We start from the raw sequence: 72,089 nt of genomic DNA, 5'->3' as shown, positions 1-72,089 counted from the left end.
GCCTAACAAACTCTAAGCTTCTCGCGGTTTTCAGCATAACATTCTGTATTTAATTCTACAAGATCTGAATGAGTATCATGGTTCTTGATCGTAAATAGTGCCGTCCAAATGCAAATCACTGTTTCTGGATGTTTCTGCATATATTTTTCCATATAAACTTCCAACAAGTTTAGCACCGCCCAAACATTGACCGATTTGGCTGAAGTTTTGTCCAGAGCATCAGGTCATCAAACAAAACCCAATAAGAGGGCGGCTCATCAAAAAAATTGAAAAAGTGTTTTTTGAGCCACCCTAATGGACAGGGTAGCCCGCATAATTACAAACTGTAAATGGATATTTTCCCGTGCGTTCGGCCACAGTATCCTTTACTGTTGACAACTGTAAATGAACAATCTCACGTAAAGTTTCAACAGTTTGTGGTACGGTTATTTGACAAATAACAGTATGTTGAATGGGTTGTTAAGTTATGTCACCATAAAAAATCAGCCGTTTTCGCGTGCAAAATTTTCGTTCGACAGTATGATAAAATATTGACATATAATGCAGGAAATATAAAACTTTTCAGGAACAGCATGTTGTATATTGACATTTAGTGATGATGTCGAGTAGTTATGGTTGAATCGACCGAAAAATATTTGATAAACGCAACGTAAACTGTGAAGCTATATCTTACATCGTAATAATGATTCTGACCATATAACATGTTGTTTTTTATTATGCGGGAGGCAATATCAAACTCATATTGTAATATTTCCACGAGGGGAACTAATTTTTTTTTTCTTTATAACGTCTAGGTTTTTCCGTTGGCGTTTATGCCAACAGAAACTGCAGCTGCAAACGTCACTGATTACATTGAAATAATATCAAAATTAATTGACATTATGCCGAAGACACCAGTCACTGCAACGATATCAGATTTTGAAAAATCGCTTATGGCAGCGTGCAGGATTGTGTTCCCGAAGGCTACCCATCAGGGCTGCCTGTTTCATTTTAAACAGGTAATTATATTCTTAGTTGAGAAGAATGTTCTTAGTTATGCGCTGATATTCTTGTTAAAAATAATGTTAGAAAAATGCTTGATGATATCATTTGAATACCAAATTCTCCAAACTACCCATACGCTCCTGCAAACAAAGGCCCTCGAAGCAGGCTTTTTTTTCTTGAACTAATCTCAGTCTTCAGAGCTGCTCTAGCAGCCACGAATGCCACCCGTCGCTCAACACGCTCCTCGTTTGTGCGTGCTCGCTGCATCCGCCTTAGTGCCCGTAGGCAGGCTCCCATTCCTAGGGTGGACTTTCCTAGGCATGGTGGTATCGCAGTACGCGAGAGTACTGTTACCAGCTGCTCGCCGCTCAGACCGAGAGTTCTGTACACCTTAAACACCTCGTCGTCCGAAGTACGATGTCTTCCACATACGAGGGCTAGGCCTTGCCTCTTCTTCCGTCCGCTGAATGATGGTCGTATAGTCGATACTCCAGAACGTAACGTCGATAATCGACTCGGCCCCGTTCCAGCTAAAGGTACTTTTGGTACCGACAATGATCAAATCCACATCCAACATGGCCAGTGATTCTAGCAGGATCTGCGACCGTTGATTCGTGGAACGGCTTCCCCATTCCACGGCCTAAGTGTTGAAGTCCCCAGCTAACGCCACCGGTCTACGCCCCATCATGTTAGCCGTCAAACAATCCAGCATACGACCGAACTGCTCGATCGACCATCGAGGAGGCGCATAGCAGCTGCAGAAGAAGATCCCGTTGACTTTGGCAATGACGAAGCCCTCGTGTGTCGAAGACAACAACTCTTGGACTGGGTATTTCTCCGTTGTCCATATCACCGCCGTTTTAGACCCATCGGTGACCCAAATACCGTTCCTGGCAGGTACCCGGTAAGGATCCGCTATTATGGCGATATTCGTCCCCCATTCAGCAACTGTCTGACACAGCTGTTACTGGGCTGCATCACAGTGGTTCAGGTTTAGCTGCGTTACCTGCACTGTAATTTTGCAGCAAGCTTAAACGCCGGGCACATTGAACCCCCCATGGGGTGCTTGCTGTTCACAGCTTTGCTGGAACAAATCAAACAATTGGGAGGGTTCGTGCAGCATTGTGCCTTATGTCCCTCCAGATTGCTTCTGTCAGGGCCTTTGCAGTCCCATTGCTTGGGCCCCGGTTCCAGGCACTTGAAGCAAACTTCGGGTTGCTCGTATATGCCCACAGGGCATACCGACCATCCCACCTTGACGCTCCCTAACTTGACTACCTTGGAGGCGTCCGCTGCAGATAGCCGAACCAATGCTACCTGCGTCCCTGTCGGACCTTTCCGTAGCCGAACGGCTGCGGTGGGCGTCTCCACTTCACACTGTCCCCGCAGTGCCGTGACGAGCTCTTCGACTTCAGTGATCTCGTCCAGGTCTTTAACCCTTAGATTCACCTCCGTCTTGAGTGCCCTCACCTTGACCGTCTCGCCTAGAACTTCCTCCGCCAATTTCTTGTTCACCGAGCTTGACGACACTCCTCATCGCCTTCAAGACGTCCGAGTACTTAGCCTCGTCCGCCGTGATGACTAGGGCATCGCCCCTGGAGCGAATGGCGCCTACCCTAGACTTCTTGCTACCCTCATTCGCCTGGGCCTTCTTTTCGGCCCTTGACGTCTTCGGTTTCCTCTTGTTCTTGACCAGGGTCCAGGAGACGTCATCCCCCTCTATTTCCCTGGTCTGGTGCGGCTGAGAGCTCTCAGCCTGCCGTAACCCCTTACCACTGTCTTTCATGGGTGGACGGACCATTCCAGGTCCTTCCTCCCCCGGTTTTGGAGGTACCTGGCAGGGGTTCAGCTTCCCAGCCCCACTACCCTTGTTCGGGGTAGTAACTACCTAGTTTTGGAGCGGCCCTCAGGGAGTTCATCCCATGGAGACTGTCTCCCCCGTTTTTGTGTCTGCTCCGTTGGAGCAGTCATCCCCGATGTACCCGCAAATACTTGAGCCACAGTCTGGGTAGACTTTGGTACCACCGTCTTCGCTGGCACGCCTTCGGTCGATTCGACCTTGCCCGAGTCCGCGAATCCTTGGTCCTCAGTCTGGGTAGACCTCGACTCCACGGATTTCACGGGTTTACACTTGGCCGTCCCGACCGCCCTCTCCAGCTTGGCGTCCAGCATCGACTTTCGAAGTTTCTGCAAGCTCCTCTTGAGGTCCTTGCTGATATTATGCTTCGATGACGCAAAGTCGATGATGGCGTCCAGCTGTTCCGTCGCCACCTCGAAGGCCGAAAGCCCATCGCGTTTGCGGCTCATCGCCTCCACAAGCCATGGGCCGTCAATAACCCCTACCGGCGTTTTTATAGCCGAGAGGAAGGTTGAGTGACCCACGCTGGCGCTGCGCACTGAGCTGCCGACTATTGCCTCTGGCCTCCTAGGCGGAGACCTGAACAACCCACCTCTAGCGAAGGGGTTGTCGCCTACACTACTACCACTAATTGAAGAATTGACTTGGTTTTCCATTTTGGTCCCACGAGTTGCTCGGGAAAAGAGGTCCACCACGCCAGAGCCCAGCATGACGCGGTAAGGGACAATTACTGTGGAGGGTGCCCAGGTACCCCACAGGCTCCGTTAAAGGCCTAGCTTATTATTTCACCCCCCTGGCCATGCATCCCCTCGGCACGGGTCGCTTGACGCCTTGGGATTAGGGGTTAGGGACGATGGTCCCGGTCTAACTCGCAGTGGCCATGGGGAGGGGTCGTCAAGCCCTTGGACAAAGTCCCTGCTGTGTGTGTGTGTGTGTGTGTGTGTTTAATTTAGAAAAAAAAATCAAAAACCTGCTATGCATTTAAGTGAATAAAAATACATGTGGAATTTTACTATAGAAATAATCAAATCTATCTCCCTAAAGTGTAATCATGTTCTCTCTTATTTGTTTTTCTCATCACCATCACCACAAGGTGGATTTTTCTATTTTTAATATGTAAATCAAAACGAATTTAACATTAGTACAATAAATCTATAATGAAATAATAATTACTGTCAATTATAGGCTATAAAACGCTACATTGTAGCAAAACTACGTATATCATGTAGCGATAAAGATCACACCAGTTATCGGATGGCCATGCAAATCGCGCATTTACCTGCGGTTAAGGTGCCTGAAGGAGTGAACTTCGTTTGCAAATATATACGCGACAATACCTACGACCAATCAAAAGCAGCTATCTTTGAGCGGTATCTCCGCACTCAATGGATTAGGAATGTTGGTCCGCATGTGTACTCCACGTACCATGCGGAGATCACGTCCAACAATGCGGCGGAGTCCTATCACTCCAAGATGCTGCGTGAAATAGGCGAATCACCAAATGCTTGGGTGTTTGTGGGTTTGTACACATTTGTTTACAAATAATTATATAAAAAATACTAATATTTTCTATTGCAGAGAAAATTATCGGCATGTCCAAGACTGTTGACTTAGAAATAAATCGGGCAAAAAACCTTTATCTACAAAAACAACATACGTCCAGGCAAAACATAGTTGATCAGTGCACTCGTAACTATGACAGGGATGGGGACCTTGGCAAGTTTTTGCTGGCATTAAATAGCAAACACCAAGAATTTGGTTCCATCCCAATTCCTGTTGAAGATTTAGTGCCTGCACTTGAAGGTAATAAAATAAATGCTATAGAGATTAGAACCCCCGTTCCTCCTCTTTCAAGCTTTTGTGTGTATTGTCAAATAGGATAACTTGCAACACTAACTTGAAAATAAAGAGTGAAAATCGTACTTCGCCTTAAACCTCAAACGCAATGTCAGCGGAACGGCGACTGAAACTGCAAATTTTACAGAAAATAGGGTAAAATGCCCAATAGTGGACCCCCTAGTAGCGGAATTTTGCTCTTCCTGTCAAAAGGAGTAGATATTTTCAACATATTTATTCTGCTTGATATCTAATAACAAGTTCTGCATCTCCTCTTCACGATACATACATGAAACACTAAAAAACACGACGTTATTAGTTAAAATTAACATTTTAAAGCCTGACTGAATTCGCCCTATAGTGGACACCCTGGGGGTCCATAATAGGAAATTGCTTTCCTATAGTCGACACTTCATTTAATTTTCATGTTCCGTTTCGGGATGTTCTGCTTCCCTATTATGGACCCCCCAAAATATTCCTATAATGGACACTCTCGTGTTTATTTTTTATAGAATTGTAAAAAATCATCTAATTTTACTTTCCATAGCATTTTCAATGCATGTAATCAAATCATAGAACTGTAAGGTAGGTTCTCCCGATGGAATTCCATAGCAAAATATTTACATTGTGCTGTAATAATGCAAAAATGGCTGGAGAGTCCACTATTGGTTGGGGGTCCACTATTGGGCGCTTTACCCTATATGGGCTAACTGTCAAACCTTGCCTTTCCGTCGCCGTTCCGCTGCATTGCGTAGGCTTTAAGCCGCAAGTGCCACTGTATATATCAAATCCATATACTTTCTACTACAAGATTGATGTTTTAATTTTGATGTGATTTTTTTTGTTTTTTATTACCTTCAGAATGCATTATATGCTCAAAATTGTCAGCGGTCACATTAATCCCATGTAACCATAAGCCTTATTGCGCTAGCTGCGTATGGTCTGCTGTGGGCCAAAATCCGGAGTGCCCAATATGTGCAACTAAATGGTCGGGTATTCTTAAGGACGCCGAGGTGAGTAGCCCATCTTATTCCGTGTATAGTAGAAAATCGAAAATTTGTTTTCAATAAAATGAAATATCTGCAGTTATCAGATTCGTCAAATTATCGTTTGAATCTTTGTAGTTGATACCAAAAAATATCTCAAGCATTTACTACAGATAATCATTGAATGATAATTTCAGATATTGAAATACCAAAATAATAGACATTGAATACCGAATTACCTTACTTAGGTATGGCTTATAGGGGCCCTCCTTAGCCGTGCGGTAAGACGCGTGGCTACAAAGCAAGACCATGCTGAGGGTGGCTGGGTTCGATTCCCGGTGCCGGTCTAGGCAATTTTCGGATTGGAAATTGTCTCAACTTCCCTGGGCATAAAAGTATCATCGTATTAGCCTCATGATATACGAATGCAAAAATGGTAACCTGGCTGAGAAACCTCGCAGTTAATAACTGTGGAAGTGCTTAATGAACACTATGCTGCGAGGCGGCTCTGTCCCAGTGTGGGGATGTAATGCCAATAAAAAGAAGAAGAAGGTATGGCTGAGGTATTTGCAAAGTCCAAAAATACCTGGAAGGCATCATATCTATTTGTAGTATTGTTATAGCTGCTCGAGTAGTTACTGCTTTCCTGATAGAGTGTTGGGCGAAAGTGATCTAACCCAAGTAATCAAAAGTTCTTTGAAAGTACGTTTTCGCCTAATCAGCTCAGTCAAGTTGATTAAGGTTCAAAAAACATTGGACGAAGGAAAGAGGATGCCGAACGAACTATTATCGATTGTGTGTCCGTTTGTCTCTTTCCGTCTGCCGCTCGGTCTGCCGCAAAATTTTAGCTGTGGTAGTGCAACACCAAGCGGCAACACAAACACTAATTTAAAACACGTGGTTGTTTGTTAGTTGCCAATTTTACTTAAACCTTAAGCGAAAATCGAACTTTTGAAAGAACTTCTGGATACATCTGTAAAACAACTACCAAAGCTCTACTTGAAGGATAAAATGTTTATAGCTTCTAGCTCATTACTGCAGCCAAAATATAAGTTCAATATATTTACAGGCTGACTTTGAATAATAATAACCACCCATCTCATCACGCGCAATGTTGCAAGCAGCTACCGCAACTGGCGGACATCACACAGACGACAACAATAACCAAAATATTAACAAAATACACGACAATCAGAGAAAAAACAATTCATGAATCTATAACAAATAATAATTCAATTCAACTTCCTTGGATCAGATCAACCGTTTGATACACAGCGTGATTCAAAGGCACTATCTGTATAGTGGCATGTTCTAATTTGGCCGATCGAGTTGCTATCATCCATCAACAGCTAGTTAAGTAGATTCGTCAAGCTAATGAAAATTTACTACAATGAGGCTATCAGCAATCGCAACTGGAAAAATCTATAAGGTAAGTTTTGAGCCAAAGTCCGTCATGGTCAATTTTGAATAGGAAGCAACGAAACAGGATTCCTTATCGCAAGCTAATCGGATAAGAAAAAACAGGTAGGGGAAAGTGGGATAAGAACACCAATAACGATAGAAGAAGATGCACTATAATGTAAAAAGGCTATGGAACTGAAAAACGCCCTTTTTCAACCTACATAACTGTCGAAATATTCGTTAGAAGTTGGATAAGTTTAAAACGAACTTTTCTTATATTTTTTCACCACTAAGTTTAAGGTTTTTTGTAGGTATATCTAAAATTATTTGTTTTATTGAAAAATTTGATATCTACGAATGCTTATATATGACTAATAACTAAACTCACTAACACTCTAACACTCAAATAATTCGATAAGGTTTGAATTAAATGTAATCGATAGGGAGGATACGTAATACTGTAGGGTCTGAGGGGTAGTTTGATTTTTGTAACGATTTGTTACACAAAATATAGGGGGTGTGGGTCTTTCGAGATACTGTTACACGTAACAAGTTATTTGCACAAAGGAAACATATTTTTTTCAATTAAAAAAAAATATTACTATGTTTCAAATAGTATAAAATATACAATGTACACATAATAATTCATCAATTAATCGAGTTGGGCTCTCCATGTGATACAAAATACTAGCCGACGACTCATGCTATGTTCGTATTGTGATCATATCCTTCCCGCAGTCTATTTATTTATTTATTATCAGGCCGGAGTGGCCTGTGCTGCACATAAAAGTCTTCTCCATTCAGCTCGGTCCATGGCTGCACTTCGCCAACCACGCAGTCTGCGGAGGGTCCGCAAATCGTCCTCCACCTGATCGATCCACCTTGCCCGCTGTGCACCTCGCCTTCTTGTTCCCGTCGGATCATTGTCGAGAACCATTTTAACCGGATTACTGTCCGACATTCTGGCTACGTGCCCGGCCCACCGCAGTCTTCCGATTTGCGCGGTGTGAACGATGGATGGTTCTCCTAACAGCTAATGCAACTCGTTGTTCATTCGCCTCCTCCACGTACCGTCCGCCATCTGCACCCCACCATAGATGATACGCAACACTTTTCTTTCAAAAACTCCCAGTGCGCGTTGGTCCTCCACGAGCATCGTCCAGGTCTCGTGTCCGTAGAGAACTACCGGTCTTATAAGCGTTTTGTAGATAATCAGTTTGGTACGGCGGCGAACTCTATTCGATCGGAGAGTCTTGCGGAGCCCAAAGTACGTACGATTTCCAGCCACTATGCGCCTCCGAATTTCTCTGCTGGTATCGTTATCGGCGGTCACCAGTGAGCCCAAGTACACGAATTCTTCAATCACCTCGGTTTCGTCACCACCGATAGAAACTCGTGGTGGGTGGCTTACATTGACCTCTATTGAGCCTCTTCCTATCATGTACTTCGTCTTCGACGTGTTGATGACTAGTCCAATCCGTTTAGCTTCGCTTTTCAGTCTTATGTAGGCTTCCTTCATCCTCTCAAAGTTACGTGCCATGATATCAATGTCGTACGTAGGGGCGGAAACGAAATCTGTAAGCAAGCATTAGACTGGAACCCAGCGGGACATCGCAGCAGAGGCAGACCCAGAGGCTCATGGCGGCGAAGCCTCAATAAAGAAATAAAAGAAGTCGACCGAAATCTAACCTGGCAACAGGTTAAAGCGATAGCCGGGCATCGCTCAGGATGGAGATCTTTCAAGTCGGCCCTTTGCACCACCGGAGGTGTACAGGATCCATAAGAAGAAGAAGATATCAATGTCGTCGGCGAAACCAAATAACTGGACGGACTTCGTGAAAATCGTACCACTCGTGTCAATCCCTGCCCTTCGTATTACTCCCTCCAAAGCGATGTTGAATAGCAGACACGAAAGACCATCACCTTGCCGCAACCCTCTACGCGTTTCGAAGGGACTCGAGAATGCCCCTGAAACTCGAACTATGCACATCACCCGATCCATCGTCGCCTTGATCAACCGTATCAGTTTATCCGGAAATTTGTTTGCGTGCATTAACTGCCCACATTGTATTCGCGGCATTTCTGCAATACCTGACGTATGGCGAACACCTGGTCTGTGGTAGAGCGTTCACCCATAAATCCCGCCTGGTACTACCTCACGAACTCTCTTGCAATTGGTGTTAGTCGGCGGCATAAAATTTGGGAGAGTACCTTGTAGGCGGCGTTCAGCAATCTGATTGCACGGTAGTTGCTACAATCCAGCTTATCGCCCTTTTGTAGATGGGACACACGACACCTTCCATCCACTCCTGCGGCAGAACTTCATCCTCCAAAACCTTGGTAATCACCCAGTGCAGCGCTCTAGCCAGTGCCTCACCACCGTGTTTAAACAGCTCTCCTGGTAGTTGGTCAACTCCAGGGGCTTTGTTGTTTTTCAGCCGGCTGATCTCCTCCTGGATTTCCTGGAGATTCGGATCCGGAAGTCGCATCTCCTACGCGCGTGCTCCTCATTACCATACCGCCACCGTTGTCTGCCATATCGCCATTCAGGTGCTCTTCGTAGTGCTGCCGCCACCTTTGGATCACCTCACGCTCGTTTGTAAGAAGGTTCCCGTTTATGTCCTTACACATATCGGGCTGTGGCACGTGGCCCTTACGTTAACGGTTCAACTTCTCATAGAACTTTCGTGCGTTATTAGCGCGGTACAGTTCCTCCGTCTCTTCACAGTCTCGATCTTCCTGCTGGCGCTTTTTCCTCCGGAAAATCGAGTTTTGTCTGTTCCGTGCCCGTTTGTATCGTGCCTCGTTCGCCCTCGTGCGGTGTTGCAGCAATCTCGCCCATGCTGCATACTGCATCCTTCTTCTCAACTAACCGTCATACCAGTCGTTTCTCTGATCCGGAGCCACCGTGCTTAGTGCAGCGGTTGTAGTGCTTCTAATGACAGATCGAATACCTCTCCGAATACCTCTGTGTTGCGCGTAGTCTTGGGCTAGTCTACCGTCTTGTAGCCGCCCTGTGTTTAGCCGCGGCGGACGACTCCGACGAGAAATTTGAGCGCAGACATACTGCAACGAGGTAGTGGTCGGATTCAATATTCGCACTGCGGTAAGTGGGTATGTTCGTGATGTCGGAGAAGAATTTACCGTCGATAAGAACGTGGTCGATTTGGTTTTCCGTTACTTGATAAGGTGATTTCCATGTGGCCTTGTGCATATTCTTGCGGGGGAAGAAAGTGGTTCGGACTACCATTCCGCGGGAGGCTGCAAAGTTTATGCATCGTTGGCCGTTGTCGTTCGATACGGTATGCAGACTATCCGGTCCGATGACCGGTTTATACATTTCCTCCCTTTCTACCTGAGCGTTCATGTCACCGATGACGATTTTGGCTCCAGCTCCAGCGCATAGAACGCTTCTTTTTCCTCGTCGGATCTCCCTTCGTGTGGGCAGTGCACGTTGATGATGCTATAGTTGAAGAAACGGCCTTTTATCCTCAGCTAGCACATCCTTGCGTTGATTGGATGCCACCCAATCACGCGTTGGCGCATCTTTCCCAGCACTATGAAGCCGGTTCCCAGCTCGTTGGTCAGTCATAAAACGAACAAATAATAGAAGCTCTACACGTGCATGAATGTTTTTCGAATAGTTAACATGAAAAATTGAGTCCATGGTTTCTTGGAGCCGACATTCAATTCCTAATAGTAGTCTATGTTGACAACGACTGGTACTTTTGCCATCCCTAATAATTGTAGTGAAGTTTGCTTCCTTATAGCATAATTCGATATTCAATTATTGGGTGGTAAAAAAGGTTTAATTGAATGCGTCGCACACTACCTGATATTCCAACAAATACAAGTGATGATATTCTGCTACATTTCCATCTTTTTCAGGTCTATTCTGTATTACTAGTATGCATCGCCATCCCAGTGCAGCGGTTGTTTAACGTAGCCAGCATCTACGTGTGGGTGCAGTATGTGTGATATGCAGGTTATTTAGGGATGACTTCCGGATAATCGTTCTCGAATTATAATCTAATATATTCCAACTAATATACCGACAAAGACGTCTTTTTGTCAACCATTATCCATTATCCATTATCCGGTGGAAGGATAGCCTAAACATTCCACATCTTGTTCTCTGCCGGCCATTCGCAGTACACTGGTAAGTTTGTCTCGACTATTATTATTATTCTACGAATTAACGATGAGCTTGATTCCGTTCCAGATTTGGCTACGATGGCTACTCTCGGGTTTAACTTCAAGAGTTATGTATGCTATCGAATTAGACAGCGTGAGCTAACCAAGGTTAATGACTCAATGACTAGTATAACAGTACGATGAAAATTTGAACCAATTTCAAAGAGTTTGAACCAACAGTTTGGACAAAGTTCCGGGACTCCGAGTGGAAAAACCAACATTAACAGCTTATCAGAACAGGCAGCAATAATAGTGCACTCATTACCGAGATATGGAAGTTCAAATAAGTCTGCGCAGGTAACTGAAAACACAGATCATTAAAAATACTCAAAAGCACACTTATACCACATTTGTCATCTTACCCTTTTATCTCCTTGTAGGCAACATAGGAGGAGGAAGCCGAAAAGGGTCAGCAAAACAGCCACGTTATGAACTGCGATATTCAAACGCATTTGCAAGTTCAACAACTCAATCATATAGAGAATGAAGCACCAAAGGCCAATATAGTACCGGTCGCAAGAATTGCGGTTAAACAAATAAAGTGGCAATCAGTTGACAGCGGTACGCCTAAAGCAAGGCGAGTATGAAATGTTTCAAAAGTAGGATTCGAACACCGAGAAGCTAAAATGCTGTTTGCAGGCCCAACAAACGAAGTACGTGAAATTACGGATTAAGTATGTGGTTAGGTGGTTAGGTAATACATTAGAGTGGGGCATTTTTTTTTTTTTTTCAAATATAAAAATGTTAAGAAAATTATTTGAGCTTTTTAGTGGAATGTCTTCACTTGTCATAAGACGAGTTTGTACCATCCCATTTAATTCCATCACTTGATTATACCTTGAATAAAATATTATAATAATCATTTTGTTGTTTTTCAGATGCACACAATCGAAGTACAGCGTCGAAACCGTCTACTTTCTCAACAAATGCTCATGTCAGCCCTTCAAATGAACACAACACTATTCTGAAGAGAAAAAAACATATATAAAGGAAAAGAGATTCTTGACCCGAAGGCAAAAATCGTACAGCTTGTAGAAGCAATGCCAGGGCTAGCATGTCCATCTTTTTCCAGAGGTGCCGACGTGCTCTCACAGCCCGCTCTAAACGGCCCAGCCTTATGTCGCCCATTCTAATGAACTCACCACCGAATTGAGTAAGCTTGGCTGTTGATCTTAACTAGCACGACACCGATGATGAACTGGTATCGGTATCAAGGCGATGACGTTACGCTCTGCATATGCTTCGTTGAGTTCATGGTGAAATGGTGTGCTATACCTATATTAAATTGTTTAAATTTTGATTTTATTATAAGTCTGTAGTGTGTCGATGTTCCAAATTTTATTGATAACCCGAAGTGCTGTTTAAAGAGATAATAAAATATTGTAGAGTATCATTAAAGTTTACCTAAGTTATGATGACATGATTTGGTTTGACGTTTTTTTTTTGTACATGTATGATTACGTATGTTGTGGGTTCTTAGTTTAGAAATTGACGTGTATTTTTATTTCATGGTTTTTTGGGCTTCAGAAGACCCATCAAATCTGATATTCTTGTTAGAAATAATCACCCCTATTCTTGTTGACGGACGAACGAAGCTTTCGAACGAATGCAGCTCGTTCGAATCCTTTCCCCCATTTGATTTTGCTGGCGTAAACGAGAATGTGCATCAGCTTTCGTTCGAAAGCGTGTTCTTACGTAAACAAGAATAAGGGTAAATGTTAGAAAAATGCTTGAGGATATCATTTCAATACATAATTCTCAAAACAACCCATACGCTCCTGCAAATAAAGACCCAAACTGCGACTCGACGATTCCAACAGCTCTCCCACGCAACCAACACCATCAACACGCACGCGAGGCTACCTTTGATAGTACTATTCCGCGTGAGAGCGCCACCAAACTCCCAAAATCGACGCTCGAGTCCCCGCCCACAAAAGCATACAAATCACTGAATTCATCTTTGCCGTGTTCAAACGAATGTTGCTTTAATTACTCCCCCATCCCGGGCACAGATTATTTCTGAAGGACACTCAATATAAGTTCTCCCGGGAAGCCAAGCAACAGAGTGAGGAAAATCAGATAATCCAACATCAGGCGTCTGTTATTGAAACAGAGAAGATGTTGTAAGTTGTAATATGTATTCGACAAAAGGTGAAAACCCCTTTTGCTGTAATGCAAGTTCGTATCGATTCGGCTTGAAGAGCAAAGCCGTTAAGGGATAATAAAAGATAAATCGGTTTATTTGATCATAGACTGTAAACCTAATAGGACGTGTTCAGGGGTGAATTGTATAACCGAAAAATCCAAGAAATTAAATGTGGCGACGTAGAAAAGGTAATTTTAACGCGTGAAACAAAAAAACGGTGATAGTTTTTAGAAAGGCTGAAAGCAATCTTAGCAGTGGCGATTCGAAGCGTGCTTATTGGATCGTCGTTGTGTGGCACCTCTCGCCAAATTTTCAGTTTTGTGCAGCGCACAGTGACCTAAGAACTTTTTTTGAGAAGCAGCTGTAGCGTGCATTGTGAAAAAAGGAATGAAGCAAAGAAAAATTTACAAGAACCGCAAATTGAAAAAAATAGTGTATATTGCGATATCTATTTTGATTGTAATTTTGCCATTTTGTAAGCGCGAAGAGAACATTTTGAGAAAATCGTGAATAATAGCTCTCTTTTGTTTGCAGCCGGGTTACAATGAGCATCTTTGTAAGGAAAATGAGAAAAAGACGGAAAGTATCTATTAGTTTGTGAAAAGTGTTAAAGACATTGACCAGTTGGTTGAGTTGGTGTGCGTAGAGCAGTCGGGATTCGTAAAAGTGTATAAAGGTTGCTGTGAGGGTAGGGTGACCATATGAATTTTTTCCAAAGGAGGACAATTCACCGAATCGTTGCAAAAAAGGAGGACATTTGGTTGAAAAAGGAGGACATAAAAAAATCGATCGATTTTTAGTTTTTAATATGATTAAGAATATTATATTTGTTAGATTTTTGCACACCAAAATCTATTGTAAGAAGTGTTTGTATGTCCAGGCAAAAACGACATAACAATGAAAAGATTTTAGCTTCAACTAGTTTTAGAATCAGAAGTGAACAAATGTTGAATGATATGGAAATGCTAATATCATCTTCCAAACTTGGACGTACATGTTTCATGATAGAATTGGAGTCGAAAGTATAGAATTGATAGTTCCGTTAGGATACGGCAGGCATGAAGAATGTTTTTATAGAAGTCGATTTGAAAGCGAGCGGAGGGCAATATTTGTGATGGCACATATAACACGACCTTCCTTCTGCCAAGCTCCCGTATGAAGAGGGAGGGAAGAATATCAGTGTGGAAGCTGATATATCTCCACTGGAAAAGGAAGGTGGTTTCACTTGCTCATATGCCATCGCGTGCGGAAGGATTTGCTATCGACGAGTACTGTCTCCAAACTTCTAATATGACATCAGCATTTAGTCGAATAGGATTTTTATTGCACAGTTCTGTTTTCTCATTGCGTCCGTCTCGTCGCAACCAACTTGGTTGCCTCGGAGAGAACAAAGCAGAGAAAGGCACTGCTGCTGTACCGTCGACCAATAACAGCTGAATTGATGGATGTCCCCACCAAGGGTAGTACACTAAATTAATGATTTCGTGTGTGTTACTTCTACGTGAAGTTAAACGATTTACAATGATATGGAAATGCTAATATCATCTTCCAAACTTGGACGCGTGGAAATGTTGAGTATTATTATGCTGGCACTTTCAACGATATTCCACAGAATTCTAATAATAAATGTTTATAGGTTACAATTCTGATTATTTTTTTGCTTAAATACATAACTTACCGAACATTATGTGCTATAAGGACCGAATACAAGATGCTTAGTTGTCCAGAGTTTTTCTTGAATCCCTATGAGAATCACAGATTAGTTCAGATTAGTTTTAGGTATTTGTATTCCATTCTAGGCATGGCAAGGCGGCTGCTGTTTGCCTCGCATATTCAAGAAGCATACCATGCGATGTGCGATGCGTTTAAAAGGGTGTTTAATCGTAGACAATTTTAAGAAGCATTTGCATTCTTTTTTCCTAATCCATTCCTTACAATTCCTACCATCTGATATTTTTTACACTTGTATTCTGTAACTCAAGCACTTCGTTTCCGATATTTACATTAATTGTATATATCAGAATTAAAAAAACGCAAACGTGTGCAACGTTTTGTTACAAAAATCGATTACTGCTGTAATATTGTTTATTAAATTAGAATTTCTTTAGCAATGGTTTTCCATGCAACAGCTTTCCCAAAATTTCTAAAAAGGAGGACATTTTAGCGCAAAAGGAGGACATCTGGTTTTTATTGAAAAAGGAGGACATGTCCTCCTTTAGGATACCATATGGTCACCCTATGTGAGGGTGAATGCTATTGTTTAGTACGTTATGGAACGTACACACGGTCAAGCAGTTTGACCAACATTGGCTCCACCTTTCGTTTGTTCCAACATCCATCAAGTTTTACCAACAGCGGCACGAACAATCAATTTATTCGACCAACAATATCACACACGAACGACCGGAGCGCTAACTTGAGCATCAACCATCAAAAAATATATGGGGGTTTGTGCAACTTCACTACAAATGCTCAAACATGTTCGGCGAACCTTGACTCCACCCCCGACAACTCAAACCAAAATCAAACCGTTTTAATTTTTTCCAACCGAGCCCCCAACTGTCAAATGGTTGTTCGAACAACTTCACACACGTTCCAACAAAGCAGCAACCGAAGCGTTTTCTTGGGGGTGGAGTCAATGTTCGTCGAACTGCTTGACTGGTGTGTACGTAGCATAACACGATCACATGAACGTCTTAATAGGTGGTTGAAGGAATCGGCGCAATGTAATAAAGAGGAAGCTTTGAGTGATGAAAGTTTAGAGAACAGAACAGAGCAAAACACATACCTAGATAAAATTTCACATAACACTGTAACCGAGTGAAGCTGTTATTTAACAACGGCATACTAGCAAACGATGGGCCCTTCTCAGTCGTGCGGTAAGACGCGCTGGGTTCGATTTACGGTGCCGGTCTAGGCAATTTTTAGATTGGAAATTGTTTCGACTTCCCTGAGCATAAAAGTATAATCATGTTAGCTTCATGATATACGAATGCAAAAATGGTAACTTAGCTTAGAAACCTCGCAGCTAATAACTACACAGCAAAAAAAGTTTTTGAATATTACATCGAAATCGATGCAACCCGTCGATTCCATCGCTTGGTGAATATTACACTGCGCGATGTACTCGACAGCCTGCTGTGTGATAAACAGAAGCGATGTGATTTTTTTTCTCGATGTAAATTTTTTTCGACGTAATGGGAGCGATGTGAAAAAAAGCTACGTAAAATAGTGTTATGTACATGAAATTTGTTTCATTGAGTTGTTTTATGTTTTCTTGCTTAAATAAGTTTTTAGCTGAGTTTTTTTAAAAATATTTGTATATTTAATACATCATGTCGGTTTAATAAATATAATCATTTTTAGCTCACTATATGCTCTGATCTATTATGAAGGCGTTCGCCTTGTATCCAGTCGCCTCCAGGGGTCGGGTCTCATGCAATGGCAATACACCTTGAACCGGTCAACTGATTCATCTCCTTCAGTTCTAAACAAGCCGATGATGATAAGTTTCTCCACGTTTTCGTCATCGTCGTTAGGTGCTGAGTCATCCTTGGGCCACGGCAGAACTTTCCGCAGATTGGGCGAGTGGATATTGGGCAATTTCCCTGCAGGGCTCGGTTCCGGATCACCTTCGCTGGAGTGATGTTATACAGAGCGGCACGGAAGGCTTCAGCATTCGGAGAAACTTCGAAACCGCTGAAAAAATGGATAAAAAATTTAGCAGGATCAATAACGGAGTTCACGTTGTTTTCATCTTAAAGTTTTTATCTAGTTTTGGCAGAAATTCCAAATGCAAATAACGAAAAAAAAACTCCTGGGATTCCAAATCTAAACATAGGTTCTAGATCTAAGTCTAAATCTAATCTAATCTCAAAATTTCAAATTGAAGGCTTCTTTTCAAATGGCTCCTGAGACATTAAAGGGAATCCATCTGGAATTCCAAATACAATCCTCCTAGAATTCTAAATCAAATCCTCCTGAGATTCCAAATAAAATCCTTCTGAAATTTCAAATGGAAGGCTCCTGGGATTCCTCTTTCCCTTTCTGGGATTCCAAATCGGATTATTCTGTGATATCAAATAGATGGTTCCTGGAATTCATCCAAAAGCTCGTCCAGCAATCCCTCCGGAAGTTCCTCCAGAAATCCCTCTGGAAGTTCCTTCAGGAATTCCTCCGGAAGTTCTTCCTTGAATTCCTCAAAGTTCCTCCAGGAATCCCTCAAAAAGTTCCTCGAGAAACTCCTTCGCAAGTTCCTCCAGGAGTTTCTCCGGAAATTCCTCAAGGAGTTCTTCCAGGAGTTTCTTCGGAGGTTCTTTTAGGAGAATCTCTAAAAGTTCCTCTAGAAATTCCTCCAGAAGTTCTTCTAAGAATTCCTCTGGAAGATCCTCCAGCAATTCCTCCGGCACGGATACAAATTTCATCCATTTGCTTCAGAAATATACATGTTTATTTCCAAAATGGTAATAGAGTAGAGTGGGGCAAGAGTACGCACTTAGTTTTCAATCGATCATGCAGCCCTTATGATGCAAGCTTCTGCATATCATATCAATGTCGACGATTCGTATACCCTTCCTATATGTTACCCAGTGGCAAACATATTGAAATTATTGTAATTCGCTTTAGTAGATCCTTTATTGCAAGACATGTTCAAAACGCCTTTTACCCCACCGGTGGTGTAAGAGTGCGCATCGGTAAGAAATTCCCCTTTTTCCAATCATGTATTTTAAGTATATATTAACAAAAATAAGAGTAAATAACATTTAATTGATGTTTATTGAAAGTATATTATAGCATTTCTAAAGATTACGTAACTCTGAAAGGGAGAGGGGTCCTAGAAATATGAACTTCCATACGAAAAAACTTTATTTTTTATTATATACAAAAAACTAGAGAAGTAAAAATATACGAGGTTTCCCGTAGCTTGAAGAAAGGAATCACTAAAGAAAGAAAGATCACTAATTACGTAACGGGCACGGCAAATGCTGGGTAAAGCGTACTATTGGTACTTCGCGTACCTGAAGGAATAAAATAGACCCCATCTCGCGGTCCTTAGCCTCTTACCCAGCAACTCCTATCCCTACCTTCCCGTGGTGCTAGCCGGGATACGAGCAACCTCAGGGAAGATCGGGTAACTAACCCCGATGGGAACTATGGTCGTATGCTGACAGGGAAGGGGGGGGGGGTTGCTCCTCTCCGGAGGTGCAAATCTTATTGAGCGTCTGTTCTCCATGTCAGGATCGGCTCACAACAGCGTCTGTTCTCCATGTTAGGGGCGGCTGATCATCGTCCGAGTGCCAGCGAGGGACTCTAAGTGAAACTGTGCACCATGGTCCACCGGAAATAAGGAGGAATGGTCCACCGGAAATTTAGGGGGTTTGGTGTCAGGCCCTGCAAGCCAGCCTTTAAAAAATCATAAGCAACGACCAATCAACAAGAGAGTACGGACCGGAACCATCGGCGAAGACCACTGCGACGAAAAGGGACTAGCGATTGGAAACTCGGTTCGTGGAACTGCAAATCTCTCAACTTCATCGGGAGCACACGCATACTCGCCGATGTGCTCAAGGACCGTGGATTCGGCATCGTAGCGCTGCAGGAGGTTTGTTGGAAGGGATCGATGGTGCGAACGTTTAGAGGTAATCATACCATCTACCAGAGCTGCGGCAGCACACACGAGCTGGGAACAGCTTTCATAGTGATGGGCGACATGCAAAGGCGCGTGATCGGGTGGTGGCCGATCAACGAGAGAATGTGCAGGTTGAGGATCAAAGGCCGGTTCTTCAACTTCAGCATAATCAACGTCCATAGCCCACACTCCGGAAGCACTGATGATGATAAGGACGCATTCTACGCGCAGCTGGAACGTGAGTACGACAGCTGCCCAAGCCACGACGTCAAAATCATCATAGGAGATTTGAACGCTCAGGTTGGCCAAGAGGAGGAGTTTAGACCGACTATTGGAAAGTTCAGCGCTCACCGGCTGACGAACGAAAACGGCCTACGACTAATTGATTTCGCCGCCTCCAAGAATATGGCCATTCGCAGCACCTACTTCCAACACAGCCTCCCGTATCGGTACACCTGGAGATCGCCACTGCAGACAGAATCACAAATCGACCACGTTCTGATTGATGGACGGCACTTCTCCGACATTATCGACGTCAGGACTTATCGTGGCGCTAACATCGACTCTGACCACTATCTGGTGATGGTTAAACTGCGCCCAAAACTATCCGTCATCAACAATGTTCGGTACCGACGACCGCCGCGGTACGACCTAGAGCGACTGAAGCAACCTGATGTCGCCACTGCATACGCGCAGCATCTCGAGGCAGCGTTGCCGGAAGAGGGTGAGCTCGATGGGGCCCCTCTTGAGGACTGCTGGAATACAGTCAAAGCAGCCATTAACGACGCAGCGGAGAACAACGTCGGGTATATGGGTCGAAGTCGACGGAACGATTGGTTCGACGAAGAGTGCAGACAGATTCTGGAGGAGAAGGACGCAGCGCGGGCGGTCGCGCTGCAGCAAGGTACCCGGCAGAACGTGGAACGTTATAGACGGAAGCGGAGACAGCAGACCCGCTTTTTTCAGGAGAAGAAACGCCGCCTGGAAGAAGCGGAGTGCGAGGAGATGGAACAGCTGTGCCGTTCTCAAGATACACGCAAGTTCTATCAGAAGCTCAACGCATCCCGCAAAGGCTTCGTGCCGCGAGCCGAAATGTGCCGGGATAAGGATGGGAGCATCTTGACGGACGAACGTGTGGTGATCGAAAGGTGGAAGCAGCACTACGAGGAACATCTGAATGGCGCTGAGAGTACAGGCAATGAAAGTCAAGGCAGCGGAGGAGATGACTACGTCAGTTCAGCGGACGATGGAAGCCAACCAGCCCCCACCTTGAGAGAAGTTAAGGATGCCATTCAACAGCTAAAGACCAATAAAGCAGCTGGTAAGGATGGTATCGGAGCTGAGCTCATCAAGATGGGCCCGGAAAAGCTGGCCATTTGCCTGCACAAACTGATAGTCAGAATCTGGGAAAACGAACAGCTACCGGAGGAGTGGAAGGAAGGGTTATATGCCCCATCTACAAGAAAGGTGACAAACTGGAGTGTGAGAACTTTCGAGCGATCACCATCCTTAATGCCGCCTACAAAGTGATATCCCAGATCATCTTCCGTCGTCTGTCACCATTAGTGAACGAGTTCGTGGGAAGTTATCAAGCCGGCTTCGTTGACGGCCGCTCGACAACGGACCAGATCTTTACTGTACGGCAAATCCTTCAAAATGCCGTGAATACCAGGTCCCAACGCACCATCTGTTCGTTGATTTCAAGGCGGCATACGACAGTATAGACCGCGTAGAGCTATGGAAAATTATGGACGAGAATAGCTTCCCTGGAAAGCTTACCAGACTGATCAAAGCAACGGTGGATGGTGTGCAAAACTGTGTGAAGATCTCGGGCGAACACTCCAGTTCGTTCGAATCGCGCCGGGGACTAAGACAAGGTGATGGACTTTCGTGCCTGTTGTTCAACATTGCGCTAGAAGGTGTCATGCGGAGAGCCGGGTGTAACAGCCGGGGAACGATTTTCAACAGATCCAGTCAATTTATTTGCTTCGCGGATGACATGGACATTGTCGGCCGAACATTTGCAAAGGTGGCAGAACTGTACCCCGCCTGAAACGTGAAGCAACAAAAGTTGGACTGGTGGTGAATGCGTCAAAGACAAAGTACATGCTTGTGGGTGGAACCGAGCGCGACAGGGTCCGCCTGGGAAGCAGTGTTACGATAGACAGGGATACCTTCGAGGTGGTCGAGGAATTCGTCTACCTCGGATCCTTGCTAACGGCTGACAACAACGTTAGTCGTGAAATACGAAGGCGCATCATCTGTGGAAGTCGGGCCTACTACGGGCTCCAGAAGAAACTGCGGTCGAAAAGATTCGCCACCGCACCAAATGTGTCATGTACAAGACGTTAATAAGACCGGTAGTCCTCTACGGACATGAAACATGGACAATGCTCGAGGAGGACTTGCAAGCACTCGGAGTATTCGAGAGACGGGTGCTTAGGACCATCTTTGGCGGTGTACAAGAAGACGGTGTGTGGCGGCGAAGAATGAACCATGAGCTCGCCCAGCTCTACGGCGAAACCAGTATCCAGAAGGTAGCTAAAGCCGGAAGGGTACGATGGGCAGGGCATGTTGCAAGAATGCCGGACAGCAACCCTGCAAAGATGGTGTTCGCTTCCGATCCGGCAGGTACGAGACGACGTGGAGCGCAGCGAGCGAGATGGGCAGACCAGGTGCAGAACGACTTGGCGAGCGTGGGGCGTATTCGAGGATGGAGAGATGCGGCCTCGAACCGTGTATTGTGGCGTCAAATTGTTGATTCAGTGTTATCTGTATAGATGTAGACTAAATAAATGAAATGAATTACGTAACGGAAAATTTGACCATTTCATCACCCCTCCTACACTTTTTGTATGAATCCTCTAAAAAATCAATGAATCGTTATACATCTCGCAACACTCCCAGCTCAGCTTTGCTTAATTTATGGATGTTTCTTTTGATTAAATGATTGTCATTTAGATGAAATTGAATTTTCGGACTATGTTGAGGTGTAAAACAATACCAAATACAATTTTATTACTTCGTTTCAGTGCTTTGTTCGCTAAGTCCTTTCTAACCTCAAATTACTTATCTTTAAAGGGAGAATTTGTGATAATAAAATAAAAATCCCTGTTTGTTTTATACATACACTAGTGAGCAGCCCCTCGCTCGCTGTTGCAAAAGTAAACAAAAACTCGAGTTCGGTCCGAAGTCAGCAGAGGAGCAAGAGCAAGAGTGGAATCATATGTTTTCTTGCTTACAAATTGATGATAAGGATGCTTTTCAGGTACAGAAAGGTAAGTAAATGGAATATGAACGCTTGGAATTGTGAAATCTGGTAGTCAAATGCTACCAGAATATGAAAATCGGTAGAATTGATAAGAAAATACTATATGAGTGGTCGAACCAGAACAATAATATCCATGTTTGACTCAAACATTTAGCTGGTTGAAACAACTTGAAATGCACATTTGATTCAATAAAAAGTTTTCGATCGCTTCAAATGCAACAATATGTTTGATCCAAACATAGCCACGGGGGTGGTTTTGGGTATTTTGGGAAGATCCTCCAGGAATTCCTCTTAAAATTTCTCCAGGAATTCCTCCGGAAGTTCTTCCAGGGATTCATCCAAAAGCTCCTCCAGGAATCCCTCCGGAAGTTCCTCCAAAAATCCCTCTGGAAGTTCCTTCGAAATCCCTCGAAAAGTTGCTCCAGGAACTCCTCCGGAAGTTCCTCCACGAGTGCCTCTGGAAGTTCCTCCACGAGTGCCTCTGGAAGTTCCTCCACGAGTGCCTCTGGAAGTTCTTCCATGAGTTCCTTTGGAGGTTCTTTTAGGAGATTCTCTAAAAGTTCCTCTAGAAATTCCTCCAGAAATTCTTCCAAGAATTCCTCTGGAAGATCCTCCAGGAATTCCTCTGGAAGTTTCGCCGGAAGTTCCTCCAGAAGCTCCTCCAGGGATTCATCCAAAAGCTCCTCCAGGAATCTCTCCGGAAGTTCCTCCAAAAATCCATCTGGAAGCTCCTTCAGGAATCCATGAAAAAGTTCCTCCAGGAACTCCTCCGGAAGTTCCTCCAGGAGTGCCTCCGGAAGTTCTTCCAGGAGTTCCTTCGGAAGTTCTTCTTGGTGATCCTCTAAAAGTTCCTCTAGAAATTCATTAGTCACTAGAATAAAACTCAGGTTGATATTTGAATCTACAATTAAATGACTTTTACACTGACCAGTACCCAGGTGCATATGTGGATGCGAGCGAGGTTGATGACCTCGACCTGGTGCCTTACACAGTTTTATGCGCTTACATCAATTTTTGAGATCAGTCATTAGAATAAAACTCAAGTTGGGTATTTGAATCTACAATTGAATGAATTTTCCACTGACCAGTACCCAGGTGCATATGTGGATGCGAGCGGGGTTGATGACCTCGACATGGTGCCTTACACAGTTTTATGCGCTTACTATCAGTTTGTGCAGGCAAGTGGCCAGCTTTTCCGGGCCCATCTTGATGAGCTCAGCTCCGATGCCATCCTTACCAGCTGCTTTATTGCCTTTCTCGTATACTAAGTATACGTAAAGGCTATAACATCACTCCAAAACCAAACTTTTGATAGAAGGCTCGGAGACCCATAGTGTTATATACCAATCGACTCAGCTCGACGAATTGAGGTGATGTCTGTTTGTGTGTATGTATGTATGTGTGTGTGTGTATGTGTGTATGTGTACAAATTTTGTAGACACACTTTTTGGAACATAGCATTACCCGATTTACTCGCAACAAGTTGCATTCGACGGGGAATGCGGTCCCATTGTTTGCTATTGAAAATTGGCCTGATCGGACATTGCATTTCGGAATTATTGAAAAATCATTGTTTTTTCCCAAGGGTCCCCCCTTGGAAAATTTTTTTCAAAATCGAAAAAAAAAATTTTTTTCAAGAATGGTGGGAATGCATAGTAATTAGTGCAAAAACATGCAAAATGATAGAAAATATGCGATCTATCCCCCTAAAGTGCTTTTTTGACCTTTCCTATGTGATTTTTTCAGTACATTTTACGATGCACGAGAAAGGCATCATCGCCGCTAGGTGGATTAATCTGGGTTTGGTCTTTAGCTCTTGAATGGCATCCTTAACTTCCCTCAAGGTGGGGGCTGGTTGGCTTCCATCGTCCGCTGAACTGACGTAGTCATCTCCTCCGCTGCCTTGACTTTCACTGCCTGTACTCTCAGCGCCATTCAGATGTTCCTCGTAGTGCTGCTTCCACCTTTCGATCACCACACGTTCGTCCGTCAAGATGCTCCCATCCTTATCCCGGCACATTTCGGCTCGCGGCACGAAGCCTTTGCGGGATGCGTTGAGCTTCTGATAGAACTTGCGTGTATCTTGAGAAAGGCACAGCTATTTCATCTCCTCGCACTCCGCTTCTTCCAGGCGGCGTTTCTTCTCCTGAAAAAGGCGGGTCTGCTGTCTCCGCTTCCGTCTATCGGTGAGGATATGTACCTAAAAATTGAGCTAGGCTTTTTGCACTTTTGGTGCGCACACACACACATACGCACACACAGACATCACCTGCAAAAAGGCGTCGGGAGAGCGCAAATCAGGAGAGCGGGCCCACGGAAGCTGCAAACATAGGCGAACGGCGTAAGAAGAAAGCAAGGATAAAACGAGCCAGTTGGCCACCGGAGGAGGGAAGCCAACCCAACCAAGACAATCATCGGCAAACGGTAGTGAGGAAACCGAAGGTGAAAGCGGAAATCACGCGCCTGGCGAGGGCCAGGGAGAAGGGTGAGGCACTGCTCATTAAAACGGAGAAAGAGCGCTACGCCGACGTGCTAAAGGTGGAGTGGTGGTAGCAAAGGCGTCCATTCGCCTGCGAAGAGAATCGCAAGGGACGCAGATTGCCACGGTGAAGTTACCGGCCACCGACTCTAATAAGCTGATCAAAGTTGGTAAGCTAAAAGTTGGCTGGTCAGTATGTCCAGTCAGCCTCTACCAACCACCGGTAGTCGATAAGTGCTTCCGCTGCCTCGAACCGGAACACAAATCGTGGGCATGCAAAGGGCCGGATAGGAGTAATCTATGTAGGCGATGCGGCGAAGAAGGTCATAAGGCGCACACGTGCAAGAAAGCGGCATCGTGCACGCTATGTGCACCCACGTCATGGGTGGACCTGCTTGCCCGTTGAGTGTTAATACGAGGAAGCCGTGCAGGAGTTGCTGTGGCAGTCGGTAGCAGAAGCGAGAATAGATGTAGCTATCCTGTCGGACCCGTACCACATCCCCGCGGATAACTAGAACTGGGTAGCAGACCGATCCAGATCAGCGGTGATTTGTATGACGGGAAGATTTCCAATCCAGGAAGTGGTAAAAACGAGAGCGGAGGGTGCAGTTATAGCTAAGATAAATGGAGTGTACTACTGGTGGCCAATAGAGCAATTCACCCAGATGGTCGATCGGCTGACAACAGTCCTGGCGGGTCCCAAGCCAGTAGTCGTTGCAGGAAACTTCAATGCGTGGGCGACGGAGTGGGGAAGCCGCCTTACTAACCGGAGAGGGCAAACGCTACTAGAGGCCTTAGCTAAGCTGGACGTCGTACTAGGAAACGACGGCTCCCGCAGTACCTTCCAGCGAAACGGAGTGGAAACTATTATAGATGTAACATTCTTCAGTCCAAGTTTAGCCGGTGACTTGCAGTGGAGGGTCGACGACGGCTACACCCATAGTGACCATCTGGCTATCCGGTACAGGATTAGCAGCGAGCCAAAGAGACGAGCACTGTCACCTCCCGAACGATGTCCAACGAGGCTGAAGACGATAATCGAAGCACTATTCCCGTACCACGTCCCAACCCATTGGCCGCCAGCAGCGAGAGTAGGAGCAAATAACGAAGCAGTGGCGAGTGTGACGGTAGAGGAGCTAATGGCGATGGCAAAGTGCCTCGACCCGAGTAAAGCACCTGGTCCGAACGGGATCCCGAACATGGTGTTGAAGGCAGCCGTAATGACTAATCCGGACATGTTCAGGTTACCCGACTAGAAGAGCATAACAGAAACTGAACACAATTTTAACATATTGTGATATTTATATCTTATTTTGATACAATTTTGTTCTCAGTAGCCATTATCTTTCAAATGTTGCAACAGGATTATATCATAATATGATTTGAAAAATGCCTAACATCGAATTGCCCAACAGTAGGCAATTAAAATAGATGTAGCAAAGTATCCCAGCCATAGATATCACAACGCTGATATAATTTGAGAAGGTTGCCTTATTTGTAATGTTGTTAGTTTCATGTTCTCGAAAAATATTCTTGTTCGAACAAAAACAAAAATTTCTGATTGTTGATCACAATCTGGAGACCTATCACGACCTGTAAAAATTCCAACTGCACAATATATTTTGTATCTGATTTTGTTATAAATTTCTATCAAAATATGTTATTTTTATGATAAAATTGTAACGAAATTTGATAGTTTTTTGTTTCCAGTAGTGTAGTTTTTGATAGAAATTTAGATATTTTAACAACATCCTGCACCATGTTTCAATCAAATTTTGTTATAAAAATTTAGTATAACATAATAGCATAGGTTGATATAATTTTGATATGACCTTCTAGTCGGGTAGCCATGCAGAAGTGTCTGGACGAGCGGACATTCCCGGACATATGGAAGAGACAGTCCTGTTACCGAAACCCGGCAAGCCACCAGGAGACCCCTCAGCGTATAGACCAATCTGTCTAATAGACACGGTAGGGAAGCTACTGGAGAAGTTGATCCTGAACAGGTAGGAGGTAGGAGGAGAGGAAGGTCTACTCTGGGTGCCATTAAATCGGTGGCTGACACCGCAAAGATCACCATCGAATGCAAGCGGCGTGGTATACGTTACTAGGCAGTAATAACACTCGATGTGCGAAATGCATTCAACAGTGCGTGCTGGATGGAGATCGCGAACTCGTTGCTTCGGCTGGGAGTACCGGTAGGGCTATACAAGATTCTGGGAAGCTACTTTCAGAATCGAGTACTGATCTACGAGACAGACGAAGGCTTGGCTAGCGCCCCCATCACGGCAGGTCCATTACTGTAGAACGTGGTGTATGATAGCGTGCTGAGGTTGAAGCTCCCACTAGGAGTCAATTTAGTGGGATTCGCCGATGACGTAACCATGACCGTGTACGGAGAATCTATCGAGGAGGTCGAATTGACTGCATCCTATTCGATCAGTCTAGTGGAGGGATGGTTGCGCAGCATGAAGCTTCAGCTGGCGCAACATAAAACGGAGATGATAGTTGTTAACAACCGGAAATCGGTACACGAGGCGACAATTAGGCTGCGACATCACCTCCAAAAGATCTTTGAAACAATTGGGGGTAATGCTCGACGATAAGTTGAGCTTTAAAAGTCACGTCGATTACGCCTGCAAGCGCGCGTCGACGGCGATAGCGGCACTGTCGAGGATGATGGCGAACGAGGATGAAAGCGCAGGCTGCTAGGAAACGTGGCGGTTTCAATACTACGATCGGCGTTGAGCGTAAACTGCAACGTGCGAAAGCTGGTGAGTACTCATAGGCTAATGTGCCTGAGAGTCATCAGCCCATATCGCACCGTATCTCGCGAAGCGGCATGTGTACTCGCGGGCATGATGCCTATCAAACTGGTGGTGGAGGAAGACGAGGAATGCTACGCCCTCAGGGGTACCGATAACGCTCGAAGGAATATCAACGGTAGCCAAATGGCAGAGGGAGTGGGACAACTCGGCTAAGGGAAGGTGGACCCATCGCCTACTCCCAAGTGTTTCGGCATGGATTAGCAGACCTCATGGAGAGCTAAACTTTGGCTTGACCCAGTTCTTAACAGGTCACGGATGCTTCAAGTGGTACCTACACAGGTTCGGACACTGTGTAGACACTGTGGACACTGCGGGCTTCTCCCGCCTGTTCGCAATGCCCAGACGTGACAGAAACGGCTGAACACATCCTGTTCACATGTCTCCGGTTCGAAACGGAGAGGAGTGCGATGTTAGAAGCATACGGAACGGACACTACCACCGATAACATCGTCAGAAAAATGTGCCAGAACCCAGAACAGTGGAGAGCGGTCGCAAGAGTGACGTCCAGGATAGCCGACATCCTGCAACAAAGTTGGTGCATAGAGCAGTAGCAGGCAGCCTTTACAGATAGCGGACCATGAGTACTCCGCCGCGGAATTGGTGAATATATTGTGTATCCGGAATAAATTTATACCGATTTTTATACCGAAGTTGGATTTTTCTCCAGATACAGGCAACTTTCACAACTTCGGAAGTAGTGCGCTGGATTCGCCTAAAGACGCGCGAAACAACGCATCAATTAGTTTGACAAATAAAACTTCGGAAGAAAGTTCGGTTCGGAAGTCCCGACTTCCGAATTCTAACTTGGTGCTACGCCGACAATATATGTCGACAAAGAATGGGAATGCCAGCGCCAGCTACCACGCGTAGCCGCAGAACGTGGTGAAACGGCCGGTTTCGGAGGAGCTCCCGCTTTCAGGGAACTTCTTGTCGGAGTATAGGTTAGATCCGCCGTCGGGAACTATCCGACGGATGGGTTCATTCATGGAAAGACTGGGGAAGGTCCCCCGCACATTTTTCGAATGCAATCCGTATGTTTTGGATTATAAAAAGAACGGGAAACGCCGTCCGCAACAAAATATTTACAAAATGCGGGGTACTTTTTTCAGATTTTTTTCTCGTCGTTCATTCCGAAAATGCGACCGATGTTCGATCTGGTTGGGTTCACTCATGGAAACACTGGGGAAGGTCTCCCGCACATTTTCCGAATGCAATCCGGATGTTTTGGATTATAAAAAGAACGGGAAACGCCGTCCGGAACAAAATGTTTACAAAATGCGGGGACTTTTTTCAGTTTTTTTTTTTCTTGTTCCGAAATTCGTTCATTCCGAAAATGCGACCGATGTTCCGGGCCAGGCACAAATCGATCTGGATGGGTTCGCTCATGGAAACACTGGGGAAAGTCTCCCGCACATTTTTCGAATGCAATCCGGATGTTTTGGATTATAAACAGAACGGGAAACGCCGCCCGGAACAAAATGTTTACAAAATGCGGGGACTTTTTTCAGTTTTTTTTTCTCGTCGTTCATTCCGAAATGCGACCGATGTTCCGGGCCAGGGACAAATCGATCTGGATGGGTTCACTCATGGAAACACTGGGGAAGGTCTCCCGCACATTTTCCGAATGCAATCCGGATGTTTTGGATTATAAACAGAACGGGAAACGCCGTCCGGAACAAAATGTTTACAAAATGCGGGGGACTTTTTTCAGATTTTTTTTCTCGTCGTTCATTCCGAAAATGCGACCGATGTTCCGGACCAGGGACAAATCGATCTGGTTGGGTTCACTCATGGAAAGACTGAGGAAGGTCTCCCGCACATTTTCCGAATGCAATCCGGATGTTTTGGATTATAAACAGAACGGGAAACGCCGTCCGGAACAGAATGTTTACAAAATGCGGGACTTTTTCAGTTTTTTTCTCGTCGTTCATTCCGAAAATGCGACCGATGTTCCGGGCCAGGGACAAATCGATCTGGATGGGTTCACTCATGGAAACACTGGGAAGGTCTCGCACATTTTCCGAATGCAATCCGGATGTTTTGGATTATAAAAAGAACGAAAAACGCCGTCCGGAACAAAATGTTTACAAAATGCGGGGGACTTTTTTCAGATTTTTTTATCGTCGTTCATTCCGAAAATGCGACCGATGTTCCGAGCCAGGGACAAATCGATCTGGTTGGGTTCACTCATGGAAACACTGGGGAAGGTCTCCCGCACATTTTCCGAATGCAATCCGGATGTTTTGGATTATAAAAAGAACGGGAAACGCCGTCCGGAACAAAATGTTTACAAAATGCGGGGGACTTTTTTCAGTTTTTTTTTCTCGTCGTTCATTCCGAAAATGCGACCGATGTTCCGGGCCAGGGACAAATCGATCTGGTTGGGTTCACTCATGGAAAGACTGGGGAAGGTCTCCCGCACATTTTCCGAATGCAATCCGGATGTTTTGGATTATAAAAAGAACGGGAAACGCCGTCCGGAACAAATTTTTTTTCCGAAAATGCGACCGATGTCATTAGAATAAAACTCAGGTTGATATTTGAATCTACAATTGAATGAATTTTCCACTGACCAGTACCCAGGTGCATATGTGGATGCGAGCGGGGTTGGTGACCTCGTCCTGGTGCCTTACACAGTTTTATGCGCCTACATAAATTTTTGAGATCAGTCATTAGAATAAAACTCAGGTTGATATTTGAATCTACAATTGAATGAATTTTCCACTGAGCAGTACCCAGGTGCATATGTGGATGCGAGCGGGGTTGGTGACCTCGTCCTGGTGCCTTACACAGTTTTGTGCGCCTACATAAATTTTTGAGATAAATATTTGAATCTACAATTGAATGAATTTTCCACTGACCAGTACCCAGGTGCATATGTGGATGCGAGCGGGGTTGGTGACCTCGTCCTGGTGCCTTACACAGTTTTATGCGCCTACATAAATTTTTGAGATCAGTCATTAGAATAAAACTCAGGTTGATATTTGAATCTACAATTGAATGAATTTTCCACTGACCAGTACCCAGGTGCATATGTGGATGCGAGCGGGGTTGGTGACCTCGTCCTGGTGCCTTACACAGTTTTATGCGCCTACATAAATTTTTGAGATCAGTCATTAGAATAAAACTCAGGTTGATATTTGAATCTACAATTGAATGAATTTTCCACTGACCAGTACCCAGGTGCATATGTGGATGCGAGCAGGGTTGGTGACCTCGTCCTGGTGCCTTACACAGTTTTGTGCGCCTACATAAATTTTTGAGATCAGTCATTAGAATAAAACTTTGAATCTACAATTGAATGAATTTTCCACTGACCAGTACCCAGGTGCATATGTGGATGCGAGCGAGGTTGGTGACCTCGTCCTGGTGCCTTACACAGTTTTATGCGCCTACATAAATTTTTGAGATCAGTCATTAGAATAAAACTCAGGTTGATATTTGAATCTACAATTGAATGTATTTTCCACTGACCAGTACCCAGGTGCATATGTGGATGCGAGCGGGGTTGGTGACCTCGTCCTGGTGCCTTACACAGTTTTGTGCGCCTACATAAATTTTTGAGATAAATATTTGAATCTACAATTGAATGAATTTTCCACTGACCAGTACCCAGGTGCATATGTGGATGCGAGCGGGGTTGGTGACCTCGTCCTGGTGCTTTACACAGTTTTGTGCGCCTACATAAATTTTTGAGATCAGTCATTAGAATAAAACTCAGGTTGATATTTGAATCTACAATTGAATGAATTTTACACTGACCAGTACCCAGGTGCATATGTGGATGCTAGCGGGGTTGGTGACCTCGTCCTGGTGCCTTACACAGTTTTGTGCGCCTACATAAATTTTTGAGATAAATATTTGAATCTACAATTGAATGAATTTTCCACTGACCAGTACCCAGGTGCATATGTGGATGCGAGCGGGGTTGGTGACCTCGTCCTGGTGCTTTACACAGTTTTGTGCGCCTACATAAATTTTTGAGATCAGTCATTAGAATAAAACTCAGGTTGATATTTGAATCTACAATTGAATGAATTTTACACTGACCAGTACCCAGGTGCATATGTGGATGCGAGCGGGGTTGGTGACCTCGTCCTGGTGCCTTACACAGTTTTGTGCGCCTACATAAATTTTTGAGATCAGTCATTGGAATAAAACTTTGAATCTACAATTGAATGAATTTTCCACTGACCAGTACCCAGGTGCATATGTGGATGCGAGCGGGGTTGGTGACCTCGTCCTGGTGCCTTACACAGTTTTGTGCGCCTACATAAATTTTTGAGATCAGTCATTAGAATAAAACTTTGAATCTACAATTGAATGAATTTTCCACTGAGCAGTACCCAGGTGCATATGTGGATGCGAGCGGGGTTGGTGACCTCGTCCTGGTGCCTTACACAGTTTTGTGCGCCTACATAAATTTTTGAGATAAATATTTGAATCTACAATTGAATGAATTTTCCACTGACCAGTACCCAGGTGCATATGTGGATGCGAGCGGGGTTGGTGACCTCGTCCTGGTGCCTTACACAGTTTTATGCGCCTACATAAATTTTTGAGATCAGTCATTAGAATAAAACTCAGGTTGATATTTGAATCTACAATTGAATGAATTTTCCACTGACCAGTACCCAGGTGCATATGTGGATGCGAGCAGGGTTGGTGACCTCGTCCTGGTGCCTTACACAGTTTTGTGCGCCTACATAAATTTTTGAGATCAGTCATTAGAATAAAACTTTGAATCTACAATTGAATGAATTTTCCACTGAGCAGTACCCAGGTGCATATGTGGATGCGAGCAGGGTTGGTGACCTCGTCCTGGTGCCTTACACAGTTTTATGCGCCTACATAAATTTTTGAGATCAGTCATTAGAATAAAACTCAGGTTGATATTTGAATCTACAATTGAATGAATTTTCCACTGACCAGTACCCAGGTGCATATGTGGATGCGAGCAGGGTTGGTGACCTCGTCCTGGTGCCTTACACAGTTTTGTGCGCCTACATAAATTTTTGAGATAAATATTTGAATCTACAATTGAATGAATTTTCCACTGACCAGTACCCAGGTGCATATGTGGATGCGAGCAGGGTTGGTGACCTCGACCTGATGCCTTACACAATTTTATGCGCTTACATCAATTTTTGAGATCAGTCATTAGAATAAAACTCAGGTTGATATTTGAATCTACAATTGAATGAATTTTCCACTGACCAGTACCCAGGTGCATATGTGGATGCGAGCGGGGTTGGTGACCTCGTCCTGGTGCCTTACACAGTTTTGTGCGCCTACATAAATTTTTGAGATAAATATTTGAATCTACAATTGAATGAATTTTCCACTGACCAGTACCCAGGTGCATATGTGGATGCGAGCAGGGGTTGGTGACCTCGTCCTGGTGCCTTACACAGTTTTATGCGCCTACATAAATTTTTGAGATCAGTCATTAGAATAAAACTCAGGTTGATATTTGAATCTACAATTGAATGAATTTTCCACTGACCAGTACCCAGGTGCATATGTGGATGCGAGCGGGGTTGGTGACCTCGTCCTGGTGCCTTACACAGTTTTGTGCGCCTACATAAATTTTTGAGATCAGTCATTAGAATAAAACTTTGAATCTACAATTGAATGAATTTTCCACTGACCAGTACCCAGGTGCATATGTGGATGCGAGCGGGGTTGGTGACCTCGTCCTGGTGCCTTACACAGTTTTGTGCGCCTACATAAATTTTTGAGATCAGTCATTAGAATAAAACTTTGAATCTACAATTGAATGAATTTTCCACTGAGCAGTACCCAGGTGCATATGTGGATGCGAGCAGGGTTGGTGACCTCGTCCTGGTGCCTTACACAGTTTTATGCGCCTACATAAATTTTTGAGATCAGTCATTAGAATAAAACTCAGGTTGATATTTGAATCTACAATTGAATGAATTTTCCACTGAGCAGTACCCAGGTGCATATGTGGATGCGAGCGGGGTTGGTGACCTCGTCCTGGTGCCTTACACAGTTTTGTGCGCCTACATAAATTTTTGAGATAAATATTTGAATCTACAATTGAATGAATTTTCCACTGACCAGTACCCAGGTGCATATGTGGATGCGAGCGGGGTTGGTGACCTCGTCCTGGTGCCTTACACAGTTTTATGCGCCTACATAAATTTTTGAGATCAGTCATTAGAATAAAACTTTGAATCTACAATTGAATGAATTTTCCACTGAGCAGTACCCAGGTGCATATGTGGATGCGAGCGGGGTTGGTGACCTCGTCCTGGTGCCTTACACAGTTTTATGCGCCTACATAAATTTTTGAGATCAGTCATTAGAATAAAACTCAGGTTGATATTTGAATCTACAATTGAATGAATTTTCCACTGACCAGTACCCAGGTGCATATGTGGATGCGAGCGAGGTTGATGACCTCGACCTGGTGCCTTACACAGTTTTATGCGCTTACATAAATTTTTGAGATAAATATTTGAATCTACAATTGAATGAATTTTCCACTGACCAGTACCCAGGTGCATATGTGGATGCGAGCAGGGTTGGTGACCTCGTCCTGGTGCCTTACACAGTTTTGTGCGCCTACATAAATTTTTGAGATCAGTCATTAGAATAAAACTTTGAATCTACAATTGAATGAATTTTCCACTGACCAGTACCCAGGTGCATATGTGGATGCGAGCAGGGTTGGTGACCTCGTCCTGGTGCCTTACACAGTTTTATGCGCCTACATAAATTTTGAGATCAGTCATTAGAATAAAACTTTGAATCTACAATTGAATGAATTTTCCACTGACCAGTACCCAGGTGCATATGTGGATGCGAGCAGGGTTGGTGACCTCGTCCTGGTGCCTTACACAGTTTTGTGCGCCTACATAAATTTTTGAGATCAGTCATTAGAATAAAACTTTGAATCTACAATTGAATGAATTTTCCACTGAGCAGTACCCAGGTGCATATGTGGATGCGAGCGGGTTGGTGACCTCGTCCTGGTGCCTTACACAGTTTTATGCGCCTACATAAATTTTTGAGATCAGTCATTAGAATAAAACTCAGGTTGATATTTGAATCTACAATTGAATGAATTTTCCACTGACCAGTACCCAGGTGCATATGTGGATGCGAGCAGGGGTTGGTGACCTCGTCCTGGTGCCTTACACAGTTTTGTGCGCCTACATAAATTTTTGAGATCAGTCATTAGAATAAAACTTTGAATCTACAATTGAATGAATTTTCCACTGACCAGTACCCAGGTGCATATGTGGATGCGAGCGGGGTTGGTGACCTCGTCCTGGTGCCTTACACAGTTTTGTGCGCCTACATAAATTTTTGAGATCAGTCATTAGAATAAAACTTTGAATCTACAATTGAATGAATTTTCCACTGAGCAGTACCCAGGTGCATATGTGGATGCGAGCGGGGTTGGTGACCTCGTCCTGGTGCCTTACACAGTTTTATGCGCCTACATAAATTTTTGAGATCAGTCATTAGAATAAAACTCAGGTTGATATTTGAATCTACAATTGAATGAATTTTCCACTGACCAGTACCCAGGTGCATATGTGGATGCGAGCGGGGTTGGTGACCTCGTCCTGGTGCCTTACACAGTTTTGTGCGCCTACATAAATTTTTGAGATCAGTCATTAGAATAAAACTTTGAATCTACAATTGAATGAATTTTCCACTGAGCAGTACCCAGGTGCATATGTGGATGCAGGCAGGGTTGGTGACCTCGTCCTGGTGCCTTTACACAGTTTTGTGCGCCTACATAAATTTTTGAGATCAGTCATTAGAATAAAACTTTGAATCTACAATTGAATGAATTTTCCACTGACCAGTACCCAGGTGCATATGTGGATGCGAGCAGGGTTGGTGACCTCGTCCTGGTGCCTTACACAGTTTTATGCGCCTACATAAATTTTGAGATCAGTCATTAGAATAAAACTCAGGTTGATATTTAAATCTACAATTGAATGAATTTTACACTGACCAGTACCCAGGTGCATATGTGGATGCGAGCGAGGTTGATGACCTCGACCTGGTGCCTTACACAGTTTTATGCGCTTACATCAATTTTTGAGATCAGTCATTAGAATAAAACTCAGGTTGATATTTGAATCTACAATTGAATGAATTTTACACTGACCAGTACCCAGGTGCATATGTGGATGCGAGCGAGGTTGATGACCTCGACCTGGTGCCTTACACAGTTTTAAGCGCTTACATCAATTTTTGAGATCAGTCATTAGAATAATACTTTGAATCTACAATTGAATGAATTTTCCACTGACCAGTACCCAGGTGCATATGTGGATGCGAGCAGGGTTGGTGACCTCGTCCTGGTGCCTTACACAGTTTTGTGCGCCTACATAAATTTTTGAGATAAATATTTGAATCTACAATTGAATGAATTTTCCACTGACCAGTACCCAGGTGCATATGTGGATGCGAGCGGGGTTGGTGACCTCGTCCTGGTGCCTTACACAGTTTTGTGCGCCTACATAAATTTTTGAGATAAATATTTGAATCTACAATTGAATGAATTTTCCACTGACCAGTACCCAGGTGCATATGTGGATGCGAGCGGGGTTGGTGACCTCGTCCTGGTGCCTTACACAGTTTTATGCGCCTACATAAATTTTTGAGATCAGTCATTAGAATAAAACTCAGGTTGATATTTGAATCTACAATTGAATGAATTTTCCACTGAGCAGTACCCAGGTGCATATGTGGATGCGAGCGGGGTTGGTGACCTCGTCCTGGTGCCTTACACAGTTTTGTGCGCCTACATAAGATGTTGAGATAAATATTTGAATCTACAATTGAATGAATTTTCCACTGACCAGTACCCAGGTGCATATGTGGATGCGAGCGGGGTTGGTGACCTCGTCCTGGTGCCTTACACAGTTTTGTGCGCCTACATAAATTTTTGAGATCAGTCATTAGAATAAAACTTTGAATCTACAATTGAATGAATTTTCCACTGAGCAGTACCCAGGTGCATATGTGGATGCGAGCGGGGTTGGTGACCTCGTCCTGGTGCCTTACACAGTTTTATGCGCCTACATAAATTTTTTGAGATCAGTCATTAGAATAAAACTCTGGTTGATATTTGAATCTACAATTGAATGAATTTTCCACTGAGCAGTACCCAGGTGCATATGTGGATGCGAGCGGGGTTGGTGACCTCGTCCTGGTGCCTTACACAGTTTTGTGCGCCTACATAAATTTTTGCGATAAATATTTGAATCTACAATTGAATGAATTTTCCACTGACCAGTACCCAGGTGCATATGTGGATGCGAGCGGGGTTGGTGACCTCGTCCTGGTGCCTTACACAGTTTTATGCGCCTACATAAATTTTGAGATCAGTCATTAGGAATAAAACTTTGAATCTACAATTTAATGAATTTTCCACTGACCAGTACCCAGGTGCATATGTGGATGCGAGCGGGGTTGGTGACCTCGACCTGATGCCTTACACAATTTTATGCGCTTACATCAATTTTCGAGATCAGTCATTAGAATAAAACTCAGGTTGATATTTGAATCTACAATTGAATGAATTTTCCACTGACCAGTACCCAGGTGCATATGTGGATGCGAGCGAGGTTGATGACCTCGACCTGGTGCCTTACACAGTTTTAAGCGCTTACATCAATTTTTGAGATCAGTCATTAGAATAAAACTCAGGTTGATATTTGAATCTACAATTGAATGAATTTTCCACTGACCAGTACCCAGGTGCATATGTGGATGCGAGCGGGGTTTGTGACCTCGACCTGATGCCTTACACAGTTTTATGCGCTTACATCAATTTTTGAGATCAGTCATTAGAATAAAACTCAGGTTGATATTTGAATCTACAATTGAATGAATTTTCCACTGACCAGTACCCAGGTGCATATGTGGATGCGAGCGGGTTGGTGACCTCGTCCTGGTGCCTTACACAGTTTTGTGCGCCTACATAATTTTTGAGATCAGTCATTAGAATAAAACTTTGAATCTACAATTGAATGAATTTTCCACTGACCAGTACCCAGGTGCATATGTGGATGCGAGCGGGGTTGGTGACCTCGTCCTGGTGCCTTACACAGTTTTATGCGCCTACATAAATTTTTGAGATCAGTCATTAGAATAAAACTCAGGTTGATATTTGAATCTACAATTTAATGAATTTTCCACTGACCAGTACCCAGGTGCATATGTGGATGCGAGAGGGGTTGATGACCTCGACCTGGTGCCTTACACAGTTTTATGCGCTTACATCAATTTTTGAGATCAGTCATTAGAATAAAACTCAGGTTGATATTTGAATCTACAATTGAATGAATTTTCCACTGACCAGTACCCAGGTGCATATGTGGATGCGAGCGACCTGGTGCCTTACACAGTTTTATGCGCTTACATCAATTTTTGAGATCAGTCATTAGAATAAAACTCAGGTTGATATTTGAATCTACAATTGAATGAATTTTCCACTGACCAGTACCCAGGTGCATATGTGGATGCGAGCGGGGTTGATGACCTTGACCTGGTGCCTTACACAGTTTATGCGCCTACATAAATTTTTGAGATCAGTCATTAGAATAAAACTCAGGTTGATATTTGAATCTACAATTGAATGAATTTTCCACTGAGTAGCACCCAGGTGCATATGTGGATGCGAGCGGGTTGGTGACCTCGTCCTGGTGCCTTACACAGTTTTATGCGCCTACATAAATTTTGAGATCAGTCATTAGAATAAAACTCAGGTTGATATTTGAATCTACAATTGAATGAATTTTCCACTGACCAGTACCCAGGTGCATATGTGGATGCGAGCGAGGTTGATGACCTCGACCTGGTGCCTTACACAGTTTTATGCGCTTACATCAATTTTTGAGATCAGTCATTAGAATAAAACTCAGGTTGATATTTGAATCTACAATTGAATGAATTTTCCACTGACCAGTACCCAGGTGCATATGTGGATGCGAGCGGGGTTGATGACCTCGACCTGGTGCCTTACACAGTTTTAAGCGATTGCATCAATTTTTGAGATCAGTCATTAGAATAAAACTCAGGTTGATATTTGAATCTACAATTTAATGAATTTTCCACTGACCAGTACCCAGGTGCATATGTGGATGCGAGCGGGGTTGGTGACCTCGACCTGATGCCTTACACAATTTTATGCGCTTACATCAATTTTCGAGATCAGTCATTAGAATAAAACTCAGGTTGATATTTGAATCTACAATTGAATGAATTTTCCACTGAGCAGTACCCAGGTGCATATGTGGATGCGAGCAGGGTTGGTGACCTCGTCCTGGTGCCTTACACAGTTTTATGCGCCTACATAAATTTTTGAGATCAGTCATTAGAATAAAACTCAGGTTGATATTTGAATCTACAATTGAATGAATTTTCCACTGAGCAGTACCCAGGTGCATATGTGGATGCGAGCGGGGTTGGTGACCTCGTCCTGGTGCCTTACACAGTTTTATGCGCCTACATAAATTTTTGAGATCAGTCATTAGAATCTACAATTGAATGAATTTTCACTGACCAGTACCCAGGTGCATATGTGGATGCGAGCGGGGTTGTGACCTCGTCCTGGTGCCTTACACAGTTTGTGCGCCTACATAAATTTTGAGAGATAAATATTTGAATCTACAATTGAATGAATTTTCCACTGCCAGTACCCAGGTGCATATGTGGATGCAGGCAGGGTTGGTGCCTCGTCCTGGTGCCTTACACAGTTTTATGCGCCTACATAAATTTTTGAGATCAGTCATAGAATAAAACTCAGGTTGATATTTGAATCTATGAATGAATTTTCCACTGACCAGTACCCAGGTGCATATGTGGATGCAGGCGGGTTGGTGACCTCGTCCTGGTGCCTTACACAGTTTGTGCGCCTACATAAATTTTTGAGATCAGTCATTAGAATAAAACTTTGAATCTACAATTGAATGAATTTTCCACTGAGCAGTACCCAGGTGCATATGTGGATGCAGGCAGGGTTGTGACCTCGTCCTGGTGCCTTACACAGTTTTATGCGCCTACATAAATTTTGAGATCAGTCATTAGAATAAAACTCAGGTTGATATTTGAATCTACAATTGAATGAATTTTCCACTGCCAGTACCCAGGTGCATATGTGGATGCGAGCGGGGTTGGTGACCTCGTCCTGGTGCCTTACACAGTTTTGTGCGCCTACATAAATTTTTGAGATAAATATTTGAATCTACAATTGAATGAATTTTCCACTGAGTACCCAGGTGCATATGTGGATGCAGGCAGGGTTGGTGACCTCGTCCTGGTGCCTTACACGTTTATGCGCCTACATAAATTTTGAGATCAGTCATTAGTAAAACTTTGAATCTACAATTGAATGAATTTTCCACTGAGCAGTACCCAGGTGCATATGTGGATGAGCAGGGTTGGTGACCTCGTCCTGGTGCCTTACACAGTTTATGCGCCTACATAAATTTTGAGATCAGTCATTAGAATAAAACTCAGGTTGATATTTGAATCTACAATTGAATGAATTTTCCACTGACCAGTACCCAGGTGCTATGTGGATGCGAGCGGGGTTGTGACCTCGTCCTGGTGCCTTACACGTTTTGTGCGCCTACATAAATTTTTGAGATAAATATTTGAATCTACAATTGAGATTTTCCACTGACCAGTACCCAGGTGCATATGTGGATGCGAGCGGGGTTGGATACCTCGTCCTGGTGCCTTACACAGTTTGTGCGCCTACATAAATTTTTGAGATAAATATTTGAATCTACAATTGAATGAATTTTCCACTGACCAGTACCCAGGTGCATATGTGGATGCAGGCGGGGTTGTGACCTCGTCCTGGTGCCTTACACAGTTTTATGCGCCTACATTTTTGAGATCAGTCATTAGAATAAAACTCAGGTTGATATTTGAATCTACAATTGAATGAATTTTCCACTGACCAGTCCAGGTGCATATGTGGATGCGAGCAGGGTTGGTGACCTCGTCCTGGTGCCTTACACAGTTTGTGCGCCTACATAAATTTTTGAGATAAATATTTGAATCTACAATTGAATAGATTTTCCACTGACCATGCCCAGGTGCATATGTGGATGCGAGCGGGGTTGGTGACCTCGTCCTGGTGCCTTACACAGTTTTATGCGCCTACATAAATTTTGAGATCAGTCATTAGAATAAAACTCAGGTTGATATTTGAATCTACAATTGAATGAATTTACATTGACCAGTACCCAGGTGCATATGTGGATGAGCGGGTTGGTGACCTCGTCCTGGTGCCTTACACAGTTTGTGCGCCTACATAAATTTTTGAGATAAATATTTGAATCTACAATTGAATGAATTTTCCACTGACCAGTACCCAGGTGCATATGTGGATGCGAGCGGGTTGGTGACCTCGTCCTGGTCACACAGTTTTGTGCGCCTACATAAATTTTGAGATCAGTCATTAGAATAAAACTTTGAATCTCATTGAATGTTTTCCACTGCCAGTACCCAGGTGCATATGTGGATGCGAGCGGGGTTGGTGACCTCGTCCTTTGCCTTACACGTTTTATGCGCCTACATAAATTTTTGAGATCAGTCATTAGAATAAAACTCAGGTTGATATTTGAATCTACAATTGAATGAATTTTCCACTGAGCAGTACCCAGGTGCATATGTGGATGCGAGCGGGGTTGTGACCTCGTCCTGGTGCCTTACACAGTTTTGTGCCTACATAAATTTTGAGATCAGTCATTAGAATAAAACTCAGGTTGATATTTGAATCTACAATTGAATGAATTTTCACTGACCAGTACCAGTGCATATGTGGATGCGAGCGGGTTGTGACCTCGTCCTGGTGCCTTACACAGTTTTGTGCGCCTACTTAAATTTTTGAGATCAGTCATTAGAATAAAACTTTGAATCTACAATTGAATGAATTTTCCACTGAGCCAGTACCCAGTGCATATGTGGATGCGGAGGGGTTGGTGACCTCTCCTGGTGCCTTACACAGTTTTATGCGCCTACATAAATTGAGATCAGTCATTAGAATAAAACTCAGGTTGATATTTGAATCTACAATTGAATGAATTTTCCACTGACAGTACCCAGGTGCATATGTGGATGCGAGCGGGTTGGTGACCTCGTCCTGGTGCCTACACAGTTTGCACTTTTTGAGATCAGTCATTAGAATAAAACTTTGAATCTACAATTGAATGAATTTTCCACTGAGTACCCAGGTGCATATGTGGATGCGAGCGGGTTGTGGACTCGTCCTGGTGCCTTACACAGTTTATGCGCCTACATAAATTTTTGAGATCAGTCATTAGAATAAAACTCAGGTTGATATTTGAATCTACAATTGAATGAATTTTCCACTGACCAGTACCCAGGTGCATATGTGGATGCGAGCGGGGTTGTGACCTCGTCCTGGTGCCTTACACAGTTTTATGCGCCTACATAAATTTTGAGATCAGTCATTAGAATAAACTCAGGTTGATATTTGAATCTACAATTGAATGAATTTTCCACTGACCAGTACCCAGGTGCATATGTGGATGCGAGCGGGGTTGGTGACCTCTCCTGGTGCCTTACACAGTTTTATGCGCCTACATAAATTTTTGAGATATCATTAGAATAAAACTCAGGTTGATATTTGAATCTACAATTGAATGAATTTTCCACTGACCAGTACCCAGGTGCATATGTGGGAGCAGGGTTGGTGACCGTCCTGGTGCCTTACACAGTTTTGTGCGCCTACATAAATTTTGAGATAAATATTTGAATCTACAATTGAATGAATTTTCCACTGACCAGTACCCAGGTGCATATGTGGATGCGAGCGGGTTGGTGACCTCGTCCTGGTGCCTTACACAGTTTTTGCGCCTACATAAATTTTTGAGATAAATATTTGAATCTACAATTGAATGAATTTTCCACTGACCAGTACAGGTGCATATGTGGATGCAGGCGGGGTTGGTGACCTCGTCCTGGTGCCTTACACAGTTTATGCGCCTACATAAATTTTTGAGATAAATATTTGAATCTACAATTGAATGAATTTTCCACTGACCAGTACCCAGGTGCATATGTGGATGCGAGCGGGTTGGTGACCTCGTCCTGGTGCCTTACACGTTTTATGCGCCTACATAAATTTTTGAGATCAGTCATTAGAATAAAACTCAGGTTGATATTTGAATCTACAATTGAATGAATTTTCCACTGACCAGTACCCAGGTGCATATGTGGATGCGAGCGGGGTTGGTGACCTCGTCCTGGTGCCTTACACAGTTTTGTGCGCCTACATAAATTTTGAGATAAATATTTGAATCTACAATTGAATGAATTTTCCACTGACCAGTACCCAGGTGCATATGTGGATGCGAGCAGGGTTGGTGACCTCGTCCTGGTGCCTTACACAGTTTTATGCGCCTACATAAATTTTGAGATCAGTCATTAGAATAAAACTCAGTTGATATTTGAATCTACAATTGAATGAATTTTACATTGACCAGTACCCAGGTGCATATGTGGATGCGAGCGGGTTGGTGACCTCGTCCTGTGCTTTACACAGTTTTGTGCGCCTACATAAATTTTTGAGATAAATATTTGAATCTACAATTGAATGAATTTTCCACTGACCAGTACCCAGGTGCATATGTGGATGCGAGCGGGGTTGGTGACCTCGTCCTGGTGCCTTACACAGTTTTGTGCGCCTACATAAATTTTTGAGATCAGTCATTAGAATAAAACTCAGGTTGATATTTGAATCTACAATTGAATGAATTTTCCACTGACCAGTACCCAGGTGCATATGTGGATGCGAGCGGTTGGTGACCTCGTCCTGGTGCCTTACACAGTTTTGTGCGCCTACAAATTTTTGAGATAAATATTTGAATCTACAATTGAATGAATTTTCACTGACCAGTACCCAGGTGCATATGTGGATGCGAGCGGGTTGGTGACCTCGTCCTGGTGCCTTACACAGTTTTGTGCCCTACATAAATTTTGAGATCAGTCATTAGAATAAAACTTTGAATCTACAATTGAATGAATTTTCCACTGAGCAGTACCCAGGTGCATATGTGGATGCGAGCAGGGTTGGTGACCTCGTCCTGGTGCCTTACACAGTTTATGCGCCTACAAAATTTGAGATCAGTCATTAGAATAAAACTCAGGTTGATTTTGAATCTACAATTGAATGAATTTTCCACTGAGCAGTACCCAGGTGCATATGTGGATGCGAGCGGGTTGTGACCTCGTCCTGGTGCCTTACACAGTTTTATGCGCCTACATAAATTTTGAGATCAGTCATTAGAATAAAACTCAGGTTGATATTTGAATCTACAATTGAATGAATTTTCCACTGCCAGTACCCAGGTGCATATGTGGATGCAGCGGGGTTGGTGACCTCGTCCTGGTGCCTTACAGTTTTGTGCGCCTACATAAATTTTGAGATCAGTCATTAGAATAAAACTTTGAATCTACAATTGAATGAATTTTCCACTGAGGTACCCAGGTGCATATGTGGATGCGAGCAGGGTTGGTGACCTCGTCCTGGTGCCTTACAGTTTTGTGCGCCTACATAAATTTTTGAGATAAATATTTGAATCTACATTGAATGAATTTTCCACTGACCAGTACCCAGGTGCATATGTGGATGCGAGCGGGGTTGGTGACCTCGTCCTGGTGCCTTACACAGTTTTATGCGCCTACATAAATTTTTGAGATCTCATTAGAATAAAACTCAGGTTGATATTTGAATCTACAATTGAATGAATTTTCCACTGAGCAGTACCCAGGTGCATATGTGGATGCAGGCAGGGTTGTGACCTCGTCCTGGTGCCTTACAAGTTTTGTGCGCCTACATAAATTTTTAGAGATAAATATTTGAATCTACAATTGAATGAATTTTCCACTGAAGTACCCAGGTGCATATGTGGATGCAGGCAGGGTTGGTGACCTCGTCCTGGTGCCTTACACAGTTTTGTGCGCTACACATAAATTTTGAGATCAGTCATTAGAATAAAACTTTGAATCTACAATTGAATAGATTTTCCACTGAGCAGTACCCAGGTGCATATGTGGATGCGAGCGGGGTTGGTGACCTCGTCCTGGTGCCTTACACAGTTTTATGCGCCTACATAAATTTTTGAGATCAGTCATTAGAATAAAACTTTGAATCTACAATTGAATGAATTTTCCACTGAGCAGTACCCAGGTGCATATGTGGATCGAGCGGGGTTGGTGACCTCGTCCTGGTGCCTTACACAGTTTTGTGCGCCTACATAAATTTTTGAGATCAGTCATTAGAATAAAACTTTGAATCTACAATTGAATGAATTTTCCACTGACAGTACCCAGGTGCATATGTGGATGCGAGCGGGGTTGGTGACCTCGTCCTGGTGCCTTACACAGTTTTATGCGCCTACATAAATTTTTGAGATCAGTCATTAGATAAAACTCAGGTTGATATTTGAATCTACAATTGAATGAATTTTCCACTGCAGTACCCAGGTGCATATGTGGATGCGAGCGGGGTTGTGACCTCGTCCTGGTGCCTTACACAGTTTTGTGCGCCTACATAAATTTTTGAGATAAATATTTGAATCTACAATTGAATGAATTTTCCACTGACCAGTACCCAGTTGCATATGGGATGCGAGCGGGGTTGTGACCTCGTCCTGGTGCCTTACATTTTGTGCGCCTACATAAATTTTTGAGATAAATATTTGAATCTACAATTGAATGAATTTTCCACTGACCAGTACCCAGGTGCATATGTGGATGCGAGCGGGGTTGGTGACCTCGTCCTGGTGCCTTACACAGTTTTGTGCGCCTACATAAATTTTTGAGATAAATATTTGAATCTACAATTGAATGAATTTTCCCTGACCAGTACCCAGGTGCATATGTGGATGCAGGCAGGGTTGGTGACCTCGTCGTGCCTTACACAGTTTATGCGCCTACATAAATTTTTGAGATCAGTCATTAGAATAAAACTCAGGTTGATATTTGAATCTACAATTGAATGAATTTTAGCCAGTACCCAGGTGCATATGTGGATGCGAGCGGGGTTGTGACCTCGTCCTGGTGCCTTACACAGTTTTGTGCGCCTACATAAATTTTGAGATCAGTCATTAGAATAAAACTTTGAATCTACAATTGAATGAATTTTCCACTGAGCAGTACCCAGGTGCATATGTGGATGCGAGCGGGTTGGTGACCTCGTCCTGGTGCCTTACACAGTTTTATGCGCCTACATAAATTTTTGAGATCAGTCATTAGAATAAAACTCAGGTTGATATTTGAATCTACAATTGAATGAATTTTCCACTGACCAGTACGGTGCATATGTGGATGCAGGCGGGGTTGGTGACCTCGTCCTGGTGCCTTACACAGTTTTATGCGCCTACATAAATTTTGAGATCAGTCATTAGAATAAAACTCAGGTTGATATTTGAATCTACAATTGAATGAATTTTCCACTGCCAGTACCCAGGTGCATATGTGGATGAGCGGGTTGTGACCTCGTCCTGGTGCCTTACACGTTTTATGCGCCTACATAAATTGAGATCAGTCATTAGAATAAAACTCAGGTTGATATTTGAATCTACAATTGAATGAATTTTCCACTGACCAGTACCCAGGTGCATATGTGGATGCGAGCAGGGTTGGTGACCTCGTCCTGGTGCCTTACACAGTTTTGTGCGCCTACATAAATTTTTGAGATAAATATTTGAATCTACAATTGATGAATTTTCCACTGACCAGTACCCAGGTGCATATGTGGATGCGAGCGGGTTGGTGACCTCTCCTGGTGCCTTACACAGTTTGTGCGCCTACATAAATTTTTGAGATCAGTCATTAGAATAAAACTTTGAATCTACAATTGAATGAATTTTCCACTGAGCAGTACCCAGGTGCATATGTGGATGCGAGCAGGGGTTGGTGACCTCGTCCTGGTGCCTTACACAGTTTTGCGCCTACATAAATTTTTGAGATCAGTCATTAGAATAAAACTCAGGTTGATATTTGAATCTACAATTGAATGAATTTTCCACCAGTACCCAGGTGCATATGTGGATGCGAGCGGGTTGTGACCTCGTCCTGGTGCCTTACACAGTTTTGTGCGCCTACATAAATTTTTGAGATAAATATTTGAATCTACAATTGAATGAATTTTCCACTGGTACCCAGGTGCATATGTGGATGCGAGCGGGGTTGGTGACCTCTCCTGTGCCTTACACAGTTTTATGCGCCTACATAAATTTGAGATCAGTCATTAGAATAAAACTCAGGTTGATATTTGAATCTACAATTGAATGAATTTTCCACTGACCAGTACCCAGGTGCATGTGGATGCGAGCGAGGTTGATGACCTCGACCTGGTGTCTTGTTTCGTACTAATAAATTTTGAGAATAATCCTCTGAATAAAACTCAGGTGGAGTACGGAGGTGAACTAGTCTTGGGCTAAAAACCTCTTTAATAAAGATTATAATAAAATCAGGTGGAGTATTTGAATCTACCACTGATTTGATTTCGCACAGACCAGTGCCCAGGTGCAAATGAGAATGCGTTCTGGGTGGATGACCTTGACCTGGTGTCTACTGTCTACACAGTTCCATAAGCAGATACACTAATGCGAATCTACGGGATCAATTGAAAATCTCCTTCCGGAAGAAATTTCGTGCATACAATAATACAATCTAGCCCTCATTATTCTCAGATTGACGCAATATATGGGGATAAGAACCCGCCTCTTATCCACGAAATGTTAACAATAGGAAGTTGGCAATCCCGCTCTTCCTCTTCCTTTTTATTTTGTTCTTTATTGCCGAGACTTTCAGCCCGAGGCATTATGTATATTAATAATATATAGAACGGAATTCTCTCACCTAATTTTAATTGCTGTCCTGTTCGGGCAAGACGTTCTTTGTTGTACCCATCCAGGCTGATTGGATCAAGGGTGCCCACGTTTGAATAAATGTCCTCCTGAGTCCTGCGTTGTTCTCGATTGAACTCCATTCGCTTATTGCTTCCATCGGTGGCGACGATCTGATGACCAGTGACTGCTCGTTCAGATACTTCCAGGCACACTCCAATCGGTCTGCCACGGATGCTAGTGGTGGCCATACTCGGAAAAACACCCGAATAATTCCCCGCAGATCCATGATTGTGTTGTAAAGATCCTTCGTTTCAATGTTGGCTCGAAATATTATCTCTACCTTCATGTCATTTTCTCCTCGTAGGATTTCGTTTTGATGCTCCAATGCGAAGTATTTTTCCTGCAGAAATCGTACCAACTCTCGCAGCTGCTGCCGTTCGGTATCTGCCGTATTGAATCGTTCTTCAGTTTGTTTAATTTTTAGCACAATAATTGTCACGGAAGCGATCACGATTCCAATCCTGAATTGATTTTATTTTCTTCTCTTAATCACACGCGGAGAACCGTTTATTTATGAGTTCACTCTAGCCTAGTTCACTGAATCTAGCCATTCTCCGAGTAAAATGATGAGCAAAAGTTTTTGTTCCCTTTTTTTTTTGAATTCAAACTTTTATTGCATAACATTTCTAGACCTGCAATATGAAAATATATTACTTGAGAATCGTTTAAACATTTTCATTCATTTAATTAGCAAAGCTATTGTAATTTTATTGTTTTCAATTGTTATTTCATCAATATAATAAATCCATGAAATATCCCAAAAATATATTAATTCAATCACATTAGACGAATTTAGATTTCCCAACCGAATACTTTTATATATTTGTTTAGTTTCTGGATGAGCAATACTAAACATAAGCGAACAATAAAAATATAATAGAATGTATTGGTAACACTTAAATATATTGTTATTTGAATGTAAGTACAATAAAGATCTTTTACAACCGTAGACATTTTACAATAAGCATACAATAGTTTGTATTGTTTACCACACAATCTATTGTATTTCAATGGGTTATGTCATACAAGTTACTGTATATTTTTATCCGGGAATACACGAAATAAATTAAGTACTTCTTCCATTTATTTTGTTAGCCTCAAATAAAAATATACAGCCATCCAGCTCCAACATTATTGATATTATATGTGCAGCTCAAAACCGAATTTTTGAACTCACGACAATCAATTTTTCTCCTATTAGTCGCAAGTTTCATCACTGCGCATCTGGTGCGCTGTATAGCGCATCTGGTTGCGAATAATGTGCACCAGTTGCGCAATGATGCGCTATAAGTTGAACGCGAATAAAATCGGGTTTCGCGACTTCGAAATTCGATTTTCAACTGGAATCATAATATGATCCTTGAATTCTACGTTGATTTTGTGGTCGTGTCTTTGATTCAACCCTCTACTTTTTTTTAATTTTTTTTTGTCTTTATTAGCGAGATTTTCAGTCCAAGGATGAATCGTCTCGTATTTTTAAATTGGTCATTCTATGAATCTTGTTCCTGAGCCTGATGTGAAACATTTGCCCGAAGAAAAAGCCAGTAAATTTTTAGTTTAAGTACAGTCGTCGCGAATAAAACAATTTATTAAGTTTACTTTTTTGAAAGTGCGCGTGATTTTTTATTCCAAAAAAAGAACTAGCAAGCGTTGCTTACATTCCGAAACCCTACAGTCCACTTTGTACCGAAACACTTGTCGAGTTGGATAAATCAGTACCAAATTTTCAAAACGACTTATCTGCTTTTGTAAACAAAGATTCAAACGTCGATTTGACAAATCTGATAGCACTCCCACGCAAATCAGCACCATCAACAAGTAGGTGAAGGCATCGGCTACCTGTTGATGGTGTTGGTTTGCGTGGGAGTGCTATCCGATTCGTCAAATCGACGTTTGAATCTTTGTTCACAAAAGCAGATGAAAAAATCGATTTTTGCAATGCTCGCGGAAACTAGATTGGAAATACGGGAAATACATTTTCCAATTCCTGCCATGCACGGAGTATAAAATGTAAACATCGCTCTTTTTTGTTTGGCTGGCCTCACTGCCCTGAATGCTTTTCGTGCACGCGACTCTGGCTTTGTGACATTTGCTCTTCCTCCGTCATTCGTCTGTTGATGGCCGCGGGCTCACCGGGTAGTTGTCCGTCGCCGCGTTTTGTGTTTACTTCTCGTTTTTTCAAAAAATTTCCAATCGCCGGAAGGTTTTAGTTGAAATTTAGGTGAAATTTCATTATTGAAAAAGTATTGTTCGTGATACTGATGCGCTAAGTTTACAATGTGGTCGAGCGAGATACATCTTACGTTGAAAAATGTAATGGAAATCCAGCATTCGGAGCTGTCGGAGCGACACACCAACATTCGTGACAGCTCCCAAGATGAAGCGGAAGAATTGCCTCGAAGAAGTAAGATTTGGTGATATTTACACGAATTTTGGTGATATGCTTTTTATGTCCTTTTTAGCCATTGGTGGTTTCCTGAAAGAAGGCTCGCTGGGATGGGTGGCTAGTGGGTCACTATTTACGGTGTTGAGTACCAAAACTGGTGCCAAGTTGATGTCCCATAGCTTCGACCAAGATTCAAAGTAAGTTACAAATGTTACACAGTATTCAAATATATTTCACAGTGAATGATTTTTTTTTTAAATCTGTTTAGTTTAATCTTAGGATTGCAATCTGATAAAAAGGTTTATATTCGTATTTTTCTTTGAAACAGAACTCGGAATAGTGTAATATGCAGTGTACAAGAAATGCCCCTTGAGGAAACCAACTGCTGCATAGTTGCGGTGGGTATTCAACTGGAAGACGATACCGGCATCGTAGTGGTTCTAGCAGTGCAAGGATCACGCATACTGGGGCGCATCGATGTAAATGAAAAGCTGGCCTGCTTACAGTCAATTAGTAGACAATCCTACAGCAGGGGTCGAATAGCAAAGTTCAGTGGATGCCTGGTGGTTGGAACTGCCAGTGGGAAAGTTCTGCTTATAGATGCTTGTCTCAAGTTTGAAGACAATTGTATGTCCTTAGCAATGCCAAGTTTTATCCTACGATTCAAATTTAATTATTTTCAGCAATATTTGGGCGACGCCTAATGATGAACAAGTTGGAAAAAAATCAATGCCATGTCGAGTTTTCCAGCACTGATCCTGAACAGATTGCAGCGAGCCACGAGTTGGTTAAAAAAAGGAACATCTATTTCGGTTTGCAGTTGGATCCATTGGAAGAAGAAGGGAGTCCCATCATCAGCATTCTCGATCTTCCTGCTTTGATGGCGATGGCAGTCGGGTACGCCGACGGCCGGATGGTTATCTATGATCTACAGGAATTATGTGTGATTTATGTTGCGCAACCTCCAGTGGAGGATTCTCCGGTAATCAGCATGAACCTAGTAGAACCAACGAACGATCCAAAGGCTTGTGTGTACATTTGGGCATTTCACGCTGGAGAGGAAGGAGCATTCGCTATCATGCACACATTAATGTACGAGGAGAAATATGTTGAGCCCCAAGGGCACGTTTACGAAGGATTTATTTCGTGCGGTCCTCGTTTGACGATATCAAGTGAAGATCCAGGAAGCTTTCCTCTCAGTGTGCAATCCATAATGAAAACTGTAAGCCAGGAGGAAGAGGTGCTCACACTGTGCGTATTGAGCTGGATTGGTTCAAATAATGCCACCAATATTATTGTGTTTGACCTGAACCAATGGTACAAGGCGGAAATGCCACATATTTGTGATTATCGTCGAGATCTAAACCATACGGTTGTGTTTAGTGTGAAGGATTATTCAGTGAATGTCTGTCTGGTAACGGATTCGCTTGTTCCGTTTAATTCTATCCAACGACCGGAAGAGCACTTCTACCCAAATTCATTAAGCTTCGGTAAGTAACTTTGCTTTGCTAAACAAAATGAAAAAAAAAATAAAATAAATATAAATGCCACTCCAATAATAAATTAAACGAAGCAAAATGAAGAAAAAAATTACCTTTTTGTATTATAGACATAATGACGCTGAGTAATGATAATTGTGCCAAATACCATTGGGCCGGACTGCAGAATAAAATAATCGAGTATTTCGAAAAGAGCGGATCTGCCTGTGTTATGGATCCAGGCAAAATCTATACTGTCATGCTACGAGCGGCTTTGATGCCCCAGTTCGCCGAGTACAATTACTGTTCGGAAACGCCGTTGGACATGCAGCGAGAGTATTTGCTGTCAGTGGCATTGGAATACAATTGCTACTCGCTGTTGCATGAATGTGCGCTCAGTTGGGCCGACGGTAGTCACCTTGGCCAAGAACCAGAAGAAGGAGTTTCGCTCTCCACCCTTACTAATTGGATCTGGAGTCGCGCCAAGGCACTCAAGGATCTAAGCAATAACATGTGCGTCCCGCTGTTCGATCTTTCGGGGAGGCGAATAGACTGCGGTACTCAGAAAACACTGCTCCTCTGTTCACGACAATTGCGACAACTTTCTAAGCTTTATGATTTAATTTTCACACAATGCAAGCAATATATTCCGGAAAAAGGTAATTACTTTCAGTTCCTAATACAAGTTAATGTTAAAGTTTGTCTATTTCTTCCCAGTTTTTAGAAGCCTTAAATCGCAGGCTAACTCTGTTCAACTGGCAGCCGATTATCAAGATGTGGTTCAATGGTTATTGAATGTTGGGCTTCTGCCAGAGGGAAACATCGATGGGGTAAATCTGTCTGATGAGTTCTTGTTGGTACCGTTTCCTTATCAAGCGATACGGTCGTACTACGCCTCACAAAGGACCATGCTCAACGAGAAGCCAGCGGAGGGCAAACATCCCGCGAGCGTGGAAGACATTAGTTGTAAATATCTGTTCATTGATAATTTCATCGAACGGGAATTTCCGAACGAAGCACTGAGGAGAATGTGGATAGAGCATAATTCGACCGGCGTATATCCTCCGAATTCGATGCAGAACCTTCTTCGAGCTGTGCTGGTTCCGAACGTCCGAACTGATGTGAAATACGTTTTACTTTGCTATACGTTTATGGATATGACTGCTGTGTTGGGGGAAGGAAGGTAAGCCGTTTAACACTGTGATAGTAAAAAGTAGGCAAGTTGTAGGTAGTTTGAATTCCTAGCTCGGATATTGTAATCTTATATTTTACCTCTTTATCATTTATTATTATTTATTTTATTTATTCAGACTAAGGCCGAAGTAGCCTGTGCGGTATATAAGAGTCTTCTCCATTCGGCTCGGTCCATGGCTACACGTCGCCAACCACGCAGTCTACGGAGGGTCCGCAAGTCATCTTCCACCTGATCGATCCACCTTGCCCGCTGTGCACCTCGCCTTCTTGTGCCCGTCGGAACGTTGTCGAGAACCATTTTCACCAGGTTACTGTCCGACATTCTGGCTACGTGCCCGGCCCACGGCAGTCGTCCGATTTTCGCGGTGTGAACGATGGATGGTTCTCCCAACAGCTGATGCAACTCGTGGTTCATTCGCCTCCTCCACGTACCGTCCGCCATCTGCACCCCACCATAGATGGTACGCAGCACTTTCCTTTCGAAAACTCCAAGTGCGCGTTGGTCCTCCACGAGCATCGTCCAGGTCTCGTGTCCGTAGAGGACTACCGGTCTAATGAGCGTTTTGTAGATTGTCAGTTTGGTACGGCGGCGAACTCTATTCGATCGGAGCGTCTTGCGGAGTCCAAAGTACGTACGATTTCCAGCCACTATGCATCTCCGAATTTCTCTGCTGGTGTCATTTTCGGCAGTCACCAGTGAGCCCAAGTACACAAATTCTTGCTCTTCGTATTACCCCTTCCAAAGCGATGTTGAATAGCAGACACGAAAGACCATCACCTTGCCGTAACCCTCTGCGGGTTTCGAAGGGACTCGAGAATGCCCCTGAAACTCGAACTACGCACATCACCCGATCCATCGTCGCTTTGATCAACCGTGTCAGTTTATCCGGAAAACCGTGTTCGTGCATTAGCTGCCATAGCTGGTCCCGATCGATTGTATCATATGCAGCTTTGAAGTCGATGAATAGATGATGTGTGGGCACGTTGTATTCGCGGCATTTCTGCAGTACTTGGCGAATGGCGAACACCTGGTCCGTGGCGGAGCGTTCGCCCATGAAACCCGCCTGGTACTGCCCCACGAACTCCCTTGCAGTTAGTGCTAGTCGACGGCATAAAATTTGGGAGAGTACCTTGTAGGCGGCGTTCAGCAATGTGATTGCGCGGTAGTTGCTACAATCTAGCTTATCGCCCTTTTTGTAGATGGGACACACGACACCTTCCATCCACTCCTGCGGCAAAACTTCCTCCTCCCAAATCTTGATAATGACCCAGTGCAGCGCTCTAGCCAGTGCTTCACCACCGTGTTGAAATAGCTCTCCTGGTAGTTGGTCAACCCCAGGGGCTTTGTTGTTCTTCAGCCGGCCAATCTCCTCCTGGATTTCCTGGAGATCCGGAGCAGGTAAAATTATGTCCTGCGCGCGTTCTCCCAGGTCCATCACCATACCGCCATCTTCGTCTGCCACATCGCCATTCAGGTGTTCTTCGTAGTGCTGCCGCCACCTTTGGATCACCTCACGCTCGTTCGTAAGAAGGTTCCCGTTTATGTCCTTACACATATCAGGCTGTGGTACGTGGCCCTTACGTGAACGGTTTAACTTCTCATAGAACTTTCGTGTGTTATTAGCGCGGTACAGTTGCTCCGTCTCTTCACGGTCTCGATCTTCCTGCTGGCGCTTTTTCCTCCGGAAATCGAGTTTTGTCTGTTCCGCGCCTGTTTATATCGTGCCTTGTTCGCCCTCGTGCGGTGTTGCAGCAATCTCATTTCTCTGATCCGGGGGCACCGTGCCAAGTGCAGCGGTTGCGGTGCTACCAATGGCGGATCGAATATCTCTCCAGCCATCTTCAAGAGACGCTGTGCCTAGCTGCTCTTCCGTTGGAAGTGCCACTTCCAGCTGCTGCGCGTATTCTTGGGCTAGTCTACCGTCTTGTAGCCGCCCAATGTTAAGCCGCGGCGTCCGACTTCGACGCGTGTTGTACACCGTCGAGAGCTTTGAGCGCAGGCATACTGCAACGAGGTAGTGGTCGGATTCAATATTCGCACTGCGGTAAGTGCGGACGTTCGTGATGTCGGAGAAGAATTTACCGTCGATTAGAACGTGGTCGATTTGGTTTTCCGTTTCTTGGTTAGGTGATCTCCATGTGGCCTTGTGGATATTTTGCTGGGAGAGAAGGTGCTTCGGACTACCATTCCGCGGGAGGCTGCGAAGTTTATGCATCGTTGGCCGTTGTCATTCGATACGGTGTGCAGACTATCCGGTCCGATGACCGGTCTACGCTTCTTTCTCGTCGTCGGGTCTCCCTTCGTGTGGGCAGTGCACGTTGATGATGCTATAGTTGAAGAAACGGCCTTTAATCCTCTGCTTGCACATCATTGCGTTGATTGGCTGCCACCCAATCACGCGTTGGCGCATCTTCCCCAGCACTATGAAGCCGGCTCCCAGCTCGTTGGTGGTGCCACAGCTTTGGTAGAAGGTAGCCGCTCGATGCCCGCTTTTCCACACTTTCTGTCCTGTCCAGCAAATCTCCTGCAGCGCCACGACGTCGAAGTTGCGGGGATGTAATTCATCGTAGATCATCCTGTCGCAACCTGAGAAACCTACCGACTTGCAATTCCATGTTCCAAGCTTCCAATCGTGATCATGTATTCGTCGCCTAGGTCTTTGCCGATTATATCGAGTCGCATTATCTCTTATATTGTTCGTAACGATTGGTTTTCCAGGCGGCTTATTGGGCCTGCGCAAACCTCCTGTCTCGTCGGAGGGCCGTCGTGTCAGGGCTGTTTAGCGTCCCACTTAACACCAGGACTTGGGCTTGTGCGCTTTGAGCGGCACACGGTCGCTTTGGTGGGGCCTACTTGCGGATACATGCTGCTTTTTATAGAGGTTTAACAGGGCTCACTGTCAAACCCCACCACATCCTAGGCAAGCCCCACAACTCGCAGATGGCCTGGGGAGGGATCGTCAAGCCCTTGGACATAGTCCCTGCTGCCCACAAAATAATGTTACTGTTAGGAAATAAAAACACATAAGCAAATTCTGAAACATTAGTTAAAATAGGAAATGCGATAATAAGGAGTAAGTTAGAATATGGAGCACAAGTATACGGTGGAGCAGCGAGTACAAATATACAAAAGCTACAGACGGTACAGAACGCTTACCTGAGATGTGCTATGGGCTACCTTAAAACCACGCCAATACATGTCATCCATGCAGAAACGGGACAACTACCGATAGAGAAAAGGATAGAGTTACTCACTTTGAGGGACATAGTTAAAAGCTTTTACCACAGAAACCAGATCCAACCATACATAGGAGAAGCTCTAAGGCTAGAAGCAAGTAACGGATCGTACCTAACAGCTATAGCAACAAAACACATGGATGTGGTACATCAAATATACCCAAAGGAAGAAAATATGGCATATCGATGTAGAAAACAGTATACGGATATCCACTATAGCCTTCGGATTGAGCCAAAACTTGTGCCAGATCAACAAAGCAAGAATAATTGAACCGTTTGTTCGAGAAACTGCATATGTGACATTTTTGGCTAAAATGAGATTGTTATATATTTTGAATCCTCGTCCAAAAATACATATTCTAGCAAAAAAACGAAAAAAAATTTGTTCAGGAATGTATGAGAATTTTTTCGTTTGTTTGAGAAACTACATATGTCCACGTACTTTGAAAAATTGTGGAGCACTGCTTACATTTTTTGCACTGAAAGTGCCCCAGGATGTTGAGTTTTGCCAAACTATTTATCTGTATCGAAGAAATCGAAAGATTCGGTGCAAATTTGTTCAAAACCAGTTTTTTTTTTGTTTTCTCGAAATAGTGTAAAATGGACTTATGCAGTTTCTCAAACAAATGATTCAATTGGAGCCCGATCATTTGGAAACAACCCTTTCTACACATGAAGGAACTTAAATACAACGACTATGCTGAAATCTACACGGATGCGTCGAAAACTGAAGCAGGGATAGCAGTAGGCCTAACAGACAATATAGGAGGAATACGGAAGAAGGACAAAATTAGCAATAATTTCACCATTACCAACGCAGAATTGTTAGGGATACAAAAGGCCATTAAAACGATCAAGGACGAAGGATACAGGAAAGCAGTCATCTTTACAGACTCCAAAAGCGCTTGTTCGATACTACAAAACAGATCTAAAATACAAAAAAAATTCATTGCCTGGAACATAACTAAAGAGCTGAGAAAAAGAGAAAATCCAATCATAAAAATACAATGGATTCCCAGTCATCAAGGGATAGACGGTAACGAAAATGCCGATGAAATAGCAGTCTCAACTACATATGGACCTCAAACGGACTTCACCGCCTTGGTTCTATCAGACGTCATAGCATTGGCAAAGGAAGAAGTATGGGAAACCTGGAAAACGAAATATAAAATTACATCTGCGGAGAAGGGCATAAAACACTTTAAAATAATGGAGGAACCTGGAAAAACTATTTGGTCAAAAGGACTAATACTGACGTCGGACGAAAAACGTATGCTGAACAGAATAAGAACAGGACATACGCTCACTAAAGAGAGAAGATACAAATGGGGATGGGAAGACGAAGAAGAATGTGATTACTGCAATGAAAAAGAAGATTTGGAGCATATACTATATACCTGCCCTCGATACAACATTGAGAGAAGCGAATACCCAGCACTGGAATATTGCAAACCACTCGAAAGCATCCTGAAAAACAATGAAGAAGTCGAAATGAAACAGATAGTTCAGTTCCTGAAAAGTTAAAAACACAGATATAGCCGTAGCACACCAGACGACGAAGAACATATCAACAACTCAAACTTCAACAGAAGAATAACAGTGGCGAGATGGACCGTGAACGGTCTTAGCACTCTTAGGCGTCTGTCACTTCTATGACAGACAACACAAACAAAAAAAAACTGATTCGGATAGGCGGCCCCCACCCATGGGGTTTGATAAAACGTTGTTCTCGCTCATTTCATGTTGGGGACCATGTTTTTCTCGCACAGCTGTGTAAAACAAGTTGAAATGCATCATCAGAACCGTTGCCACCCACAATTGGGGCTTATTAAAATACATTTATCATGGGTTGTAGCCCCCCGAATCAGTTCATTATCGTAACAGCTACTGAAACATGTCTTATACGGTATGCTACATATCGAGAGTGTATACAGACATGATAAGTCAAGCTCTATCGTCGACTTCCCCTCTTTTAAATAAAAGTGACAAGCAGAGGATTGCTTTGCAGTTTATCACCTCAGAATGCAAGTTCGCATTGTTTTCTATCGTGCTGAGGTGATAAACCACAAAAGAATCCGCTGCTTGTCACTTTTATTAAAAAAGAGGGGAAGTCGACGAAGAGAATCCTCTCTTGCGACATTCGCCTTTATTCCAGATAGAGCTTGAAGTGAGAGATTTTCTCATTCTCCTTTGAATTCAAACCCTGCACAAGACAAAACCTTCGCTTACATTTTCGTGATTATTAAAAACTACCTGCCAACGAATTAAATACTTTTTTCAACAATTATGGCAAAAGTTCGTTTGACCACATGGTCCTCATTTGATTTTGACTATTTTATATCAAAATGGTATTGAGGTACCCAACACATTATGTCAAATGGTCGTTATGCCAAATGGTATTTATGCCAAATGGCCCTTGAGAATCTATTTAGTTATATGCCAAATGGCATTCTGCCAAACGGCATTATGCCAAATGGCATTATACCAATGGCACTCTACCCAACATCGTTTTTGGTACTTCGGTTTTTGGTACCCAGTTTGTGGGTAGTATACCCGAATTCAGCGCTCATTATGGGTGATTGGTTCATACGCAGTTAGTGCTAATTATCGGCAATTACCTTCTCTTGGCGAAAACTTGCAATTAGTTGAGGTACATCGAGTCTTTGTGTTTGTATGGCTTCCTTATGACGAAAAATAGCACGTCGATACTTCCGAAGTTTTGTTATCATGAATTAGGCGGACTTAAAACAAATCCATTGTACGTCATATTGAATGAATGGGTAGGCGTATTAGCCTTCTCTCTGGGATAAAACGATATTATCGAACATAAGCAGTAAATCACTGTGGTGAACCTTAGTACCACAGGGATACAAAAAATAACAGCTTGAATTATTTCCTGAAACATCCATTGCTCAGTTTTATTTCTCGTCTACTATTTTATTTCCAGATACAGTGGTATCGTCCAGAATTTGATTAAATTCCCTACGGTGTTCAAATTAAGCTCAGCGTTGATAAAGCGCACTCAAGCATTCTGGTTTCTGGATCATGGTCACATCGATGTAAGTATCCCCCCGTTCTACATAGTTTACATGTGTTGATCGTCGCTCGTTTCAGGGTGCCATCGAGGAACTGTTGTCTCCGATGTCACAAAGTGAACAATTTCCTCACTGGCAACGAGAGTTTCTCATCTCTGCTTTACTGCGATACGACTCTCCGCATTTGGCGCTACGTGCATTGCGAGTACCTGGAATGCCGATCTCGTCATTTCTTGAGCTTAGAACTTTGCTGGAGAACAATCTCATCTCGGAAGCATTCAAACTTCAACGTTCCAAACACGATAAAAAATTACTGAAATGCTTTTTTGAAGGCACTCTACGTTCATTAAAATACGAGGTTTTGCTCGATTTGGCTATGTCGGACGAAGAAATTCGTACTCTGAGGGAATACTTGACCTCAACTCGCCAGCCCATGGCCGACAATGTACATTTCATTCATCTGCTGCAGAAGTTGGACTTCGTCGAGGCGGTACACATGGTTGATAGGCTGGGCAGAAAACGTTCTACGGAGTACAATTTGGAAGCACCAAAAGAAGCTCTCACTCTATACCATGCAGCTCTGGAACCGACGACCCAACATTTGTCCTATCTGGCATATGCCGAGCAAAAAGATCTCCGCCCAATGAAAGCTCCCTCCGCTGAACCACTGAGCTCCCGATTGATACGAAGTCGAGCCGACTTCCGCAATCAAGTTTACCATAAATCCATCGTAGCGATCAAGGAAGCTGCTGCTCCTTTGGAACATACACAACCATTCCTAGAAAAACCAGGTCTAGGGATGTTCCAGTTCCATGCACAAACTAAAAGTAGTAACGTGTGCTACCCAATAAGACTCGATGTGAAAGTTTCTAAGAGAAAGTTGGATGAAGACAATATTCCCGGGAAAAAAGAAAGAGCTGCTGAAATTTTTGTTGATTATGAGAAACCTACCAAACGACGCAAAATGGAATCAGACAACCAATACAATACTTCGTTTGTAGCGCCGAAAAGCGTGCTTACGGAATTCAGACCCATGAAACCTTGGTTCAAGTTCAGCAGCGGCAATTCAGAGAACTCTTCCACTAAATCGTTCAGTCGTTCACCGTCAGCACATTTAACGACTCCGATTGTTCAAAAGATGTCTACGTACAATCCACCTTCACCAGAAAGCGTAAGTTCCTACACGCCGCATGGTATTCTAAAATCTACCGCCTCGGTTCAAAGTTTCTTCAACCGGAAAAGCGTTTCCCCTACACCCATCAGTCTACCTTCAACGCATCGTATAAGTGATGCCGAAGAGAAGATTCTAAGGTTTGACCTTCCGGAGTCACCACAAGTGGAGAAAGCAGAGCCGAGCTTTACCGCCTCTCCTCAACTTCAAAATGACTCCATGGTTTCAAACGATGAGTTCTTCTCGCCAGAAGTTTCGGTAGCTACACTCGATGATGAAACCTGTTTGGACATAAAGAATAGCCTCTCCGCAGGACCGAAAGGCCGTCGTTCGATTCACAGTCGATCGCGTTCCGTAACTCCCGTTGAGAACAATATCGCCATTATCATTGAAGATGTTGACGATGACTCTTCCAGTAAACAGGCCGATAGTCAGTTAGATGAATCCATGGAGTCTGCAGAGATGGGCCCGGATGAACTCCCAATTGCACCATCGCCTCCGATTTTGCATACGGTATCCATGGCGGGAAAATCTTTGGAACGAATGGTACTAGAGGCGAACGCCCGGAGAGCGCTTGTCGCAGAATTGGAAGCAGGAGCAACCGAAGTCGCCGAAACTGCAGCAGAAATGGTTGTTGAGATGGAAACAGATTCACAAGAGCCAGAAGATAAAGAAGAGGTGTCACGTGATGAACCAGTGCTAAATGAATCCATTAGTAGAAGGGATCCGGGAGAGGAGACATGTATTGTTAAATCAGCAGTAAATGTGGAAGCCGTAGAAAATTTTGCTCCTGAAACAGAGCAGGGTGTGGTGATTCCAGTGTTGGATAGTAAGCCGGCCGTTATATTGGATGAAGACGATGATGATGACGTACAGGAAGTAATCGCGGAACAAGATGAACAAAACGAGTCCAGTGAAGAGTGAGTATGAACATGTCAATAAAACATTGATGGTATTAGGATGGCATATTTGACTCTGATATTTTTTCTCTTTTATAGGTTGCAAGACGAAGAGGAAGATGAGATTGATCTCATTGTAGAAGAAGCATCCGCTGAGGAGGATGTAGAAATGGAATCCGACGTAGACGAAATTCAGGAAGATGATGATGTTAGCAGCAGTGAGGAATCTGATAGCTCGGGAGTAGAGGAAGTGATTAATATTTCAAGTGGATCAGAGAGTGATGACAATAGAAATGCCAATATCGACACTGACGGCGAATCATCATCGCCATCGTCATCGTCGTCTTCGGATGGGAAGGGAGATGACATTGCAGAGCAGCAGGCTGCCAGCGATGATCATGGTGTTGTGGTTGAACCAGCGTACCCCGATTTACAGTCATCAGCAGATAATAGACAGGTTGCAGATTTCTATTCCGATACAGTTCCAGAACATTTGATGGATCAAGGAGTGGTGAAAAATGAAGATTCAAGCGATGTTCAGGTTTCAACTACTACATCATCCACTTCCCATACGGATAGCGAACCGAAAGCTCAAGAACAGCCTCCGCAAGGAGAAGCATCTGTTCAGAACAGTGATGATGAGGAAAATGACAGCAACAAAGGCCATCAAGCGGAGGATTTATCCGTACAGCAAGAAGCTGTCGAAGAAGTCGAAGTACGGGAACCAGCACCAGAATCTTCAACAGGTAGGGCTAGGGATCTATCCGTTCCGGCTGGTAATGAACGGCAGGATCAATCCGCAACTGGTGCCGACATCAAGTTAGTATCTCCCAATAGGGACGAGCCATTAAGGCACACAAAAGAAGATAAGTTCCTTGGACCACCGAAAAATGCTCATGAGGTAGAAGTTCCTGCCATGAATCTCTCCGTAAAGCCCGATGTTGCTCATGAAGCCAACCGAAAAAATAGTAAGAGCGATGAGAGTGATGATTCAGCGGCACTAAATTTATCTACCGGACAGTCCGTCGAACGCCTGCATCCCGATGAAGAGATATCCGAATCCGAAGGAGCTGATGTGGAAGAACCGATTATAAGGGAAGCACCAATCGGTAGTCAGTCTCTGCACCTTGCTGCAAATGTTGAAGATCCTATGGAGGGTACCAGTTCTAGCATGATGCCGACTAAGTCTGGTAAAGAGCGCTCAGTGCCGGATAATGCACTTGAACCACCCACTACTAATGAAACCCACAATGTTCCCAAGGAAACCATAAAAACTGAAATAGACGCTGATGTGTCGCCGGCAGTCGCTGACAGCATCTCAAAACAGTTGAACGAACCAACAAATACTGAAATCAGCACTCCAGTCAAAAAGTCAAGAAGAATTTCTACCGGAAATGCAGAAATATCAACGCCTCGTAGCACAATCAAGACGCGACGAATGTCTGCTGCGGAACAACTCGAAGATACTCCAACGAAGCGTATCACCAGAGCATCATCGCTTGCTCCCGAAGGGAGATCGCCCGAAACTCCCTTAGCAAAATCCAAAAAGCATTCCTCGATGGCAAACATTGCAACACCTGATATGGCACTCACACCTAGGCGAGCTACGAGGGCGTCCTCCTTGGTGAAGGAACTGCTAACAAGCACTCCTTCTCGTCGAACTCGTCGCACATCGGAAACCGATTCAACGGAGTCTAAAAATGTGTCGCCCGACGTAGCAAACGATAGCATTGTGGACGATAACAGGTCGGAAATCTCCAACGCCAGCACTGGTAGCCGTAGAAGCACTCGTCGGTCGATCACGGCAAGGAAACTGCCACTTGCTCTACAACCAACAATATCCGAGGAGGCGACCGACATTGCTTCTCCGAAACCTTCGAAATCTTCCTCTAATAAAGTGGATGAAGAATCGTTTGCAGAGTACTCGACGAATCGGCGCCTCACTCGCCACCAATCGGCCATCATAGAGAAATCACTGGACATGGTTCGTAAATTGAACACTTCCGCTGAAGACGCGGGCTATTCGATGTCACAGGAAGAAGCGGACAGTGAGTCAGAATCTGTCGTTTCGAACGCGAGTCATGCATCGAAGAGATCTTCGCGTTCCAAAATCAGTCATCAATCGAAGGGTAAATCAACGACCAGTGATCGTGGTAAGGCAAAGCCGACTGCCAGTGGCAGATCTACGAGATCGTCGGGTTCGAAACGTGAAACCAGCGATGCCGACAGTGTGGATACGGATGTTGCGGATAGCCCTGCTAAGAAATCGAAATTGGAACCGATAGCGGAAGAAGACGGTAAGTTGGTTTGACGTTATCGAAATTTGTCCATGTTGACTAATTTTATTTACTTTTATTTGAAGATGAGTCTCACACGAAAGGTCGACGCAGAGGTCGACCAAGAAAGGTTTGAATACTAATACACACGGCTTTTGATGGCATGTCGACCAACAATCGATACATTGTTTTCTTACATAATTAGATCCTTTTTGTTAGAATCAACATGTTGTTTATGTGGTATTCATTGTGTATTAGTCCTAGATTATATGCGATTTAATGAAATAGTTGCCAGCTGTAATTTTTTTTGAAAGAAATTCCGTCTAGGGTAAGACACCCAGAAATCGCCCTCTCCCTAGTTTTCGCCCACCTATTTTAAAATCTTCATTTCTCGTAAACCAGTTGTTGAAAACAGTTACAGTTAAAGTTTTTCCATACAAGCATCAGTTAATTATGAAAAAAAAAACTAAACTTTAACTGTTTCCAACAACTAGTTTTCGAGAAATGAAAGACTATATAGGTGAGCGAAAAACTGAGGGAAGGGCATTCTAGTGATCTATTCTATTCATGGCAGAGGATATCGGATTCCCATCTTAAATCTATTTATAAGCACCGTTGGAGGAACATAGGGCAAACGTACAAGATCTCAATCCTGGGCGGCTGGGCAGGCAAATGCTGCAAAGAATCTTTATCCAAGAACTTTCTATAAATGTACAATTTGTTATAATATTTACGAATCATTCCAATTATTAGTGATTAAAATAAACGATTAAACGTGACCTGCCCTAATTCCGCGCATCGCCTAATACCGCGGTTTTCATCAAAAATCAGAATCTGGCTATCATGGACATCACATTATTTGGTGAAATGTTCAAACATAATATCACAGACAAAATAATATGTTTGAACATTTAACCAAATAATGTGATGTCCATGATAGCCAGGTTCTGATTTTTGATGAAAATTCGATTAATTCTTTAAAAAAATCTATGAGAGATCCCCTACGTAATAAATATTCCACTTCCAAAGTCTTTTGCAGTAGGTATCAAGCACAGAGATTCAAATTTTTCCATTTTAATTAAAAAAAAAATGTTATGTGTGTGTTTAATGATACTTATGTCAAAGACAAGGCAAAGGTGTTTCATGGACAAATCAACATAATTCGAAAGAGTTTCACTATTTTACAAAGTTTCCCCGAAACAACAGGTCATGTATTTAAAATTGTGTAGGATTGAGATGAAAATATCAAACTTTTGTTGAAAAGATGAATCTCAATACTCAACGGTTTTCAATCGATAAGGTGTAGACACAGATAACAGATATTGAGGCTGATATCCAAAACATGTGTAAACATCTACAACTGTTGTTTCAAATGTATTGGACATGAGAAACGCAATTGGCAAACGTTTAGAGATGTGGTGTAGAGTGTAATAATTTTTAAAAGTTTTAAAATAAGCCTTGTGAATATATTTAGATTCTCAATCCCCTGTGTCCATCCTGCTTACATAACTATTACCCAATTGCATCACTGCGACACTCTTTCGAATTCAGAGCGAATTTGAAGTCACTAACAATTTGCGAACAGCTTTCGGGTCAAAAATTACTAAGTGGTCATTTTTTTCGATATCCGTCATTTTATGTCCGTCATGAATAAAGCATCTTCCGATGGATGAAGCTTCAAATTTTTCAACATTTTTTTCCATTCCGCGACGATGCTCTTAACGACACCTAGTCAATAGTTTCAAAATAGTTGAAAACAGTTACTTTTTCCGAGAAATATTTGATGCCGTAATTGGGTGATTTTCCTTATACACATGCTCTGCTACCTTAGATCTAAATTCGTAATGTAATCCCTTATCGTTTTCTCTTTTCGCCTTACTCACTCCCGCTATATGTTCCTTGAACCTTATATCTAATGATATTTTTGTTTGGCCTACATAGATTTTTTCACATTGCGAACAACTTATTTTATAAACGCCTGCCTTATTCAACATTTCTACTTTATCCTTCGTTGAACCCAATAGACTTGAGTTGGTTGCTTCTACTGGAGAATACTAGATCGATGCCGAATTTCGTTAGTCGAAGGCATAGCTGGTTGATGATGTGTTTATCATATGGGACGGAAACTCTTTTCAGCGGCTCATCGATCGGTGTCAGCGTTGTATGTCCATTTCGTCGTAGGGTCCTTTCCTTCTTGTTGATGATCGCTCGTATAGTCCTCTTCTAGTATCCGTTGATCTTCGCTGTTTCCAAGATGTATTGTAGTTCCTTAGTTTTTCCATCTTCGCTCAGGGGTATCGTCTGCATCCTGTGGATCATGTGATGAAATGCTGCCATTTTATGTTGGTACTAATGGTTCGCTGTATATGGGATGACTCTCGTGGTGTTCGTGGGCTTCCTGTAGATTTGGAGGCTCAATTTTGTATTTGCTTCCCTGATGACTAGTAGATCCAAGAAAGGTAGTTTACCTTCTTTTCTTTCTTCAAAGATAAATTTGATGTCCTTATGCACGTTGTTTATCGCTTCCAAAATCCTGGGTAGATCCTCCCGGTTGATGATGCTGAATATGTCGTCGACGTATCTCCACCACTTCTCAGGTAGTATTCCTTGTTCTTGCAGGTTGTTCTCCAGATTCGCCATGAACAGTTCGCACAAAAACGGTGATAGCGGATTTCTTATCGGTGCTCCTTTCGTCTGTTTGTAGTAGTTGTCACGAAATGCGAAGTAGTTCTCCGTCATGCATAGCCTTGCCAGATTTAGGTACATCTTCACCTTTCCTCGCCATGTTGTTTCCGTCCTTTGTGTTAGCAGCCAATCTTCTAGAAGATTCAGAGCATCTTTCACTGAAACGCTAGGGAACAATGCAGCTACGTCGAATGATACCATTATGTCCTCTTCTTCGATGTGTCCTGATTCCAACAGCTTATGGGCGAACTCCTGGGTGTTGATGACTGACGTGCTGGGGAATGGTTTCGGCATACTTTGGAACTCCTGTTGGTTGGTACAGGAGTAGTAGTATTGGGAATTCGGATGAAATAATATCTAAATATTTTGCCTAGATGGTGTGAGGCTGTCTACATGCTTCTTTTTATTGTTTTTTTTATTCCTGGATAAGATAAACGAAAGTGCAATAACAAAAACATTACCAAATGTACAATTTTTTGTCATTGCGAGGAATTTGTCATAATTTTCGGTGCAACAATGACCTACCTAAGGGCCATCGACAAATAACGTAGTATTTTTAGATGAATTTCGATCGCTTGTGTATAATCATTCCGCGCCGACCAATGCATGTTTGTTCACAACTGCGACACTATTTCCCTCTGTAAAATGGTACGTTATTCGTAGATGATCCGTTGCTGCTTCTTACCAACTGAAATTCACATTCTGATATTTACGTTAGGCATTAACATCAGTCACGCTTCTATTTAAATAAATGACAGACTTTTATTTTCAAACCGTGTCCATTTGTTAGAATAGAAATTTAGTCATACTGATTTTCAAAAAAATTGGTTTACCAGATCCTAGAGAACGTTTTCCACATTATTCATTTGAGCTAAGTAGAGGAGGTGTTTTAGTAAGTGTAGGCTTTGTTGGAGTTGGAATTGGGGTGGATCAATTTAAATGTTCGATTATCACTATTTTTTATGATTTGGCTAAATACTTATAGTGCTTTGCAGATGCAGATTTGTTTGCCTATAGCGCATAAGTTAGGATATTGTTATGCTATTTAATTGTAGTATTTATTATTCGGTTACTATATCGGTTTGATCACTTAACGCTCCATAGATGCGCCTTCTTTTTACTTGGCTGCCTCCTTATCTATATTTTTCTTCAAATGTTCCTTGTAGTCCAGAATGTTGCCTTTCCACTTGGTGACCGTTCCATGTTCGCAAATCCAAATTTCGTTAGCAACCTGGAAAAGGGAAAAGAAAATGTAACTTATTTTTAAGAACGACGTGACACTGAATACTCAGAATAATAATTTTGCCAAAATAACATTAATATAACAATTATTTAGCGTTCGGTTAAGTGAAATGAAATCTCCCTATTTTATTTATTAGAACATAAATGGCATTACTAACCTGATTGATAAGTCGGAAATCGTGACTAACTAACACCAAACCACCCTCGAAGTCGTTGATGGCTTCGGCAAGCGCATCGATCGTTTCCATGTCCAAGTGATTGGTAGGTTCATCAAGCAGCAGCAGGTGTGGTTTCTTCCAGGCCAGGTAGGCAAACACCACACGGCAACGTTGGCCGTCGGATAATTGCCGGATCGGACAGACCTGTTGCCGCCCAGTCAGCCCATAGCGACCGATAATTTTACGCATTTCCTCCCGTTCCACAACCTCGGGGAAGGACTTCAACATGTAATCCAGGGGACTCATGTCCATGTCAAGCAATTCATGCAAGTGCTGATGGTACCTGGCAATGCGTAGATGGGAGTTCTTGCGAATCATTCCCGATGTAGGCACTAAATCTCCGTAGAGCAGTTTCAGCAGGGTACTCTTGCCTGCTCCGTTAGGGCCGACAAGGGCTAACCTCGTGTCCAAGTCGATACCGAATTCAAGATTCTTGTAGATTAAAGGCGTTTTTTCGTTATACCGGAAGCTGACATTCTGCACCATAATGACCGGTGGCGGGATCGTGCCACATGACGGGAAGCAGAAGTTTAGCTGCTTTTCGTCGATTGCTTTCTCGGTTAAACCTTGGGCCATCATTTTTGCCAGGGTCTTTTCCTTGGACTGTGCCTGACGAGCTAACTTGGCCGAACCGTGACCAAACCGGGCAATGTAATTTTTCATATGTGCGATCTGATCCTGTTCCCAGTTGTATTGTTTCATCTGATTTTCCAATAATTCCAGCCGGGTCTTTACGAACTGTTCGTAGTTACCCGTGTAGTATTTGAGTCGTTTCTGGGTCATGTGGACGATGTTGGTACAGACTCCGTTGAGGAAATCTTGCGAATGGGAAATGATCACGAGAATTCGTTTGTAGGTTTTGAGTTCTTCTTCCAACCATACGCACGCATCCAGATCGAGATGGTTGGTCGGTTCGTCCAGCAGGAGAAGGTGCGGCTTTACGAAAAGCGCCCTAGCAAGAGCAATTCGCATACGCCATCCTCCAGAAAAGTCTTTAGCTGCCTTCTGTTGCATCATCTTATCGAAACCAAGACCGTGGAGAATGCGTGAAGCTTTAGCTTCTGCCATATCAGATGACATTTCATCGAGACGATCGTAGATGTCCATCAATTGTTCCTGAGACTCGTCATCTTCCTGGTCGACCAATTGTTCGGCCATTTTCTCCAGCTTGATACGTTCCTCATCGACTTCCATTACGCACTCGAGGGCACTCTTGGAGCTAGCCGGAATTTCACGCGTCAAGTGGAAAATGTCGATGTGGTCAGGAATGGGGACTTCACGATTGCCCAGCACTGCCAAAAGAGAAGATTTGCCGCATCCGTTGGATCCGAGCAGACCGTAGCGACGGCCACAGTTCAACTCAAGCATCGTGTCTTGCAACATCTCGCAACCGAAGAAAGTGATTGAAAAGTTGGCAATCTTTATATCACGGGAGCGCGGGTGCACAGCCAGTGACCCGGTGCATGATCTCGCTTCTGCGTTGATTCTTGCCTCCTCGTCCAGTTTGGCGCAGAGTGCCTCTAAAAATGGAAATAGAAACATTTTGAACAGATTAGTGGAAAATAAACTATGGTTATAAATTGGGTCTGAATTATTTTAGAATAAGGTACAGTGAGGTATGTAGGTAAAAGAAATTGTATAGCTCAGGTTTATTTTTTTAGTCTTTACTGGAGGGACTCCAGTAAAGTAGCCTAATTATTTTGTCAGTTTTTATGTTATTTATTTGTGTATATTAATTCAGCTGACAAACATAGGCTCAATGAATAAAACTCAAAACTAATTAATTACGAATAACAATTCGAAATAAGTCCAGTAATCGTTGTCGAAGTACGTCAGCTGATGGATGGAAATCAAACACATAACCCTTTCCTTCCCATGGTAGCTGTAGAGCTCCATCAAGTTTTGCACCTTCCAACATTCATCGATTTATTTCAACAATAAAAAGTAGTATTTGGCACAACTGTATGGTTTCATTAGACTGCAAGTATAATCAATTTTAAGTAAACATAGTGAAACTTTTGAAAACGATTAAGTAACTATTGATTTGCAATCAAAAACTTTTTTCACTAATTTAAGCTATGCCTAATAACTATTGTTCTAGCATTTTTTTCATAGATGATTCCTTCCAATTGAAACCTTTGAAAAAAGTCGTGGTAAAGAGAGGGATAATAATACTCGCCAAAGGGTCGGCAGATAAAACGGATTGGTTCATGCAGGGCATAGTTTCTGTGTCGTTGATCCAAGAACAGGATGTCGCGTTGACGAAGCAGTCTCTCAGGTGCATACATGTTCAGCTGTGCCAACAATGCAGGACAGTCGATGCAATCCGTAAGCAGCTTTCCGGCGAATATGACTTGTGCAACTTTTCGTCTCTCTTCCAGCTCGATGTTCAAGAGACGACAACGGTGTTCATACGGTGGCAAGTTTGATGAGTCACGCCAACTTCCTTTGAACGGCTTCAATTATGGCAATCCAAGTTGGTTGGAAAGGGCACCATATGATCGTGCCCGATTCTAGTATAGAACGCACAAGCGAGCAGTAAACTGAGGCATAGAAGGTCTCTAAACTCATCAGCAATCTTGAAGAGCCTATTTGTCGATTGGCTCTGGCGATCATATAGTTGTAGTGGATCCTAAATGCGAGGCCGCTATCTAAGAGCACCATAAGATCCTTAATAAGCTGAACACGGGCAAGGTTATGATGTGAGAGAACATAGTCGAATAGAACTGGTTGATGCTTGCGGTGATACGAAATTATAATGCATTTTTCGATGCTTGAACTCATCGAAACTCAGTTCTTAGTACACCAGTCAGCAAAAATGTTGCAATGCAAATTCTGGAAATCCCAACAGTCCGACAGAGTTATCACAATTTTGAAGATTTTCGTATAATCGGCGTAGAAGAGACAACAGAGGAAACATAATTAATTGCATATTATTCGGCAACTCGGCCGTACGAAAACCATTTTTTTTTGTTAAATATCTTGGCTGTGCACGTTTCGAAATGGACAAACTGATATGAAATTTGCGAAAAAGAATCCACGTGTCTTGGATGGACTCGAACCCTCAACCTCCTACTCTCTAGATAGGCGTGATAACCCCTACAGAACAAGACCACTTAAAGGTCACGTTTGCGGAAAAGCCATCAGAAGCGGAGTACCAACCTCCACCGCGGTTAGCTCTTTTTTGCAAATTGAATATCTTTCGGATGCATGATTTGTCCAATCTCCACATGTGCTTTACTCTTGTATATCCACAGTCAGGCGAGTGCACGTGTTTATTAAACGAGAGGATCGCACTCTATGCCCACAGCAACGGGCTGGGCGGATTTGTATAGAGTGCGAATCAATCACACTCTGCTGTGCCAAAGGCTTGCCTTGTGCAGAATCCCATCAGGTATCAAATACATTGATTTTAAGAAATTTAGATAAAAATGAGTTCGCGTTAGATTGAACAAATCAAAATAAGTTGCCAAAGTCTCGTACTTGTTCTTTCTAATTAATTTTGATGTTGATTATATTTGGATGGGATTTGATTTGAATTGGATCTAGGTTGGATTTAGATTGGATTTGGAATGAACTTGAATTAGATTTGGATTGGAATTGGATTTTAATTTGATTTGGATTGGATTTGAAATGGAATTGAATTAGATTTGATGTGAATTGAATATGGGTTGGATTAAGACTAGATTTGGATCTCAAATGGAATTGAATTGGATTGAATTTGGATAAAATTTCGATGGGATTTGAATTGGATTTAGATTGGATTTGAATATGATTTGATTTAGATTTGGATTGGATTTGAATTAGAATTAAATTAGATTTCACGCAGAAGAATATTGTAAAGATTAAAACACTATTTCGATTGTTGCACCAAACTACGTACATATTGTTTTTCAGTCTTCAACATTGTTGTTTCAACGATTATTTATTGCTTTCTTCAATTGAACATTATTGTTGTTTCAATCCTGCAATGCATGATTGCAACAATAATAATATCGTTGTTTTGACGACCATTTCGTAATATGAAAAAACTGTAGAAACTGATCAACATAAATCATCCTGTCTAAAAATAGTAAGCATGGAGCAGAGGTAAGGTGGATGACTCTTACTCTTCTTGTAACTAGTTCGATTCTGCTTCTATCACATTTTCTTATTTTGTCGATGTCATCGTAGTGTCGATAAAGTAGTGTCGTAGCATTTTCGAAAGTAAAAACCATAAATATTGTTGTTTTCTGATGTAATATTTGACAGTGACAGCTGAGATGCATGGTTGAAACAAATATATCCGATAGTAGAATCAACTATCGCGTATGGTTGATTCAACCCTATTTGTGGTTGTATCAACCAAAAATATTGTTATTCATAAAACAATGCAAAAATATTGTTGATTTAAAGCAGAATCAGACTGACTCTACTACATTTTTTTCTCCGTGTTGGATTTGATTTCGATTGAATGTGAATTGGATTTGGAATTGAATAAGATTTGGATTGGATTTGGACTGGATTGAATTGGATTTGGATTGGTTAACGATAGGAATTTAATTAAATTAGTTTATTGGATAGTATTTTATAAGTTTTCGCATATCCAATAACACGTTCAACATCAATCCGCCGAGAAGCAATCGCCCGCGTTCTAAAAACATCTTGCTCACTAAGTTGGTCTCCTTTTTTGTTCGGAGGACGGTTAAGAACTACTCCTTTGGC

At 43.1% G+C, this 72,089-nt stretch overlaps 4 protein-coding genes and 1 pseudogene across 5 annotated transcripts in view; 3 read left to right on the top strand and 2 right to left on the bottom strand.

Moving 5' to 3' along the window:
• LOC134219629 (uncharacterized) overlaps positions 1–12,612 on the top strand; it is a 29,368-nt gene extending 16,756 nt beyond the window's left edge. The window contains exons 5-12 of the mRNA XM_062698418.1: positions 795–998; positions 4,028–4,361; positions 4,421–4,645; positions 5,540–5,691; positions 10,954–11,224; positions 11,288–11,556; positions 11,640–11,912; positions 12,138–12,612. Coding sequence (XP_062554402.1) covers positions 795–998; positions 4,028–4,361; positions 4,421–4,645; positions 5,540–5,691; positions 10,954–11,043 — 1,005 coding nt within the window. The 3' untranslated portion in view covers positions 11,044–11,224; positions 11,288–11,556; positions 11,640–11,912; positions 12,138–12,612. The remainder of the gene's footprint in view (positions 1–794; positions 999–4,027; positions 4,362–4,420; positions 4,646–5,539; positions 5,692–10,953; positions 11,225–11,287; positions 11,557–11,639; positions 11,913–12,137) is intronic.
• Positions 12,613–16,766: 4,154 nt separating this feature from the next.
• On the bottom strand, positions 16,767–48,064 carry LOC134225617 (uncharacterized). Its single transcript, XM_062705824.1, has 2 exons — positions 47,515–48,064; positions 16,767–17,104 (listed from the first exon to the last, which is right to left on the bottom strand). Exons 1-2 carry the CDS (start codon positions 47,750–47,752, stop codon positions 17,034–17,036), a joined length of 309 nt encoding a protein of 102 aa, XP_062561808.1. The 5' UTR covers positions 47,753–48,064; the 3' UTR covers positions 16,767–17,033.
• Positions 48,065–49,664: 1,600 nt separating this feature from the next.
• LOC134220766 (protein ELYS homolog) lies at positions 49,665–63,527 on the top strand. The gene is made up of 10 exons (XM_062699870.1): positions 49,665–49,968; positions 50,027–50,147; positions 50,279–50,577; positions 50,634–51,440; positions 51,560–52,087; positions 52,146–52,611; positions 58,807–58,918; positions 58,974–60,985; positions 61,064–63,261; positions 63,327–63,527. Exons 1-10 carry the CDS (start codon positions 49,842–49,844, stop codon positions 63,374–63,376), a joined length of 6,720 nt encoding a protein of 2,239 aa, XP_062555854.1. The 5' UTR covers positions 49,665–49,841; the 3' UTR covers positions 63,377–63,527.
• A 2,762-nt stretch (positions 63,528–66,289) lies between these two features.
• LOC134220757 (ATP-binding cassette sub-family F member 2) overlaps positions 66,290–72,089 on the bottom strand; it is a 49,046-nt gene continuing 43,246 nt past the window's right edge. For both annotated transcript variants that reach the window (XM_062699862.1, XM_062699863.1), the window contains exons 3-4: positions 67,326–68,905; positions 66,290–67,156 (exon numbers count right to left, since the gene is read on the bottom strand). In XM_062699862.1, coding sequence (XP_062555846.1) covers positions 67,043–67,156; positions 67,326–68,905 — 1,694 coding nt within the window. In that variant the 3' untranslated portion in view covers positions 66,290–67,042. The remainder of the gene's footprint in view (positions 67,157–67,325; positions 68,906–72,089) is intronic.
• The window catches only part of LOC134219227 (protein ELYS-like), a 16,909-nt pseudogene continuing 16,283 nt past the window's right edge, over positions 71,464–72,089 (top strand).

This window comes from Armigeres subalbatus, chromosome 3 (assembly GCF_024139115.2).
Source record: "Armigeres subalbatus isolate Guangzhou_Male chromosome 3, GZ_Asu_2, whole genome shotgun sequence".
Taxonomy (NCBI): domain Eukaryota; kingdom Metazoa; phylum Arthropoda; class Insecta; order Diptera; family Culicidae; genus Armigeres; species Armigeres subalbatus.
This window is presented reverse-complemented; position numbering and strand designations above follow the sequence as displayed.

What these genes read in the sequence shown, in the direction of transcription:
- LOC134225617 (XM_062705824.1), bottom strand. Translation starts at nt 47,752, where the DNA reads ATGGCCACCACTAGCATCCGTGGCAGACCGATTGGAGTGTGCCTGGAA. An exon ending in AGGACAGCAATTAAAATTAG is followed by an intron (nt 17,105 to 47,514) that starts GTGAGAGAATTC and finishes CCATTTTTTCAG; the next exon opens with CGGTTTCGAAGTTTCTCCGA.
- LOC134220766 (XM_062699870.1), top strand. Translation starts at nt 49,842, where the DNA reads ATGTGGTCGAGCGAGATACATCTTACGTTGAAAAATGTAATGGAAATC. An exon ending in CCCAAATTCATTAAGCTTCG is followed by an intron (nt 51,441 to 51,559) that starts GTAAGTAACTTT and finishes TTTGTATTATAG; the next exon opens with ACATAATGACGCTGAGTAAT. An exon ending in TGGATCATGGTCACATCGAT is followed by an intron (nt 58,919 to 58,973) that starts GTAAGTATCCCC and finishes CGCTCGTTTCAG; the next exon opens with GGTGCCATCGAGGAACTGTT.